Source organism: Chenopodium quinoa, unplaced genomic scaffold (genome assembly GCF_001683475.1).
Source record: "Chenopodium quinoa cultivar QQ74 unplaced genomic scaffold, ASM168347v1, whole genome shotgun sequence".
Lineage (NCBI taxonomy): Eukaryota > Viridiplantae > Streptophyta > Magnoliopsida > Caryophyllales > Amaranthaceae > Chenopodium > Chenopodium quinoa.
The window spans coordinates 6,075,521-6,147,609 of NW_018742329.1; the positions used below are offsets into that span (position 1 = coordinate 6,075,521).

At 34.9% G+C, this 72,089-nt stretch overlaps 2 protein-coding genes and 1 long non-coding RNA gene across 7 annotated transcripts; 2 read left to right on the forward strand and 1 right to left on the reverse strand.

Annotated features, from left to right (window-relative positions):
- The first annotated feature begins 15,656 nt into the window (after positions 1-15,656).
- LOC110690989 lies at positions 15,657-19,774 on the forward strand. Of its 3 annotated transcripts, none has more exons than XR_002505188.1 (3): positions 15,657-17,281; positions 18,372-18,495; positions 19,514-19,774. It is a non-coding gene; the product is annotated as an uncharacterized LOC110690989 (long non-coding RNA). The 3 variants fall into 3 exon arrangements; XR_002505189.1 differs by having other exon boundaries at positions 19,521-19,774; XR_002505186.1 differs by lacking the exon at positions 18,372-18,495 and having other exon boundaries at positions 15,694-17,075; positions 17,174-17,281; positions 19,521-19,774.
- A 6,848-nt stretch (positions 19,775-26,622) lies between these two features.
- LOC110690969 (cysteine-rich receptor-like protein kinase 10) lies at positions 26,623-45,296 on the forward strand. 3 transcript variants are annotated; one of them, XM_021867902.1, is made up of 7 exons: positions 26,623-27,651; positions 36,076-36,210; positions 36,279-36,400; positions 36,942-37,152; positions 42,128-42,365; positions 44,163-44,307; positions 44,410-44,641. In XM_021867902.1, the coding sequence occupies exons 1-7, from the start codon at positions 26,841-26,843 to the stop codon at positions 44,521-44,523; spliced, it is 1,776 nt and encodes a 591-aa protein (XP_021723594.1). In that variant the 5' UTR covers positions 26,623-26,840; the 3' UTR covers positions 44,524-44,641. The 3 variants fall into 3 exon arrangements, with proteins under 3 accessions (XP_021723594.1, XP_021723587.1, XP_021723600.1); XM_021867895.1 differs by having other exon boundaries at positions 26,624-27,651; positions 44,447-45,296; XM_021867908.1 differs by lacking the exon at positions 26,623-27,651 and adding an exon at positions 30,612-30,985 and having other exon boundaries at positions 44,447-45,296.
- A 2,651-nt stretch (positions 45,297-47,947) lies between these two features.
- LOC110691001 lies at positions 47,948-49,450 on the reverse strand. The gene is made up of 5 exons (XM_021867933.1): positions 49,198-49,450; positions 48,856-49,100; positions 48,342-48,739; positions 48,124-48,240; positions 47,948-48,031 (listed from the first exon to the last, which is right to left on the reverse strand). The coding sequence occupies exons 1-3, from the start codon at positions 49,439-49,441 to the stop codon at positions 48,476-48,478; spliced, it is 753 nt and encodes a 250-aa protein (XP_021723625.1). The 5' UTR covers positions 49,442-49,450; the 3' UTR covers positions 47,948-48,031; positions 48,124-48,240; positions 48,342-48,475.
- Positions 49,451-72,089: the final 22,639 nt, after the last annotated feature.

Genomic DNA, 72,089 nt, shown 5'->3' on the forward strand with positions numbered 1-72,089 from the left:
AATCACAAAATTTGAAAAACAGTTAATTCTTTTTTTTGAAGATTTCCATATAGAAGCATAGTAGCCAATTTTATTTTATTTTTTCCTTTTTTTTTTAAGAAATATGATGCGTTTTTTAGGAAAAGATAATTGTTACAATTATGTTAATCTGAAATAATATTCTTATCCTTAAATAATTTTTGATGTGCGGTTTATGTTCCAATAGCTCCACCACAACGCTCTAAGATGGGTACTCAAAGAAAATTGGGGATATATGTTGGGTTTGAATTCCCGTCAATAATTAAATATCATAAGCCTACAATAGGGGATTTATTTACGGCTCGTTTTGCTGATTGTTATTTTAACGAGTCACTTTTCCCAACATTAGGGGGAGAAAAGAGAGAGCTGGAAAAGGAAATTAAATGGAATGAATTATCATTATCCTATATTGATCCTCGAACTAAACAATGTGAACTGGAAGTTCAAAAGATAATTCATTTACAAAGTTTAGCGAATCAATTGCCAAACTCGTTTGTTGATCAAAAAAGAGTGACCAAGTCACATATTCCAGCTGTAAATATTCCATTTAAAATAGATGTCTCGGAAGGAGAAAATAAATTTGCTAATGAGTCTAAACCACGTCAGAAACGTGGAAGACCAATAGGTTCCAAAGAAAAGAATCATCGGAAAAGAAAAGGAGCATTGATTGATGATGGTCAAATTGAAGAAACAATTTCCGAAGGATCTCCAGAAGAGACTTTAGACATGATACAAGAAGAAATTCAGGTATCTGATAATGAAGAAATTTCAACAAATAATATCATGTCTGGAATTACATGGAACCGAAATCAAATCGACGTCGATGATGTTTTTGCTTGTAGTGTAGCATTAGATGTTATGGATAATAATGAGGAACAAAAACCAAATTCCATTGAAGAATGTAGACAAAGAAATGATTGGCCATAATGGAAAGAAGCAATTGAAGCAGAATTAAAATCTCTTGGAAAAAGAGAAGTATTCGGACCTGTAGTCCGTACACCTGAAGGTGTTAAGCCAGTGGAATATAAATGGGTCTTTGTGCGAAAGAGAAATGAAAAGGGTGAAGTTGTAAGATATTAGGCACGCTTAGTTGCACAAGGATTCTCACAAAGACCTGGTATTGATTATGAGGAGACATATTCTCCTGTGGTGGATGCAACTACTTTTAGATTTTTGATTAGTCTGGCAATAAGAAAAGGACTTGACTTACGTTTGATGGATGTCGTCACAAATTATTTATATGGCCCACTGGATAATGACATTTACATGAAGCTCCCAGAAGGATTTAAACTGCCAGAAGCAGCAAAATCTAATTCTCGAGAACATTTCTGTATTAAATTGAACAAATCTCTTTATGGATTGAAACAATCTGAGCATATGTGGTACAACCATCTAAGTGAGTTTTTGTTGAAAGAAGGTTATAAGAATGATCCTATCAGCCAATGTATTTTTATAAAGAAATTTGGATCGAAATTTGTTATAATTGCAGTGTATGTTGATGATTTGAAAATCATTGGAACTCCTGAAGAGATTTTAGTGACTGTCAATTATTTAAAGAAAGAGTTCGAAATGAAAGATCTAGGAAAGACAAAATTCTGCTCGGGGTTACAAATAGAGCACTTAGAGAATGGAATCCTTGTGCATCAATCAACATACATAGAAAAGGTTCTTAAAAGATTTTCTATGGATACATCACATCCATTGAGCAGCCCTATGGTTGTAAGATCACTTGAAATAGAGAATGATCCATTCCGACCTCGGGTAAATGATGAAGAAATTCTTGGTCCTGAAGTACCGTATCTTAGTGCAATTGGAGCACTAATGTACCTTGCAAGTCATACACGACCCGACATATCATATTAAGTTAATTTATTAGCAAGGTTTAGTTCATGTCCAACCCGAAGGCATTGAAATGGGGTTAAGCATTTACTTCGTTACCTTCAAGGTACGAAGGATATGGGTTTATTTTTTCCAAAGTTGTACAAAGAAAATTTAATTGGTTTTGCAGATGCAGGTTATTTATCTGATCCTCATAATGGCCGGTCACAAACTGGATATGTGTTCACATATGGTGGTACTGCCATTTCTTGACGTTCCATGAAACAAACTATTGCAGCTACTTCTTCCAATCATTATGAGATTTTAGCAATTCACAAGGCTAGTCGTGAATGTGTATGGTTAAGGTCGGTAGTTCAACATATAAAAGAAGTTTGTGGTTTATCATCTGGGAAAGAGTCACCAACAACTTTATATGAGGATAACGCAGCTTGTATTGCTCAACTTAAGGAAGGATACATCAAAGGCGACAGAACAAAGCACATCTTACCCAAATTTTTCTTCACTCATGATCTTTAGAAGAATGGAGATATAAATGTATTGCAGATTCGTTCGAGTGAGAATTTAGCAGACTTATTTACTAAGACTCTCCCGACATCAACATTCAAAAAGTTAGCTTACGGCATTGGATTGCGTCTTCTTAAAGATCTCAAGTGATGTAGTCATGAGGGGGAGTTAATGCGCACTGCACTCTTTTTTCCTTAACCATGATTTTTTCCCACTGGGTTTTCCCGGTAAGGTTTTTAACGAGGCAGCATCTTATGCGCATTATAGTGTATTATTTTGTACGGGTTTTATAGTAAATGTTAGTTATTGTTTTATTCAATATATAGTCATCCAAGGGGGAGAGTTATGAAAATATCTAAATATGGATGACTATTATCCCATGTATCTTCTAGAATACTCTTGAGTTGGGTATTTGGTCTTATCCGTTGTTGGAACCCTAGCATGTATATATATCCCGTACTAGATGGCATATGAAATATAACGTAACAATCTTCCCTCATCTCTCTATATTTTCTCTTCCATATTTAACATAGTAATAGTTGATAGGTTTTTTGAAGGAAAAAAGTTATAAGTTGGTAAATCTGCAGAAATATTTAATTGAAAACTAATTCAATTATTGTTGGTTCATAAGATTTCAAATCAACATCATGAATATAATTGTTTTTATTTATTTTTCTTTATTGAACCCCATTAGGCCATAATTGTACAACTACATATATAATGGTAATTTGAATGTTAATATTGTATTTTTGGCTATGTTATTTTATACTCTCCACTATATTTCAACTTTCTAAATTAAAACTTATTCTCCCTTAAGTAAAAGGTCTCAAAATCTTGTAACTATTTTAAGTAAATAGAACACGAAATAATATGAATTCAATCATTATAAAGATAATACTACCTCTGTTAATTATTATGTGTAACTTTGGAATATTTTATATCTCACAAATAATATCCTAATGTTGCACATAATAATCACTACCACAAAAAGTGGAATAAGCAACACACAATACACATCTGTTAAGTTGTATAGGCGATCTATAGAATTATACAGAGCGCCTATGTAAGATAAACGTTTTGTATGTTAAAACCTATAGAGCGCTTGTCTTTGTTAACAGCTCTGTAAGATACATCCAAAATATACAGTATACAATATAGATCGCCTCTTTAAGTTGACCGTTCTATATCTATTTAACATAATTTTTTTTTTTAAAAAAAAAAAAAAAAAACCCAAAACTTCTAATTAACCCTAACTTCTTTTTCATCTCATAAGCCGTCATTCATCAGTAGATCATTTCCCCTCTTCATTCCATCCTCTAAACCCTAACTCCTCTTTTCTCTAACTTCATTTCTCAATCTAGTTCTTCTCCTTCTCTCTTAGCCAATTGCCACAAGCATCTACAAGATTGTTTGAGAGACAAAGTCTAGATATCAAAATGAGGGTGCCCCAGTTTCTCATGGTGAGAAACAAATTTGGTTTCTCACATGGCATTTTCGTAAATAAATCAACAACTTTATTCAACTTTATTCAACTGTGGGGCCCACAATAATGAAAAATTTGTTGATTTATTAACGGAAATGCTCTCATGAGAAACAAATTTCGTTTCTCACCATGAGAAACAGAGATTTTCCCTATCAAAATCGTTGAACCCAAAACGAAGATTGAAATCGAGAGCCCAGATTCAACAATGAAGATCACGAATGAAGGTCGCTTCATGAAATCGATCAGAAATTCGTTTGATCTCCCACAAATCTGAATTTGGAATTTCTCACTCCCTGGTAATTTCGTCTTATTTCTTCAATTTTAAATCTTGCACGCACAAATATGATTTTACAGTTATGTCTTTGGTTTTATGATATTATACATGTGGTTTAATTTTCAATCATGAAATTAAGGAAATTTGAATTTTGGTACCTCGAATATAGGGGTAATTGAATTTTAGTACCCATCTAAAATTTTATTTTAAATTGATACCTCCAAAAGTGTAACTTTATAGGTTTGGGTACCTCCGTCCATCTTCCGTTAAGTTTTCCGTTAGTGGGGTCCATTATCTAATTATTTAATAATTTAAATTATTTAAAAAAAACATTTTTAAAATAAAAAAACAAAAAAAAAACTAATAAAATTAAAAAAAAAACACCAGCCACGCGGCCAACGGCGACCACCAAGCCACGGCAGCTGCCGCCGCGGCCAGGCACGAAGCCCACCCACAGCAGCTGCCGCCGCGGCCAAGCAAGAACCCCACCACCCTACTACTCAGCAACGTTCCCCTGCTCCCACCTCCGCAAACAACCACCAACATCCTGCAGCCGCCACCTGCCAAAACCACCATCACTCACCAATTCGCGCAGCCCTTAATCTCCTCGCCACCACAATCCCACATCAACCACCAATTACCACCTCCGCACCAGCTTCCCCTGTTCCTGCAATTTCCCCCCAGCTGCCAACAGCCACCTCCGCAAACAACCACCCACATTCCACAGCAAACACCAGCCGCAAGACACCCAAAATCAACCACCAATAACCGCAGCCACGTACGCACCTTCCACCTCCAATCACCACCGAAACAACCAGCCCAAACCGCCACCACTTGCTGCCTCCTTCGCCAATCAAATCGAAAAGCCAAGAACCCACCACCCACGAACCCCGAAACCCACCACACCCCACCACCCACGAACCCACGAACCCCCGAAACCCACAACCCGACCACCCACGAACCCCTAAACCCACCACCCACAACCCACGAACCCAGAAACCCACCACCCTACCACCCACGAACCCTGAAACCCACCACCCTACCACCCGAAAATTTAACCCTAAAACCCTAAAAATTAATTTGGGGGAAAGGGGGAAGGTGGCATCGTCGCGGGGAGGCAGGCTGGGTGGGGGGGGGGGGGGTGGCGTCGGCGCAGGGAGGCAGGGATGGGTGGGGGGGTGGCGTCGGCGCGGGGAGGCAGGGATGGGTGGGGGGTGGCGTCGGCGCGGGGAGGCAGGGTGGGTGGCGGGGTATTATTTTTTTAAGTTTTTTTTTTTTAATTTTATTTTGTAAGTTTTTTTTTATTATTTTGTAAGTTTTTTTAATTATTATTTAAGTTTTTTTTTAATTAAATGTTTTTTCTTTTTTTTTTTAATAAATTAAATTATTAAATAATTAGATAACGGGACCCACTAACGGCAAAGTTGACGGAATGCTAACGGAGGTATTGATATCTATAGTTTAGTCATTTTTGAGGTAATAATTTAAAATAAAATTTTAGATGGGTACTAAAATTCAATTACCCCCATTTTCGAGGTACCAAAATCCAAATTTTCCTGAAATTAATTATAATGGTTCAGTTTTTGTAACTTACTTCAACTTTAGTTGTTTATCTTTTCAAGATCCCCTTTCTTGATATTCCTATAGATTTTGATTTTTTTTTCTTTTTTGAATCATATATTTAGATGATATAACTTCCAGTTTATAATGTATATATTACTTCTATGTATTACATCTCGGTAATGCATTTTGAGAAAATTAATTATTTATGTGATTGGCAGTATAATTTGTTCTAAACTATAAATTTTATGGTTAACTAGTTGAGCTGAATTTTTAGTTTATTCTTATGTTAATTGTTTGTTTTTTTTTAAGTTAAATTTTCTGCTCTTGAACTTATATTTTGCAATTTATTTTTTTGTTTTCTCAAGATTGATTAGACGTCAAATTCATGAGGTTTAGCTTGTTGATTATCATTTGCCTACTTGAAGGATGAAGATGAAGGATGAAGGTTGAAGAATTTGACAACGATCTATAAACACAAAGTATTTTTTACAAATTTAACTGTGATGTAATTTTTTTCACAAGTACTTCAGTTATTGTCGTGAAATACTTGTATGTTATTTTTTTTTTATAAATAAATTATTATCATCCATTAATTACGAATTAATATTAATATTATTATTATTATTGTTTTGAATAAAAAATAAGGAAAAGAGAGTGCCTATCTATGATAGGCGTTCTTTTTTTATATAGTTACATAGCGCCTATCGTCCGGGGCAGCCGAGGCGACTGCCCAGGGCCCCAAAAAGTAGCCCAAAATATTGTTATTATTTAATTAAATGCAATTAGAATCAAGTTGTTTACATTTGTCTAGCTGGTCAGCATTAACAAATAGAGCAGGCTTTCTGTGCAGTCAGAGGTTCGAATACCACAACCTTCTGTTTTTGGAAAAAATTTCTTTTTGTCAAATACACTGAATAAGGGTCTGTTCATATTTGCTGAACTGAACTGAACTGAACTGATTGGAGCTGAACTGAACTGAACTGATTGGAACTGAACTGAACTGAACTAAGCTGAAATGAATATTTTATGAGAGAGGGAAATTAAGAGTTGACTGAACTGAACTGAACTGATTGGAACTGAACTGAACTGATTGGAGCTGAATTGAACTGAACTGAACTTAAAATAAGTAAATATGAACATGCCCTAAAACGTTTTTTTTATTATTATTTTTTAAGGAACTGAATAAAACGTTTTCTTTATTCCTTTTTCACTTTCTTCATTATCAATCAAAAATATAATTTTATCTCTACATTATCTTATGAGAAAAAATATATTTTTCTAAAAGACCCATGCTTAATGTTAGTAATAATCAATTTAGTTTTGAAATGCTCACTATATCATAGTGTTGTTTTGACTAATTGGCTTGCTATATGAAATACTTGTATCCGTACAAATTTGCCGTTAATTTAGGTATTTTATGTATTTATTGTTTTTAATTAGTTATGATATATGCAATTGTGCATTATATTTACTTAGTACAAAATATTATTTATACTTAGGGCCTGTTCATATTTACTGAACTGAACTGAACTGATTGCAGCTGAACTGAACTGAACTGAACTGATTGGAACTGAACTGAACTAAGCTGAAATGAATATTTTATGAGAGAGGGAAATTAAGAGCTTAACTGAACTGAACTGATTGGAACTGAACTGAATTGAACTGATTGGAGCTGAACTGAAAATAAGTAAATATGAACAGGCCCTTAATACAGTATATATTAATATATAGTTGGACTATATGATTTTTTTTCTTTCTAAAATAGCGAGCTAGCTAAAAGTAAATTATTTATTCAAAGTAAAAATCCTACAATATCAAAGTAAAAAAACTAGATCGAGAAATGAGAGGAAAAAAAAAGCTACCACGTCAATTGTTCCCAATTCAAAAACCGACTATATTTTTTCGACCATACAACGGCTTATTGTTTACAACCCCGAAAAGACGATCATTGTTTACAACCCCCCAAAAAAGTAGGATTTCCTAGTGACAACTTATAAGTAGTTTTCTCATTTCTAATTCTAATCGTTCCCTACATATTGTAGAAAAAGTTAGTGGGAAACGATAGTTATTAGAGTGGTCACTCAACTTACTTTTTAAAAAATAATACGGAGTACTTCATAGTAATAAAATTTGAGAATTGGATACATATAATTTAAATTGGCCCCAATCTATTAGTTTGCCCTAGGCCTTCAAAATCTCATAAACGGCTGTGGATAGGCGCTCTCTTTTCCTTGTTTTTTATTTACTTTGTACCTAGAATATAAAGCGCCTATCCAAGATAGGCGATTTGTATTGTGTTAGATATAAAATGCCTCTTTGAGGCGTTCTGTAGACTTTATAAAGCACCCCACCAGAAGAACGCCTCTATGGCGTTCTATATTGCTTGTTTTAGGCGTTATGTATTCCTATTTTTGTAGTAGTGAATTAACGGAGGTAGTATATAAGATGAGGAGTAATATTATTATAGTTTTAACATAAAAATATTCCAAAAACAAAATAGTTTTGCTAAAAAGGGATGGGAAGTTTTAGAGGGAAAAAATAGCACCAGGAAGTGATATGTGTCATTCTCGGTGCCTATTTTAGTATTACGTTATTAATTACTCATCATGTACCATGTGGACCGCATATATACACACACGTACACAGGCGGGGCCCATTGCTTGCGCACCAAGGAAGCCGCAAGAGCCTTGTGTAGCAAGCTTGCGTGCTAGCAAGATTGCAGTGCAAGCCTCGCTGTTGGGTCTTGCGCTACAAGCTTGCGTAATAGCAAGCTTGGCAGCAAGCCTCGCTATCGGTCCTTGTGTGCAAGCCTTGCTAGTTTGTTGTACATGTTGCCTAGCCCGAAATCTAACGTATATATCTAAACTATATTTATAGATGTATTTGGGCATTTGGCCTAATTTGTCTTATGGTTTTATTTCGTGCTTAGGGTGTGGCTTAATAAATTTAGTCAAGAACTAGATGTGAAACTAATTATATTATATTCACTATTCGAAAGCAACTTACAACCAAGAGTTTTGATTTTTTTGGCTCCACTGAATAATTAACTTCATAATTAACTAAATTATCTATTGAAATATTACATTTGAACAAAGGACACTACTCCTTTAAATTTTATTTTTTGATCTTTTATTTTTTTTATTGAAATATTACATTTCGGATGTTTCAATTGACTTTTTTTTTCCTTTGATTTGTATGACATGTCAATAAAAACCCTATAAATTGACCTTATATCTCATAGATTCATACCTATCCATGAAAAATTAAAAGGTTAAGACTCTTTAATATCTGGCATGACCCTTATGTCACTGGATAGTCTTATACCATAGTCACCTGTACCCGTTGTAAACTCACTCCAAACTCAACTTAAAAAAAACCCAAAATTAATTTAAGCACAACTCAAATTTGAATTAAATTAAACTCGACTTGCACTCGAAAGGATAAACAACTAACCAACATGATGATCCGAGTCAAACTTGATCTGGCTCGAACTTGAACTCGACCTATAGGCCATTGACCAGCGTGACCCAATCTAAACATGACCCAAGACCTGAATGACTCAAATCGAACTAAACTTGAATAACCGTATAGATATCTCGAGTCGTTTTACTACCTTGATAGTCTCTTTAATTTGTAGTGTTAAATCAACCTATACTAAAATTTTTGCATATTTTTAAGGAAATTTTAGAAAATAACACCACAAAAAAAACACAAATTTTGATTATAACACCAAAAAAAAAAAAAAAAAAAAAAAAAAAACTTATTATAACACCACAAAAAAAAAACAAACTCACAAATTTGATTTCACCACCATTTACTGGATTCTTGGATGGAATCCGTTAGTGGGACCCATAATTTGACACGTGTCAGTAGCATATAGGTTTAAAAAATTGAATTAATAAAATGAAAAAAAATTAAAAAAAAAAAAAGAAAATCCCTAACACAGTTAGCCCCACCACAGCGCCACCTTGCCCCAGCCGCCGACACCCATCTCCCCCACCAAAACCGGCAAAACCACCCCACGCTGCCAAATGTTGCCTTTCCCCTCCCCAAAAACCACCCACGTCATCGAAATCCTCTCCCACACCAACCCAAAAACCACCCACATCGCCGCCGAATCTTCTCCTACAAAACCCAAAAACCACCCACGTCGCCGATATCCTCTCCCACACCATCATCGTCACCAAAATTCTATCCCCTGTCCAGAACCGTTGTCGAAACCCCAACCCACACCATCCCAGAAACCGCCCTCACCTGAACCCTAACCCATTTCAGAAAATCGATTTCAATCGGGGCAGAGGCTTAGCTGGGTATGGCGTTTAAGGATTAGGGTGGTGCGTCGTTGGTAGTGAAGTGTCGTTCATGTGGTTGGTCGTGGGTGGTCGGCTAGGGGAATCAGCAGCGGTGGTGGGCAGGAGGAACTGACGCCGGTGGTGAGTACGATGGTTGCGTTAGGATTTTAGGTTTTTCGTTTTTCGTTTTTTTTTTTGTTTTTTATCTTTGTTTTTTTTAATCCAATATGTAACTGACACGTATACTATGTGGGGTCCACTAACGATTTTTTGGATGGCGTTAGTATGTGTTGGTGAAATCAATTTTTTTGGTTTTTTTTGTGGTGTTACAATAAAAGTTTTAAATTTTGTGGTGTTAAAATCAAAATTTGTGTGTTTTTTCTGGTGTTATTTTCTAAAATTTCCTGTTTTTAATTTGATAAAAAAAAATTAAGGGTGGAGTTATACAAAATCAGTAATAGTCAAGTTAGTATATTATTTTTTGAGGGGAATAATTGACAAGTTTTTTTTTTTTGACAAGGACAAGTTAATAGTGTAATAAGACATTATTAATAAAAGGTCCAATAAATAAATGAGCAAAATATTAAAATTTTTTGCAAACGATTTAAGCCATTTAACGATCCCATGCTTTGATTTGATATCATAAGTACATACATATAACTCTTCTTTCTTTTTAAAATTAAAATCAAAAGGCCTACTGGCCTCCTATTATTGCTGAATGTAAGGCTGTTGCTATGGCTCTTGTTATACTAATAAGCAATAAAACAGAATTAACTTATCTCTTGATGCGTGAACCAAACTAACAATAGCCGCGTCGTGGAGAACCACTGACCTAAAAGACGATTATGCGCTGCCTCCCGGTGCAGTAGACAGATGCGGTCGCCCTCCAGGATAAGCACGGCGCCGGAGTTTATCTGCACTCACAAACCCGACTGGAACTCAGAATACTTGCCCAGAAAACAGAACAGAAGAAACTCGTGTTTAGATAATTTTAGAGAAGAGAGAAGACTGATTGTGTTGTGTGTTTACTAAATTAATTCCGTAATCCCAACAGTTAGAAAAGAATAATCCCAACAGACAAAAAGGAATATTCTGTTTAACAACGAAAGGGAAATAAAATTTCTCCAAAAAAATAACAAGGACCCACGCCCGCACATTGCATTCCCCGAGGCCCGAGGCCCGACCCGGCTCGGCACGCGCGCGCATGTGTGTGGAGTAACGCACACCTCCAACTCACTCAACTAAGTAGTGATAAAGCACTACAATATAAAAACAAGGAAACACCTCACTCCCTAATCAATGTGGGACTTTTTCTCTCTCACTTTGTTTTTCTATCAAGAACTTCCAACAATTCTAAGGTTGGCTAAGCGCTACAACATCTCTCGCATTATTCTGGAATCAGATTGCCAAGTGCTAGTTGACAGACTCTGCAAGGGAACCATCTACTTCTCTGACTTAGATTTCTTGTTGGAGGATCTTTTTTTCTTTAGCTCTAATTTCGATTCTATCTCTTGGTGTCATGTAAAGCGGGAGGGTAACACTGTTGCTCATAACTTAGCCTGCATTGTGCCTTTTGGTGTAGAACAGATTTGGGACCATAGTCCTTGTGAGGTTGCTCCATAAATTTTGATAGACAAATTAATAATATAAGGCACCATCCGATTTTCCTCAAAAAATAAAATTAAAATCAAAGCATTCATTTAATTCTAAAGCATTCGATAATACACACGTATAACTGAAATTAACAAAAGTACATAGTGTACACAAGTACACAACATAGAATTTACCAGTACTCGTACTAAATTTATTAAACAACAGACCTATATAAGATCAAGATAATACTTCTGAATAGGAAAAAGGGCAACATATTTACTGTATAGGAAAAATTAAATTTAAGGTTAAGAAACTTACATGTCTTTCGAGTTGATATCGGGTTGGATCAGTGGCGGATCCAGGAATTTGAAGTAGGGGTAGCACTAGAAATTACCAAATAAAAAAATTCCTAAAAACTTGAGCCTCAAACTATTTTTAAGCTAATTATAACACGTGTAGTTAGCTAGCATAAATCAAATTAATTTTTTTAACGCAATGTATTGTGTTATCATTCAAAAGTAACTACAAAATCTAAACAAGGATTAATTTCCCAGGCCCATGAGGTTTTTACGAATAAATTATATACTCCATACTAGTTACAAAGTATCGAATACTCAATATGACAATCAAATCAATAAATAAATAAATAAATAATAGTCAAAGTAATATAGAGTAAATAGTAATATTTATCAAAATACTCATGTTAATTATGAAATATTGGAAGTCATTTTAATATATATACGTAAATGTCAAGAATGGAAGGGAAAAAAAGCACCGATAATTTAAAAAATAAAACAAAGATATGTACGTAAATGTCAAGAAGCTAAGGCAGGAAAGGGAAAAAATCATAGATAATTTTAAAAAGAAAACAAATACTAGAGGCACAAAAGGGAAAAATAATGTCAAAAAGGGAAGACAAAAAAAAAAGCATGGATAGTTTTTAAAAAATCCAAAGACTAAAAAAAACATTGGTAAAAAAGAAAAATAAATACTAAAGTCACAAAAGGGGAAAATGAATGTAAAACATTGATAAATTATTATTTACAAAAACAAACTTAAGGCAAAATGAATGTAAAACATTGATAAATTATTTTTTACAAAAACAAAGACTTAAGGCAAAAAAGGGTAAATGAATGGAGAGAGATTCGAACCCTTAACCAAATTATTTTTTACAAAAACAAAGACTTAAGGCAAAATGAATGTAAAACATTGATAAATTATTTTTTACAAAAACAAAGACTTAAGGCAAAAAAGGGTAAATGAATGGAGAGAGATTCGAACCCTTAACCAAATTATTTTTTTACAAAAACAAAGACTTAAGGCAAAATGAATGTAAAACATTGATAAAATATTTTTTACAAAAACAAAGACTTAAGGCAAAAAAGGGTAAATGAATCGAGAGAGATTCAAACCCTTAACCAACCAACATATAGCAAATCAATTGCACTCCTTTATTACCATTGCAGCAACTTACCTATTCATGAAATAAAATGCAGTGTAAAATATATATACCTTAACTTAAAACAGGCTATTTTATAGAATTTTTTTTCTTTTCTTTCTTTTTTTAATTTAGGGGGAGGCACGTGCCCCCAAGGTCCCAACGTGGGTCCGCCAGTGGGTTGGATAACTCACGAGCTAAGACCTTAGAGGAAACGAGAAAAATGACTGCAAAGAGAATGCTAAAAAGCATTTTTTTAGAAGAGACCATTTTTTAAATTACAGTAAGAGATTATAGATTTTGGGTTGGGTGAGAAGAAGAAGAGTCGAGCTATAATGCTTTTATAGGCAGTTTCTTCTTAGATGTGCTAGAGTTTTGGATATATATAGTGCTGTCAAATTTCAAACCGAAACCGTTTAACTGTCCGAAACCGACCGATCCAAATGAGAACCGAACCGATTAAAACCTGATTTTTTTGAAACCGAAAACCGACCCGAACCGTATTTTAGTAAACCCGAAACCAAATCAACCCGAATAATGTTAAACCGTATAAGAACCGAACCCGTTAACAAACCGAACCGAATATAAACCGAACTGAAAGAAAACCGAACCGAAAAAGAACCAAACCGTATCTAACCCAAAATCGGTTCCAACCCGAAACTGTTTAAACTGGCAAAAAAAACCGCTTACACCGAACCGTTAGCAAACTGCTACCCGTTTGCACCGAACCATTTAAAAACCGAACTGATTGTAAATTGAACTGGTTATAAACCGAACCGTTTATGAACCAAACTGCTTCTAAATCGAACCGTTTACAAACTTTTTTATATAATTAAATGGATTTTTTTTTTTTGACGGGGATATAATAAAATGGATTAAATATTAGAAATGTTAGAATATTTTTTTTAAAATAGAAATGCAAATCATTCATTAAGGTCTTAAGGATAATCAGTGTTCACAAACAAGAGCAAAACAAGCAGGCTCAGGCCCTGCCTCAAACTATTAGCAACACTACTGCCTCTAGTCATGTACACATTTGAGGTGATGAAACCAAATGAACAAAAAGCTTGTAATATTAAGTACCAAGGCTTGGCTGAAGGCGTAATAAATAAAATTAATTCACAGAGACTATTAAACATATGATTACATTGATTCTGTGAGTAATAATGAAATAAAGATGGGAGTGTGCTAGTGACATGAATATACTATTAGGCTATGTTTTAATTCCGATTCAACTATAATTTAGTAAACTTGAAATGGAACCGATATGAATAACGTTAAAGTGGTTAAACAATCGAAGAACCGAACCAGTTATAAATTGAACCGAAAAAGAACCGAACTAGTTAAAAACTGAACCGAAAAAGAATCGAACCAGTTATAAATTGAACCAAAAAAGAACCGAACTATTTCTAACCCGAAACTATTTCCAACCCGAAACTGTTTAAACCGGGATAAAAACTGTTTACACCGTACCGTTAACAAACCGCAACCCGTCTGCACCGAACCGTTTACTACCCGGACTATTTACAACCCGAACCGAATTAAAACCGCTTAAGAATAAACCAAAACCGAATCGAACCGATAACTATTTAAACCGAACCAAAACCGACCCGTGAGACAATTAAACCGATTCCTAACCTACCCGATTAAATACCGAACCAATTTCAAACCGAACCGAAACCGAACTATCAAACCGTTTTGACAGTGCTAGATATATGGATTCAACATTTTACCTACCATTGTGGCTGCGTAATAACGTTATTTAGATGAGAAAATATCTCACAAAATTTAAAATAGTGGAAGTATATTAGCTCAAGTTGTTTAAAACGTACACAATCTGTATTTGAACATTTTTATCTTACTCTGTATAATTTGTGTTACATAATAATACAAATTTACAAAAATTTAAAAAGGTAGCTTATTCGTCTACATACTTAAATTAGAATGTTTTTTTTTGCAACAAAAAAGAACACATTAATAGGAAGAATAATAAGAATTAAAAGTATCATCCAAAATTTATTTTTAGGTAATTTTGCATTAAACCACCTTTTATAACCATTTTTTTTTGGCAAGAAACCACCTTATAAATTTTTATTTTTTTTTGCAAAATCACCTTAATCTTTTTTTTTTTTCGCAAAAACACCTTATTCTTAAATTTTTTTGCAACCCCACATCTTTTGCCAGAAAATACACTTTAACCTTTGTTTTTAGGGGTTGACCCGACCACATGCGGAGCACGTGTATCTCTAAAACCACTAATCCTCCCTTTCTCTTTCTCTCTCTTCTAATTCTACCCAATTTTTCCCTCCAATAGCAATTACCCTCTCTTTCTCTCTCCTTCTTCACTGTTCTTTTCCCCTTCCCATTAAAAGCGATATCATCCTCTCGTCATTAACTCTCTGCTGCTCTGCCATGGCTTCAACGAATTGAATGCTTCAATTCGAATCTAATTGATGGCCCTAGGTGAAAGTAAGCTCTCTATTTCTCTCTTCTTTTTTATTGCATTCAGCTGTTTGTACTCTGTTAATCGCTGGTCCTTACTTTTTTCCATGGGTAAAAAAATGAGATCTGCTGCATCATCATCATCAAGAAAGCGTGATGGGGGACCAAATACTACATCATTCAAAAACCAAGGTACAATTTTCAATTTTTTCAATTTTTATAATGATAGGGTTTAAAAAAGTTTAATTTGAAAATTTTTATGGTAAAGTGGGATTGAATGTTGGGAATTGGCATGACATGCATGTACTTGAATATTGTAGTACATGTGATTAGTGTTTGGTGTGGGTTGGATAATTTCTTTATTAGTTTAATTTTCTGAAGTGCATTGATTATTATGTGTTTTATGTGATGCTTTTGAAATGTTTGTTTTGTTTTTTTTTTTTGTTTGCTTAACATTGAATTTGTTATTTGTGTCTGTTTTATTTTTATCAGGTTTAATGATAGGATAAATATTTTTGAGCCTTGGTATAAATTTATAGATCCAATTAATATTAGGCTTATGTATGGTGGTGAATTTGTAACTAAAAGGGGGAAAACAACATATGAGAAGGGGAACAACAGTTACGATATATAGACTGAGCTTATATCCCAGTGTGCCTGAAGTTTGCTATTTTGAATTTGTGCATTGGATAAAAAGTGAGTTAGGTTATGATGAGGTTGGGGAGATTTGGTATAGGAGGAAAGGGTGTACTACTTTGTACTATGGCAGAAAACAAATCTTAAGTGAAAATGATATACCAGATTTTTTAGAAGTAAAAGAACCAGATGGTTTGTACATATTGTACTTGTATCATCCTCCCAAAGACTTAGCTGTTGAAAAAGCAAGACTTAGGTATAGACCAACGGTGGGTTTTTACACATATTTAGATGTTTCAAGTGATGGAACCTTTACCAAACATGAGTCTCACATTGAAAAAAAGAGAAAATTGTGACTTTATAAGGGTAAGGCCAGGGTTACTCACCTCATGGAATCTTCTTGCTCGTATAAAGTGGACAATCGTGACGGGTGTGGCCTAGGCCTGTTTATCAAAAATAATGATTGTGATTAATCAACACTAGTAGAAAAATAGAAATTGGCACCGAGCAATGGCCACCGGTTTTTGAGAACCGGTGGCAAAAAAAATGGGGAAAAATCGGCGAGATCATGAGGAAAGGGTATTGCCACCGGTTCAAACCGAATCGGTGGGGAAATTATTAATGCCACCGGTTTAAAATCGGTGGCTCTGTCTTTACAAAAAAAACCGCCCCTTCATAAACCCTAACCCTATCACTCTCCTCTCTACAACCTCCCCTCCTATCCCTTCTCTCTGCTGCTCTCCCCCTCTCTTCTCTCTCGTGCGATCTCCCCTCACTTCTCTCCTGCGATCTCCCCTCACCACTTCTCTCTCATTCTCAACAACCATCATCGCCGCCGCCATCTATCTCTCATCTTCTTCTCTCTCGTTATCTCTCTTGCCGTAGTTAGGGCTCAGTTGCAAAATCGAAAATCTCCCCTAAAACCATAAAACACAGGCGAAAGCTCAACAATGGCGGACGGGTCGAAGAATCTGGCGCCGAACGCTTTTCCCCGTAGTTTCTCTCTCCTCCATTTATGTAATAGCTTAATCTGACCTAATTTTTTGTGCAATTTTTGGTGATTTTGATTTGAATTTGTGAAATTTTCTCAGCGAAATTGAATACGAAGAGAAAACGGTGAATTTGATTCAGCGAATCGACTTCGCGTGGGCGTTGGAGAGAGATGCGAAGAAGCAGAAGATGAAGGAATCATCTGCACTGTAAGATCCTTTTACTACGAATTACACTGATTTTATTCTGAGCTGAAATTAACACTATTACAAGCTATTTTTGGTTGTTTTTCTGATTTTTTTTTTTGCCATTTAGCTGATAGATTTGTTAGTTGTTTGATAAAATGTATTGATTATTGAGCTTGAATCAATTTTAACCCAGAATTGTGGGAAATTTTGCTTGGTTTTTGCTGGATTTTGGTGGGTACTTAGACCTATGGATTAATTTTTGTTTGATTGAATTTTGGTCTAATTGTGTATAAAACATGATTACAGTTGCCTTAAATTGTGATGTTATGTGAATTTTGGTTTGATAGTATTTCCATAGTTGTTATGTGATAGACAAGAAAGAGTACTTAATGTGAGATTCCCATGTCCAGGAGAAATGATAGTTCCAATTGCTGAACTACAGAACAAATAGGTAGCAGATAGATAATATCACTTACAAGATGAATTACCTTGCTAATTTTGTTATTTGAAAGCTATGGTTTTATATTACTCTTATTAATCTATATGCTTACTTGGTGTTGGATTGAAGTTGCATTTGTGGTTTTGTATATGCAAGACTTACAAAGTTACACTAAATAGGACCTGCTCAAAGTAACAAGGAAAAAGCAAAGGGAGGTTGGACCTTGAAAAACTTGGTAGTTTTAGGTGTAACCATGTATATTCCTAATAACTTTAAGATTATTATCCTGCCCATAGATTATGACATTTGCAGCTTAGATTGAAAACTTTTAACCAATTTATTTTCAAGATCGTGCATTTTCTTTGTGAGCTACTATGTCTACAATGTTTCCTCATTTTTTAGTAATAAAGTAATAAAGCTACTATGTTTACAAATTGTGATCACATGCTTGAATATATAGCTCTTATAAAAGAGATAAACAATAGAATAGTATGCTCTTGTTATTTTACAATTAGATCAAGGCATCTTTAGCACAATTTTTTGGTGATTTTGATTTTTTTTTTTTAATTTTTCTGCGATTTTTGTTTGGTTTTGTTGATGAAATGGTTCTAAGATTTGCTAGTAAAAGGTTCTAAGATGATGCTAATTAATGAAATTGAAATTACTTGGCAGAACTTAAAGTTTGAATAGCTGCAAAAACGACTAGACAACCCTTTGCAACCCCCACTACCTTGATGGCATTACACAGTCATTGTATTTTGATTTTGCTGTTGAGTCTATGAAGATCGTTGAATTGGTATGTGCTTCAATTAGTAGAACTGTTCTAATTCTCTTTGATTTATTGGTATTAAATACGGGCAAATTTATTAGTATATGTTCTAATCATTAGAGTATAATAAGCTGATGAAACCGAACAAGTAGGATCTATCTTGAGTGTGCTCTTATATATTAAACCGAGCAAGTAGGATCTATCATGTTTATTTTGCCTTACTTCGAGTATTTGATTGGTTATATATGGTTGAATTTTCTTTTTGTTGGAAATATTCTGTGGTGCTTATTGTAAGGGGTCAAAATCAAATTAGTTTTCTGATAATTTTGACATTTGATGATGATATTTTTGTATTCTGCTGTTGTGATTGATTCTTTGTTATTATGCATTATTATTGATGCTGCTGCAATATGCCTATGTGGTATGATTGTGAGATTTGATTATTTCTAAATACAATGTTGATATGATGTGCCTATGTGGTGCCGATGTGTCTTAGGTTTCTTAATTTTGAGTTTTGGTGAAATAAGGGATCCTTAAGTATGATATGCATTTCTCTTGGTGCACTTGTGTTAATTGCTAATTTAAGCTACTCGCTTTTACTGCCCTTGCTGCCTGGTTTTGATATTATGATATATATATATGTGTGTGTGTGTGTGTGTGTGTGTGTGTGTGTGTGTGTGTGTGTGTGTGTTTATGTGCTACAAATACTTGGCACTTTAAAAGAGATAGATCACTCCCTCATGAGCATGTTTGAATTTGAGGTGCCAGCTTTTTATTCCCTTTCCTTTTTTTTTTTTTGGTTTTTGTGTTGACTAGACAGTCATGTAAATTCATAATAATGGAGTTTCCCAATCTAGGACAAGAAAAGGAGGGTGGGGTGAACCATATGAATGTAGAGAGTGAAATTTCAGTTTGTGTGTGTAAATTCTGCTTAGCTGTGTTTATTGCAATATGCATGCATTCTGTATCATGCTACCTTTATTGTGAGTGTGGTGTAGTAAGGACTGTATACGAAGTATATATTAAGATCTGTTGCTTGAACAAGCTTGCAGGTCCACAAAGAGGGACAATTGCATTTATCGCTTGATTGGAGTGGTGGAGCATTCTAGATCAATGTCAGAGGAGGTGACAAAAGAGAAAATATACGAGGACTATTGGAAGATTTTATCTATACGCAAGGTTGCTGTTGCCTCGCCAAGGCTATTACATTGGTGTGACTTAGCTTGTATTTAACAGTGACTAGTATTTTTTTTTAAGTTTTTTGGACCAAAATTGTAATATTACAGCCTTTTTTTTAATGAAAATATGTAAGTATATATATATGTTAGTGTTTATATATCAATTTATGTGGAAAAAATGCAAAAGAATTTTTATTTTTTTATTTTTTTGGGCCATTTTTGCCACCGGTTTTGAACAGAACCGGTGCCAAAAACCCCTTTAAAAAAAGCGGGAATGGGTTTTTGCCACCGGATAACCGGTGGCCATAATAAATATTACCACCGGTTAATCGGTGGAAATAATCATTTCTGCCACCGGTTTTGAACCGGTTGCCTTTCTTGGGGTTATTGCCACCCCCCAAATGACCACCGGTTCAAAACCGGTGGCTTAGGGGGGTTTTGAACCGGTGGCTAAGTGGTTTTTTCGCCTAGTGCAAACAAACCAACTTATCTCAAATTAAAACATTTTTTGGGTCAAAATGTTGTAGTACTTGTATATATTGTTTAAGAAAATCCAAATCATGTCTTCTTTGGATTAAAATAGGTAAAATTTGTGTTTGGTTGAAATCTGAAAGATGAAATTAACTATGTTGGTTGATTTTGACTAGCTTATTGTATTAACTGATTTGACTAACTTTTATATTAGTTGATTGTATAAAAGTGTCTAATAAATAGCTTGTTTCTTAAAGCTGATTGAGTATGCAAAATAACAAATAAGGACATTATATTATTGAAATCTTTGATTTGAATTGAAAGGATTAATTATTGCACAAAAGATAGATATACTGTTAGATAAATTTACATGCTACGTATATATAATTGAGCATATTATTTATTTGATAAAAAAAATGATAATTTTTTTCTTAAAAAAAGCATGAAAAATAATGAAAGAAAACCTAAAAAAACATAAAATCAAAACAAAGAAAATTAAGGCAAAAATAATTGAGAAAACTAACCTTGGGAGTTGCAGTGGCTTGGGAGTGAGTGTGCTAGTTAGTTGTAAATTTGTTATAGTGTTTAGTAATAAATAAGGGCGAATTTGTAATTTAGGTAATTCTACCAAATTATCTTTTGCAAAACACTACTAATATCAACTTTTTTTTCCAATTCAAGCTTACCACTAAACACTAGCATCAGAGTTACCCTTGTACTAAAACTCGGTGACAAATCTTCAAGATGTCAAAGTTGCATGCACCCTTAAAGGTATTGTTCAAATTAGGCCTGTGCACAATCCCAAAAGCTTTGAGCGGAACATATACATCTCCCCAAAAGAAATGGGATTGAAAAAATTAAGTCATGTATGTATGCAAGCAAGAGCAAGCTAGAAAGAGCGTAAAACGTCGTAGGGTTGATTTTTGGTTTTACAACTAGCTAGCTTAGGGGTGTCAATTCGGATAACCAGATTGAATTTTAATTGACCTATGACGGATCAAGTATGTTTGGTTAGGTCAAGGTTACCCTTTTGACTCATCTCGATTTGAGTCGGGTTACTTTCGGGTTCAGATCTGTCAAGTTAGGGCTGAGTAGAGTTAACTTCAAATTGATTTGTATTTGGCCCAGAGAAATTTGTATCGATATGAATCGGTTGGATGATATGACTTAAGGTTGGGTTGAATCATGTATATTTTATTTTGGTTCAATTTAAAAATCTTTGATTTAGTTTGACTAGGAAAAGGTTAACTCAATATTTAGTCAATTTCAAACCCTTATGGGTTTAGATGAATTTGGGTCAAGTTAACTAAATTCAATATTCAAATAAGGTCTTTTTATACTAGAGTAATTATTGAGTTGGGTCACTATTAGGTCATTCCTTTTTCATTTTCCACGTCATTAACACCTATGGATTATAAGATTTCTCATTAAATTAGATCAAGTCTTGTGTCATTTTTATTATTAACCCAAATTAAAATCGAATTATCGATGACTTGTCATACCTCATAAGTGAGATGATAAGTAACCTAATGATAGATCAATAGATGATTGCCACGAAATGATTTTAATTAAACTTGAGTATAGTAAAAACATCAAAATAATTAAATTGAAGAAATATACATAGTACAATGTATATTTTAATTTATTACATTACAAATTAAAATTTTTTATGGTCATGACTCACCCTTCCAAAAGATGTTAGGTTTTACGGTATCCCGAACACCGTGCGGAACCAAACCCCACCCCGAACCACATGCATTAATTAATACAACTAGTAAGCATATAACTAACAAAACAATAAACACATCAATAAAAGAGAGAGAGATATATATATAAGGGAAAAGACCATCTTAATCTTGAAGCATGCTTCTCCTGAAAACGAGCATCACCCTTGAAACCTTTATATCCGCACATGCGAAATCCTCCCGCTTTGAACACCCACGCGCCCGAACAATATTCCTATCTTGTAGCTTAGACGAGACCGACCAAAAAGGAAGTTTTATGAACTCTAAGGTTTTTTCGACTCCCAAATTTGGTATTTATAGGAAAAGAATCCTCATTTCCCACAATAGTTTTTCCATGTGGGAGAAGTGGTAAAGTGAGAAAATAAGCATCTAATTTAATTCTAAACTAAATTATATACTTAAAGAAATATGCAAATAACAAGTGTCAATACAAGAGAAGGGGTAGTTGAGGACCACAAGGGGAGGACCACTTGCTTTCCTTGTTCCCCAAGCAAGCTGCCAACTTATCCAATAGCAAGCCTAGTAGGCCAGCTAAGCCTTGGAGCCAGCTAGCACCTTTTCCATTGGTTGGGCCTGCCAGCTCATCGCAAGCCAACGAGAGCTTGCTAGTCAACCTACTCGCGTGCTTGCGGGCTTATGATATGATAGCACTGCTAGCAATGTCCTACTCGCATGCTTGCAGGCCGATGCTAGTGGGTTGCTAGCTTTGTCTTGATCGTATGCTTGCGAGCTAGCGCTACTAGCTTTGCGGGCTCGGCCAGCTCGCCCAACCAGCACACATGTGTGGTTATTGGGCTTGTGGCCAAGGTCACACATAAGGCTAGAAGCCTTGCTAGCTTAGCCAACCTAGCCCTCGTATGGTTAGGTCTATGTGAGGCTTGGACTTTGTGTGTAGTGTTGACCTATGTTAACTACAAGAAAATTACCTTTTTGTAGCGATTATTCTAACATTTTTATTGATTGTAATTGCTACAAAAAGTTTTCCCAATGAATGGTCATATGATACCATATCCTCCGTTACCATATCCGTTACCATACCCTTGAAACCTTTATATTCACACATGTGAAATCCTCCCACTTTGACCAGCCACGTGCCCAAACAAGGTTCCTATCTTGTAGCTTAGACGAGACCGATTTATGAACTCTAAGGTTTTTCTAACTCCCAAGGTTGGTATTTATAGGAAAAGAATCCCCATTTCCCACAATAATTTTTCAATGTGGGAGAAGTGGTAAATTGAGAAATTAAATTAGCATCTAATTTAATTCAAGACTAAATTATATACTTAAAGAAATAAGCAAATAACAAGTGTCAATACAAGAAAAGGGATAGTTGAGGACCACAAGGGGAGGACCACTTGCTTTCCTTGTTCCTTAAGAAAGCTACTAACTCATCCAATAGCAAGCCTAGTAGGCCAGCCTAGCCTTGGAGCCTTTCCAATGGATTGGCCTTCCAACTCACCGCAAGCCCACGCGAGCTTGCTGGTCGACCTACTTGCGTGCTTGCGGGCTTATGATAGCACTGCTAGCATTGTCATACTCGCAAGCTTGCGGGCTAATGCTAGCGTTGCTAGCTTTGGCTTGTTCGCAAGCTTGCGGGCTAGTGCTGCTAACTTTGTGGGCTCGACAAGCTCGCCTAGCTAGCATACATGCGTGGCTGCTGGGCTTGTGGCCAAGGTCACGCATATGGCTAGCAGCCTTGATAGCTTAGCCAATCTAGCCCTCGCATAGTTAGGTCTATGTGAGGCTTGGACTTTGTGTGTTGACTTATGTTAACTACAAGAAAATTACCTTTTTGTAGCGATTATTCTAACATTTAGTATCGATTGTAATTGCTACAAAAAGTTTTCCCAGCAAATGGTCATTCGATACAATATCCTTAGTTACCATATCCTTTAGTAGTGGTTTTAATATCACTGGGGTTTCCCCTAATAATCGATACGAAAAACTACATCCAACCATGGTGATTATTGTAACTATTATAAGCGCTATAATTGTTGATCTCATTTTGATAAAAAAAAAACAAAAAAAAAAAATCATACATATGATCTTTACAAGATTTGAACTTACATTTTTCAAACTCTAATATGAAATATTTAACGAATAAGTTATGACCTATATTATGTATTCCTTGTCAAACAATATTTGTATATATATCTAGCGTAGATAAGGTTTTTCGTATCGATTTTTGGTTTTAGTGGCGATTGTAAATGATACGAATTCTCATAGATTTATAATAGTTCAAAAAAAGGGTGGATATGTTTTATTAAATTTTTGTATCGGTTTTATAAGGGATTACCATGGCAATTGTAAAATGATACGATTTCCTCTACTATTTCACAAATATATAATGCGTGCATATTGTAACGAATGTATAATCAATACAAAAAATTCGCTATGAAAAGACAATTTTCTTGTAATAATTTTTTGACTCATTTCTTGTCTCGTCGATTCCTAGAATCGACTCGACGTTCGATGCTCAAGTTTGACGTTCCATGCTTAGAATCTAACATTTGCATTCGTAAAATCCTTATCTATGTATATAATCCTTCGGATTTATCTATCGCCTTAATTTTGTTAGACGATTAGGTGGTGTGACCAGGGTTTAGTCAAGAGCAAGCTGTAAGATTATTTAATCTTACTGATTGAAAGTGGTCTCCATTTAGGCATTCCGATCATTTGACTTCACTGAATAATTAGCTTTCCATATTAATTTTGAACCTCTATCGGAGTAATACACTTGTTCGAATGACACCATTCTTTTGATCAACCTCCCATTTGTCCCTCGGGCTAGTGGGTTATATGTGTTTTGCCCTTTTCCTATGTTACTTAATGCCTCTTCATAAAATCATAAGGTAAGATTTATCGTCATCCTTATTACATCCAAAAGTGTATCTCGAAATTTCAAGTTCGACCGTCAAGCAAAGATGATTTTTAAAATCCAGCTGAGGATGACCATGCATTTTCACAGCTTTGCTCTTCGAGAGGCCTTGTTAACAACAAAAACATATTTCCTATTGCTAATAGGAGGACATTCCCAGTCTTGTATTGTCAAGATATTCTAAGAGGACTAGTTGTTTGAGTGTTGTCTTTATAATCCCCTATTTACGGTTTTCGTTTGACAACAACAAAACAGACTAGTACTCAAAGAAGCGAACTCATTATACACATGGTTGAGGAAAAAGGTACTGATAACCATAATGACAAAATTTATTATAACAATTATTAAATCTCTTAATGTATTCTCGTAGGTTAATCTAGTACATCTTTAAACTTGTACCTGTGCAAACAATTTATGACATTGTCTTTATTGATACCCTATTTTGAATATTGTCAAATCAAATGGACTCAATATTTAATTCTAAACCACAATTACATAGACATGGAATAATAATTTTGCAAATATAAAATTACTCCATATATGAATGGTTTACTTAGTGTTTTACATCAAAATCTCAAATAATTAATTAAAACACATAAATAAGGAAATTAGAGCCACCTTTTACGTGCCTAATTCCCATTGCCTCAATGTGCTTGTTGTGTTTCAATTGAATAAAAGTTTTAATAAGTGAAATGGCTACATTATCATCTGTTCAAACTTTGCAAATCTTTATTTCACTTCTAGTAGTCCACTACCTTATCATGTGAAATCGCCTCATGACATGTTTGACCTTATGATGTTCCTTAGGTTCCCTGACCTGAGAAATAGCCCCATTATGTCACAAAACAAGTCTATTGGTCCCTTTATTATATTGAGAGCACAATGCCAAGTTCATCAACAAACTTACGAATCCAAACTGCCTCCTTAGCTGCTTCCAAAGCTGCTAAGTATTTGGCTTTAGTGGTAGAATTTGCAATTGTGCTTTGCTTAGCACTCTTCCAACTGAACGCTCCTCCATTTACATAAAATATGTATCCAGATTGCGACTTGAAATCGTCTCTGTCTGAAACTTGCTTCGATTTAACCTTCAAGAACCAAGTCCTTATTTCCACCATAGACCAGAAATTTACCATTGTTTCTTTTCAAGTACTTTAGGATATATTTGGCCGCAGTCCAATGCGCCTCTCTTGGGTCTAATTGGTATCGGCTCGTAGCACTCACGGCGTACAATACATCTGACCTTGTTCATTTATAGCGTGCATGATTGATCCAATTAGCAAAGCATATGTAATCTGATTCATTCTCTCAACTAAAAGTTTTAAATTGATAGATGAAGTTCAAAAACATGTAATTTTATTAGTAAGATAGATAGAATTGACCTATAATTTTGTATAGTAAAAAAAAGAAATACATTAAAGTCAGTTGTGAGTCATTTTCCTAAAAAGACGATAAAAACCAAATTTTTTTAGGAAATTTTGTCAAAAACTACCAATTAAAGTGCGTGTTTTGAAAACAACTACCTATTAAAAATTTTTTAAAAGAATTACCACAAAATTGTAAAAAGTTTAAGTAGCACTACCACTTTAATAATTCCAACTAGAATATTCGGCATGTAGGTTCTACTTTTTACCTTTACCTTATAAAATCATCATCTAAATTAACTAAATTACCCTTCATAAAGGTAAAAAGTGATAAAAAGTGAGACTCAAATACCGGAGATTTTAGCCAAAATTGTTAAAGTGGTAGTGCTAGTTAAACTTTTTATATCTTTGTGGTATTTCTTTTAAAAAGAAAATTTAATAGGTAGTTGTTTTCAAAAACACGTGTTTTAATTGGTAGTTATTGACAAAATTTCCTTTTTTTTACTGTGAAAGTGAGGGAGTAGATAAGTAGATTGGAATCATGTGGTGGAAAATATCATATTTATGGTGGAGACTATTTGTTTTTTGTAATGTAAGGAAGTAACTTCTTTTTCAGTAGGGTACTAGTGACTTTAAAAAGTAGCCACATTTTTAAGTAGGGTAGTGACTTTAAAAAGTAACCGAAAACTAAAAGCACAAAATGGGTAATCACTAATCAGTGTGTTTATCAAAAATCATTATGGTGCCCATTATCATAATACTAGTATTTTTACAATTTAATGTCTCCAATTCGCGTTTTCTAGACTACTCAAAATTGAATTGCTCTGACGACTCGTCACGATCTTACACTCTTCAAGGGTTGTTTGACACCAATCGCAACCAGCTACTTTCTAAGTTGGCCTCCGAAATATCTACCGTTAATGATGGTTTTGTTACAAAAAAGCAAGGCTTAGAAAATGAAGAACCTGCTTATGGCCTTGCCTTGTGCCGAGGTGACCTTGATCGCGATGATTGTAAAGAATGTGTCAACAAGGCAGGCGAAGTGTTAAAAAGGGTGTGTCAAACTTGGGAAGGAATAATTTGGATGGAAAATTGCACGCTTCGTTTTTCAAACTATTCTTTTTTCAATCTCCTACAACTACAACCCAACTCAGTGCTAGAAAACACCAATTTTATCACGAATCATGTCAAAGATTGGACTAAGTTGCTCAACGATTCGTTGAGAAATGTAACGTCCAAGGCAGCTTCGGTCAAGTCCGGTAACAAGTTTGCCACTACTAAGGCATGGTTTTCACCGTTGAAACAGAACTTGTACGCTTTGGCTCAATGTACTCCAAACTTGACAAGGGAAGATTGTACCAAGTGCTTTGGTGTAGCTAAAACCCTTTTTAATAGCCTTTTGCGTCGAGGGGGGATTGTGCTAACGCCTAGTTGTAATCTAAGGTATGAATTATATGAGTTTTTTAACTTAACAAAATTGAAGCCATCATCAAGCTCACCAATATCAAGCATAGCACCTTCTACTACAGAAATTGCAAGAATTATTCCAGGTATGTAAATTAAGTTTTGTTTTAGAGAATTTATATTAGCTATATGTACAATCCATTTCAAAATAATTGACATGATTAATTTAATCACACTATTTAATGTAATATTTTGAATTTATATTCAAGGTAAAAAATTAAATATTAGTAGTAAAAAAATAATTATATAAAAAATTATTGTTTTAACTATGCTATATTATATTAATACCTATTTTTATAACTATTTCTATTTATTTTATAACCTTTTTATGTGATAACATTTGTTTTTAATTTATGAGTAAAAAAATGTAAAAAATCAATGCCTTTTCTGCTACATATTATTAGTGAAATATTTCATTCAGATACGTTTGCCAATTTATGTTTTTTTTTTGTTTTTTGTTTCTCTTTAAAACCACCTAAAGGGAAAAATTAATTAATCAAATCAGCCAAAGCAACTCCATAATATGAGCCGGAATCACATCGGTCATCGGACCACATTCGTTGGCCAACTTCCTAAGGTTGAAGATGAGTCAATTCATATGCTAATTTGTTCCCACCCCTCTTTACAAAAGACCAGTGAATACCAACGAAACTACTACTAAATAAAGAAAATATCATCAAGCAGCAAGTGAAAATAACTAGACACCGTTGCCTTATTTTGCAAAGCTTGGACCACGAACATAAAATCACTCTCCACCACGTACAATCCCATCTCCTGAGCTAGTTATACCCCCTCAACACCGCTTGTGCCTCTTGTTGGAGATAGAAGACTAAATTTGCAAAAGGTAAAGTAGAAGAAAGCAAATTATGAAAATTGCATCAAACAAAAGCAACATACAAAGCCTTAAATGGTACTCCCAAAATAACAATCCACTTCCTATAAAATAGGAACGCGAGTTAGATTAGTGTGAGTAGTGAACTCACCAACTCCTAATACTTCTCAAATCTCAACTAAATGAAACATGTTATTCACTAACAAAACAAACTGACCAACTAACTAACACCATGCATATACTAGAAATTAGGAAGCAAATAACAATTGAATGTTTGCAGCACTATTATCAAACCAACGCGTAGGGGCGGAGCCACGGGTGGGCTGGTGGAGGCCCGGCCCCCATGGCCCAAACGCCAACTCTTGTATCTCTTTAACTATTGGCCCCCTTTAAAATTAGGTTAAATATTGAATGGTTCTTAAAATAATATATAGAAGAGTATAGTCAGTAGTAATTTCGGGTATTTACAATCCCAGGAGACCCGAGGGTCAAACCTTGTTACATACTTTCTCAATTATTTATTTTTTTGTTAGTTTTGCGATTACTACTTGTATTTTAGTAATCCATACTAATCTTTCTTTGATTAGTTCTCACATATTTTCTTTCGTACATCTTTCCTTTAATTAATTTTGTCCATTTACTATTTTATTCCCATCTTTTATTAATTTATCATCATATTATACAAATTTAACCATTGATAACTTTAATATTACCTCTGATTCTTATTATTTGCGACAAGAGAGAGTATTATTGTGAGATATAAAAAATTTCTTTGGTGCAATTAACAAGAAACGGGTGTAGTAATTAATAGTAATTAAAGGTTAATATAAATGGTTTTAAAAATATATATGATCAAATAAAGGTAATTGTACTAGCGCATAAACAATAATTTAACAATGAAAAAAACGTACAAAATATAATATGAAGTACTATTTTATTCGTATAAGTTTCGGCCCCCTTGGATTTCAATTTCTGGCTTCGCCACTGCCAACGTGTGGTGGGTGCAGGCGGATGCACCATTTTCATGGCCTCATGGTGCTACGATCCAAAATGACGCTTTAAAAAAAAGGCAGAATGTACATCATGTTGTATCTTAGTGCACATAGCTATAGAAAAGAACATAGTGTTCACTCTAATGTACATCAGTTTTGTAAAAAAAAGAATAGATAAGTAGTAATTTTTCTTTTACCATACATTAAGTACAACACATTTCAATATATTTTCTTACCAAAAGTTCACTTTCTCTTTCCAAAAAGTATTTTTTTTTAAAAAAAAAAATACACTTCAAACCCTTTTGATTCCTTATATCCTAGAATAACTTCAACAAAATCAAAATATTGAGGCCAAATTTGTTCAAGATTACTGAAAAACCGAAAGGTAAGATCAAATTCGACATTATACTTGTTTATTTTGAGTTCAAGTGTTTGTTTTTTATAAATTTGATTGAAAATTGTAATTTTTTGCTCTATTTATTTTGTTTTTTGGGAATTAATTTGTGATTTATATGGTTTTGGTATTGCAATAAGAAACAATATAAAGTTCTTGAAGAAGACCGACAAATTATTACATTTTGAAAAAAGAAAGCAAGCAAATAAACAAATTTAGAAAAATTTGTAGATCTAAATAATAAAATGTACATTAAAATACAGTAAAATGTTCTTTTCTATTTCATATTCTATAAAGCGAAATGATTATATTATAGAAATGTAAGGAACACACACACACACACACACATACACACTATCTATTAAAAGGTAATATTAAAAGGTAATGAACATATACCTAGAGTAAAAAGAACACATTATTAAAATGTAATTAACATATACCTATAGTGAAAATAACATGCTGTTAGATAATGTTCTTTATCTTCTTCGTGTTATTTGATTGTCAAAATGTAACTTTATGTGTGACATAATATTAGTTGTTTATTTTGAAATGTTCTTTGCATTTTGTATTTAGATTATGGTAGCTGAATATAAAAAAAAATGTTCATTACATTATATTATCATGTTCTTTCCCTCTAAAAAAAAAAGTTTATATATATAGAGCAAAAGATGGATGGTTTTTTTTTTATTATTATTTTTTTTTTAATAAAATAGCTATATGTTCTTTACAAAATAACTATGTGCTCATTACAAAACAACTATTTCCTTCGTTCTTTTATTATTGCACCGAAATTTCACAAATATTGCACCATTTCTATTTATAGAAACAAAATATGTGTGTTCACAGCGTAAATTTTGTAAAGTACACTTTTAACACTTGATTCGTTACTTTATATTTACATCACATGGATAATTTTGTACTTTTACCCTTCTCTTTCTTCATTTTTCCAACTATCAAAACATGTGTGTCCAACATGTATGGTGCAATAATAAAAAAAAAGTGGAGGAAGTATATGTGATATTCTTTACATAATAGTTATATGTTCTTTACAAAACGACTATATATTCATTACAGTATAAGTATTTTATGTTCATTTTGCCTTAAATACCGCACCAAGACTCGAACCCAACTCCCCAACCACATCAGCATCTACACTGATCAGGAGGTGACCATGAATCAAGAAGGCTCACCGGCCAAGACAAGTAGGCAACCCTACCTTTCCTTTTCTCTTCGTCCTTAAATTCCACCTTTGTCAATTCATGGTCAGTTGGTTGAATAATAAAGAAAGAGTAAACATGAAAAAAAGTTAGGACAAATTAGCCAAAGATAGTGCCTCATTTTATGGGTTTCAATCCTCTCTCTCCCACTATTGTTTCTTATTTCATTTCCTATTCAATCTCATTGGTGCACATAATTTTAAATATAAATAATTTTTACAAACTGAATGAGACATGAAATATGATACAATAGTGGGATAGAGGATTTGGACACTATTTTACAAGTTAATCATAATAACCGATAATAATAATAATAATAAGGAAACTTTGTGAAAAACTACTTATTATAGTCCAGAATTTGCGAGAAACTACCTATTTAAAAAAATGTTGTAATTGACTACCTAATTTTCGAAAAATGTTGTGATTTACTACCTTACGCGGGATTATGAAGGAGTTTGACCAAAGTTATCCGGTGTTGACTTGGTCACGTGACCATCACGTGACACTTAATGACCTTTTTCTTTTACCAAGTGTCACGTTACCAAGTCAACACCGGAGAATTTTGGTCAAACTCCTTCATAATCCGGCGTAAAGGTAGTAAATTACAACATTTTAAAAAAAATAGGTAGTCAATTACAACATTTTTCTTAATAGGTAGTTTCTCGCAAATTCTGGATTATAATATGTAGTTTTTCACAAAATTTCCTAATAATAATAATAATAATAATAATAATAATAATAATAATATGTTTATTAGCATAATATTAATGTATTTATAGGCTTGCAAAATTTAACCACAAATTAATATAGACTTAGAAAATAAATCCTAAGATATAGTTACAAGTGAAAATAGCTTTTTATTTAAAAAAAATTAACAATAATATAGCTTTTTATTAATCTACTTTTCTTAAATAAATAAAAGGAAAATTCGTGAAGAAGGTCTTTTTAAGTATACTTTTTTGTAACAAAGGCTCTTTTATAAAAAAAAAAAAAAAGGTTGCACAAAAGGTCCTTATATCATGTTTGGGTTGTGAGGAGGGTCCTTTGACCATTTTTCGGCGTTGACTTTATTTATTTTCCAGGCAAAAAAAGCCACGTGTAAAACACGTGACTTATTAAGTTCTCTTTTTTTTTTTCCTGTTTTCTCTCGTTGTGGGGAGGATTAGTCTTGAATTACTTTGAATAGCCTTCAATTTAAATTTATGGGATTACAATTGAAGTTTTAGTGTAAATTGTTTTCATAAATTAGGGTTTAATAGGGGAAAAAAAAAGGAAAAACGAGGGGAAAGCAGAGGGAAAAAAAGGGAACTTATGTGTGACTTTTTTTTTGCCGGAAAATAAAAAAAATCAACGCCGAAAAATGGTCAAAGAATCCTTCCCTCACAACCTAAAAATGATATAAGGACCTTGTATGCCACTTTTTTATAAAATAGCCTTTGTCACAAAAAGATATACTTAAGAGTACCTTCCTCACAAATTTTCCAAAAATGCAACCCATTATTGTTTTTCTATTTCCACGCAAATTTGAGAAGGGACAAAAGTTAAAATTTTGTGAAGTGGGTTTCTCATCAGTCATCACTACTTTACTTTTCCATCAAATCACATTTTAATTTTGAGAAAAATAATGGATAAAGATTACTGTCTTTTCCTTTTCATTCCTTTCTTTCCTTTTCTTTTCGTCCATATTCCCCATCATAAGTTACAATTTCCACGTTAATTCACATAAACTAGATATTTCTATCTTTCCTTTCCTATTCGTCCATATATTCCACCTTTGTCAATTATATATGAACAAAAGAATAGTGCCTCATTTTACAAGTTAATCACAATTACCGATAAAAAAAAAGTTATAATTTTGTACCTCAAATTATTGCTCATTTAGCTAATAAACGTCACAATATATATGGATAATTATTATGATGAAAATCCAAATTATAAGAAAAAGAAGTGCATTCCTATATAAATTAAATCATATATAAATGAAATGTTCTCATCATGTCAAAAAAAGGTGAATAAATTAAAGTTTGAAAGTGAAAAGAGAGAGAGATAATGAGTTTTACGTATTTAGAGAATAAAAAAGAGGCTATATAAATTTAGAGAGATATTATGAATGTTTTGTATTTAGCAAGAGAAAACAAGTATATAAACAATTGTTTAACATATATGTATATATATATGTGTGTGATCAATTGCATCCAATGACTATAATTTATCACAATAAAGCATAATTTCAAAAACTATTTTCCAGCGTTTTCTCTCTCCTTTTTCATTCGACGCGCCATTTTCTCTCTCCTCTTTCAATTTCTCTACTCCCTTTCGTATTGCTATTCGCTTTGATTATTAACCAATTCTTCTACAAACTTCTTTGATTCTTTGTCAAGGTGATTTTAGTTTCATTTTCGTTGATTTTAGTTTGATTTTCATTGATTAAAGTTTGATTTTTGTTTTATTAATTAAGGTTTTCGTCAATTGAATTCTTCATTAATTAAGGTTTTCGTCAACATTTATGCAAATAAGTAGACAAGAAATTGCTTATTTAATTCCAAGAAGTTGTATGAAAAAGTTGTTTATTTGATTATCAAATATAATTTGCTCATCTTGAAAAAATGGCAAATGAAATACCCTTATATGATAGTCAATTGTACCATATAACAGGTTTTATGACAATAATTGCCTTAATTTACATGCTTGCATTTTATATATAGCTAATGAAACCGAGACTAAACGTATAATTATTTACCATCTCAAATGAATCTAAAGGCCACACCCACTAAAACTTAACAAGATGATTGTCAAAAAAAATAAAATAAATAAATAAATAAAATAAATAAAAACTTAACACGATGCATACAACTAATTTATCGTGTTTCTCATATATATAACGATCACTACATACGTCACTAGTTTTGTCCATTAGATCATTACTTTCAACAACACTGTACTAGAATGCTTTTGGCATATTTACTTAAATCATTAACTTGATTCACATTTCTTGTAAATTTTAAAGGGACTTGAACATTTTATAGTGATCATTAAAAAAAATAATTATTGTTATATTTTAATGATTATATAAATTATAATTGACATTTTTTTTCTAAGTATTAAATTTTATTAGTATTTTTTTTTTTCTCGGAAATACTTAATAATACCTAGATTTTGCGAAAAACTACCTAATTAAAAAAATGTTATAAGAAACTAGCCGATAAAAGATTAAAATTTGTAAGAAACTACTTCCTCTGTTTCTTTTTAGTTGACACGTTTCTTTAGTCTCGTTTTCCAATACACTTATTCAATCATAAATATCTTTAATTATCGATAAGCAAAAATTATGAAAAGTTGATATTTTTGAAAGTATATAACGTGACAAATCTAACAAAATCCCACATGACTATATTTTTTCATTACGTGTAAAGCACAAAACACGGTCAAAGGGAGCTGTGTGAATAGTGCTAAAATCAAAACGTGTCAGCTACATAAAAACGGAGGTAGTACCTAATAATGAGTAAAAAGTATAAAATGTTACTTTGGCTGGATTTTCAATGTTGATCTGACCCACCTCAGAACACCACCGAAATCATTGCTTTCTTCCCCAAATCCAACTCTACTTGCTTTAAATTGCCTCCACCACGTCGAAACCACACTCCAACCCCAAACCACCACCTCTAACCCCAAAAAACCAACATCTCGAAGCACGAAATTACCTTCACCAACATAGAATATCCTCCAACTATCCCAAAAATAACCTTATTCCATTGAAAACCAACCCCCGCGCAAAGGTGATATCGGGTATTTATGCCGTGAAATTAGGTCAACAACAAAAATTTGGCCAAAAAAAATCGTATCTTACAACATTTTTTAACATTTTTATTAGGTAGTGGCAAAAAATTCATTAGATTACTTTATTTTTCGTAAAGTAGAATTATTAACATTTTTTTATTTATCAAATTTAAAGTGTCATTTATGTAGCTCATTATTATAATTATTATTTTTTATTTTCTCAAAAAATATTAATTTATGATGGATTAAAATTTTCAAAAATTATACTTTTTTCGTTTTCACTTAATTGACACATTGAATTTAGGCACACATATTAAGTAGAGGAGAGAAAATAAGAAAAAAATGTTAAAACAAGTAGGGTATCCTAATAAACGCAAGGTATAAAACATACCTAAAAAGTAAACGTGTCAATTACTCCGTAAAAAGGATTACGTGTCATCTAAAAAAATGGAGGTAAGTATATATACTGTTCTAGTAATATTACAACAATTGCACTTTTACACGATTCAACACGCTTGTGTTGACCACATATTATAATTTATACATAAAGTAAAATATTGTCATGTGTGGGCTATATAGTTAGATTCATCTCGTAAAGTACTTTCACAATATCAGCTTTTTAAACATTTTACTCTTATATAATTATAATTATTTAGCATATAAAATGTGTTATGGAATGCGTAATTTCATCATCATTGTTGCAATATTTGTGGGAATAAATTAAGTATTATTTACATTGTAGATATTAGAAGACTAATTGTGTCGATATTATAATATGAATAATGAATCTGTTATTATGGATAAGTGTAATGGAAAGGTTTAGGAATTCAACGAACCTGAAACAATATTTATGTGAGAATTTAGATTTCCTCGCCTCAAACAAAAATATTGTTTTAATTATGTTTTTATAAAATAAAACAATAACCCTATTGATATTTTTCCTCTTCAAATAACTATCATTATTTTTACGCTCCTAATGATTTTCCTCCTCAATAAAACCATAATTTAACTTTCTAGTAAGCCTAAATCCTCTGATATAGGCTAACCTAACTAGAAACTCAACTCCCTAATCCTAAATAATCATAGATTGATTATACAAACCTAAAATATATCTAGTTTAGTAATTACAAACCTCATCTAATTAGGAAATTTACTTAAAATATTACAATCCTAAAATATTCAAAAAAATTTACTTAATTATCGATTGCCTCACAATTTTCGAAAATGTTATGGTAAAGGATAGGATACCTACAATTTCTATGACATTTACATATTTAAACCACTATATTATTCTCCAGGAAATAAGAAGGCAACTGCAAAGAAAGTAGCTGTTGCGACCATTGTGTCGTTAGTGGTTATGGGATTATTAATAACAGGCATTTGTGTCTTTCGAAAGAAAGCAAAGAAGTACCCTTCTCCGGACGCTAAAAATGGTACTAATCCAATTAATTCATACTTTGATTCTATTTAACTTTGAATAATACTTTGTTGCTATATATAGTGCTTGATGATTTGATAACTGCGGAGTCTTTGATGTTCGATTTGAGAACACTCGAAGCTGCCACGAACAACTTTTCTAATGACAACAAGCTTGGTCAAGGCGGGTTTGGCACTGTTTATAAGGTAACCAATGGGTCACGACCTTCCTATGAAATCGAGTATGGAATTAGCTATCTCATATTCACAATATATAGTAGCTTTAACTAAGATACTCCGTCTGTTTCTTTTAAAATGGTTCACTTTCAAATATAGGGAGTTTGTAGTATTGTTAATGTACAAGCAAAAATGGGCGATAAATATACAACAATATACAAAGTAAAAAGCATCACTACTATTAAAAATAGCATAAAGTGGAGTGCATTTTTTGTGCGGCTAACTACGTGGCCGATGTAAAAGAACTAAGTAACCCTTAAACGTTGATCAAGTAGCTCCTATTATGTTGATCGGGTAATCCTTATAGCATTGATCGAATAACCCTTTTAATGCTGACAAAGTAAAACCTGTAACATTGATCAAGTAACCCCTATAACACTCTAACGAAAGAATCTCATATATGGCGTGGCCAGCTACATATAAGAATTTGTGCAGAATAATAATATTTGTGGTATTTACTTAATTTAATTTATTTTTCGTGACCTCGTAATAGAATTCCTTCGTATCATAGGGAACTTTGGCAAATGGACAAGAGATAGCAGTTAAAAGACTATCAAAGGTATCTAGCCAAGGAGCAGAAGAATTCAAGAATGAGGTTGTACTAATAGCCAATCTTCAACATAGAAATTTGGTTAAGTTATTGGGATTTTGCTTAGCAGGAGAAGAGAAGTCACTCGTGTTTGAATTTGTTCCCAACAAAAGCCTCGACTACTTTCTATTTGGTATGTTCCGTAACAAACTCTAATCTTATAATAGTCCATCGGTCCCCAAATAATTGATACAACGGACTTTTTTCACCATCAGAATATAAAGAATATAAACTTTGATTTTAGTTTTATTTAACACAATAAATTCACCATATTTTTATTATGAAATAGGTTGTTAGATAAGTATTAATATAAAATTTCATAATATACTTTTTTTTACTTGTGAAAATATTTAATATTCATTATAGAAAAATAAGGTTAAACTAGTATATCGGCATGTTTGTAAAATTTGACTGTGTCAATTATTGTGTAACAAAAGGAGTTCAAACTTAATATGCTTTATGTAGTTTGTATCTATGTTCATTACTCCCGTTGTTCCTGGAGATCTAACATGTGTTGACTTTTTTCATAATGTTATATACTAATATGATTATTTATGTATTCGTAAGAATAATAGGAGCTTGAAATTCCAATAACATACCAACAACAACTTAATTATTAATATTTTATTTTGCAAAAATTATACTTCGTAATATATAGCCATTTAATGTATGTAAAAATATGAAATGTAGTAAGTTTATAAAAAGGTACATTTATTTTCACTTTCCGAAATTTGAGTTTTATTCATTTATTTTGGGGTAATTTTAGTTTACTTAGAGCAACTTTACAATGGATGCAATTATAGACCTAACTTTGTCAAAACCTTGTTTTACATAACGTTCCAGCAAGCAAAAAAAAAAAAAAAAAAAAAAAAAGTCAAAGTTTCCATTCGGTAGAAACTCTTATTGGTTAATTAGCATTAACGTGGGCCCAATAGGTCACGGATAACAACCCCAAACTGCACCCCATAAACATCAGAAATGTGGGCATCGACGTTAACTTTGACCTTGTTTATGGAAGGAGGAACCCAGGAAGACGGTGAGTGCAGACCCTGAGCAGAAATACCACCCCTGACCTTCTGGTTGTAGCACAAGTAGTCTGCACTTAATCTAACAAACCCAGCTGCCACAGCAATCGCAGCAAGACCATCAGGCCCCTCAAAGATGTGAGTATTTCGGCAGTACCACGCAGCCCAAGCCAAAGAAGTAAAAACTCTTAATTGCTCACTGTCAACTTGTTTGCTAACCCAAAGCATGTCAGCCAAGGAGGTAAAAGGAGCAGCAGTCAGCAAGTCCCCAAAGTCACTAGTTCCCCAAATCTCAACTGCATATTTACACTCAAAAATTGAGTGTAAGATTGATTCCTCACCATAACCACAAATGGCACAAGGGCTTGTGTTTGTTATATGGAGATTATGCAAAACACCCCTCACACCTAGCTGACCCTTGCACGCCCTCCACAGAAAGTGATTAAGTTTTGGAGGACCTCGCAGGCCCCACACAACTCTCCATATATCCTTGTCACACTCCCATGAACCAATTCCCATGTTCTCACCCTTCCTAATCTCCCCAGCTAATAACCACTTTTCACAGTGTACACCCCACAAGGGATCGGCCACCAATATCTTTCATCTCTAGGCCCAAACATAGATAGAGGAATGTTAATGATTGCATTTCTATCTTCTTCTATGAACGTGGAACTAAGCATTTCCAAATTCCATGTGCCACTGTTAATATCCAGCAAGTCAGCAACTCTCAAATTCGAGTCATAATTTGGCAAGGGGGTGGGCACAAAGTGAGCACTTTGGCCAGGTAACCACGGATCCTCCCAGACTTTGATCTCAGTACCATTCCCAACACGCCATTTTAATCCTTCTAACAGCAAAGACTTGGCTCCCCAAATTGACCTCCAACTATAACTCGGGTCGTAACCCCTAGCAGCCTCAAGGAAGCCCGAATGTTTGTAATATCGAGCCTTTAGGATCCCTTCCAGTAAATAGCTACACCCCATACTTAGCCTCCAAGCTTGCTTGGCCAACATAGCTTGGTTGAAAACTCGTAAATCACGAAATCCCATTCCTCCCATAGACTTAGGAAGACAAAGACCCTCCCAACATTGCCAATGCATTTTGCGCTCCGTTCCTCTCGATCCCCACCAAAACTTAGCTAAGATTGAGTGTATTTCATTAATCCATCAGGGATTCTAAAAATGCCCATCATATAAGTAGGAATAGCTTGAGCAACCGCCTTGATTAGAACTTCTTTCCCCGGTCAAGATAACAACTTCTCCTTCCATCCTTGCAATTTCTTCCATATACGCTCCTTTATGCCTGAAAAAATAGCTTTCTTCAACCTCCCAATAATAGTAGGCAAACCCAAGTACTTCTCATGTCTATCCACCTCTCGCACACCCAAAACCCCAACAATCTCCACCCTTCGATTTGCAGCAACACATTTGCTAAAATCTACCTCTGTCTTGCTTAGATTAACACTTTGACCGGAAGCCCTTTCGTAAATACTGATAATATTAGCAATTTTAGAGCATTCTTGCAATGTAGCTCGAGCAAATAATATACTGTCATCTGCAAAGAAAAGATGAGAGATCCATTTGCAATGAATGTCATAAGAGGTTAATTTATATTTTTTAATGAAATTTTTAATATACTAAGCTAGTCAATGTGGGTATTTAAGGTCAATATATTAAAATGGAAAAATTGGCTGCAACAAAACCAATTATATTGACAAAACAACATAAATGACATTAATAAAATTTAAATTTCTTTCGAGGGTGCACTCAACATCACAAGCTATGCACTTGGGTGCACATAACAACATAAATGACATTAATAAAATTTAAATTTCTTATGAAAGTGAATTCTTAAATAATTTTAATGCTTTTTTGTTTAAATATATTTTTGTTTAATTTCATTTTACTTAACTTTCCATCTCATGTAATTAAGTAACCATTAAATTGAATTATTTCAAAAAGTTTTTGCCATTATTTTCTATCTTTTGTTTCTTCAATAACTCTTTTTTACATCTCATGTGATGATTGACTTTGTTTCTCTTCCATTATAATTAATTTTTTCCCTTTAAATAATTATTCTCTCTCAACCTCCACAATTTAAGTGTTGTACATCAAAAACAAGAAAATCAATTTGGCATATCCTAAAATCAAATTCTAAATTATTTTCTGAATTAAGTATTTAAAATTATTTTGTTGGGTTTGATATTAGAAAGTTACCTATGTATCCTGAAATCTTATAGAATAAAGTCATTCAAATGATTTTTTTTTAATTTATCAATTTAGTATTTAACTAAGTGGAAAGGGAAAGGAAACTAAGTCAACCATGTGAGATCGATATTAGAAAAAGTAATTGGAGAAGCGAGTAATGGAAAATAATAGCAAAATTTTATTTATTTATTTATTTTGAAAGAATCTGCTTTATAAATTGGTGGAGGTTACGAAATGTTTAAATGAAAAAAATAAATAGAAGGTAAGGCTAATTTAGTAACACATGATGGAAAATTATACGAAGTATAAGTTTAAATATTGTTTAAAAAAGATTTTCTTGTGAAAAACTACCTTTTAAACTACAAATTTTGCGAAAAACTACCCTAAATGTTGTAATTAACTACCTTATAAAATATAAATTAATGTAATTGACTACCTTCTACCGGAATGACACATTTGACTTTTATTTCTTGACGTTGACCATGTCACGCGAGGGTCACGTGACCTTTTAATGACTTAATTCCCCTCTTTTCCCCAAAATTTCCCGCTTTACACCAATTCAGCCAATATAATTATCAAAGGGGTTGCAAATAAACAATATAAAATATGAATAATCATATTGTTATGGAAAATAGTTGGTATAAAGCGGAAAATATTGGGAGAAAGGGGGGAATTAAGTCATTAAAGGGTCATGTGACCCTCACATGACATGGTCAACACCGAAAAATAAAAATCAAATGTGTTATTCCGGTGGGAGGTAGTCAATTAAAACATTTTATACTTTATAAGGTAGTTAATTACAACATTTATACTTTATAAGGTAGTTAATTACAACATTTTGTTTTTAGGGTAGTTTCTCGCAAAAGTCAAAGTTTAAAAGGTAGTTTTTCACAAAATATCCTTTAAAAAATTATTATAAAATAAAAAGATTCCACTTTTTCCATGGAACCTTAGTTCATTAATTAGTGTCATTTATGCTAATGTGTGCACCCAATTACATAGTTTGTGTTGTAGACCGCCCCTTAAAAGATTGTGCTGCTACACGCACCTTCATCATAATTGATGTTGTTGCGGCTAATTTTTCTCATTAAATTTAGGGTCACTATGTTCAAAATAACGATGTACTTCAGATTCACAATAAATATTAAAGTTCACACGAGTATTAGATTATCTGAATGAGGTTCATGATCAGGTGTGTACTCTACTAATATCTGATTACTACAGGTGTATGTACCATGTACGTTTGAATTTACAAAAAAATTGAAATAACATATCATAGAAATAATTTAATAATGAACATATAGCTACAATTAAAAGAAATACATATTATTTTCTCTTCAAATGTAATGAACATATACATAGAGTGAAATGAATATACTGTTAAATAATGTTCTTTATCAGAAAACATGGTGTACTTTATATTTGTTTATATTGTACATCTAATTATTAAAACTATGTTCTTTTCATATATTCATATTATATTAGATAATAATCTTTATTAAATATATTAATAAACTATTGTAAATGTCCATGTTCAGTACTTTATTTGTGATATAATGTTCATTGATTATTGTAAAATTTGTCTTAAAATTAAAGTGGGTAAATATAAATAAGGAATGTTCATTACTAATATTATCATATTCTTTATTATTATTATATATGTTCTATAATTTACTAAAAGAACATAAAGGTAGATGTTCTTCTCGAAATAGGTATATACCACTTAGCTTTTTTCAAAAAAAATAAATAAATAAAGCGTTGATGGTACATAAGCCTCTACCGTAAATATTTCAATACTCTGTGGCAAATTGGCAATATTGAAATTGATCGACCTTGCTGATTTTAATTACTCCGTATGTAACATGAAACCTCGTAGATGCACGGAAGCAAGGAGAGTTGAAATGGAGTGCGCGTTACGAAATTATTAAAGGCATTGCTAGGGGATTACTTTACCTTCATCAAGACTCTCAACTAAGGATCATCCATCGCGATCTTAAATCTGGAAATATTTTACTTGATGCAAACATGAACCCAAAGATTGCTGATTTTGGTTTGGCAAGAATCTCCGAGGTTGAACAAAGTGTGAATGCCACTACAAGAATTGTTGGAACATAGTAAGATTTTTATTTTATTTTTATTTTTGTTGAGATAAACTTTTGTTTTTTCATTTACAAAACACTTTTTTCACATATTTTTTGTCAAATTATTAGTTTTCAAATTTGAGTTATTTCATATCGTATCGTATAAGATAAAAAATGGTTAGGAAAAACTATCACAAGAATAAAACGACATTTAATCAATCTTCTAAATTAATAACGATTTTTGGATTATTCTAAAGTAATGAAATGATCTATATGGTAATTTGCTCAAAATAGAATGTGATACGTTAAATAGACACTTGTCATATTGTGATTAATTAGATATAAAAAACATGAATAAATAAAATTATTTAAAGCTATCTCTTTAGTTAAAATACCCACTTCCCCCATTGTACAAACCCCTTCCCCTCCTCTGCTAGTAGATCACCTCTCTCCCTTGTCGGTCATACAGAATCACCCCCTTCCCCACCAGCAATCACCAAACACCCCTTTTCCTTTCCCCCTTACACCATCATTGGCAAGCACCCTCTTTAAAACCCCAAGCACCCTAGCCATCACACCTTCTTAGAAATCATCACACCCATGCCGAAACCTACCCCTAGCCATCAGAGTCCCATGCCCACATCCACCCTGGCCTTAAACTACCCTGAATGTGCAAGAGTGTGGCAGTATAAGGGAAAAGAGAGACTAGGTAGTGGTGGGCAGATAAGAGGGTCGAGAGGGTCGGAGTGGGTTGGAGAAGATGGTCGGGGTTGAGGTCAAGGTAATAGAGTATAAAACATAGTCCTTGGCGTCAATGCATCTACTTTAGCTATTTGAATTGATGAATGGTAGGAAGGGGATATTTTTTGAATAAAGTAAATAAATTCTATTATTAAATTATATATGAAAAAAAATCTAATTGATGTGACATGTGTTCACTTTAAATTGTTAAACAGGTTAACAATTTTTTTATTCTATATTAAGCTAATGTCCCTCAAAGATCATTTTATTTGGTAATAATTGAAAGGTCGTTTTATTTTTAAAGACCGGCTGCCATATGTCGTATTATTCCTAAATTTTTTTCCAAATGGTTACTATTTTCTCCATCCCAAAATAAGTGAACTGTAAAATCTGACACACATGCCAATACTATAATCTCACCATATTAACAACATGTTTCATGATATAATTATTTTTAATATGATATAGAAAATATGATCAAAATTAGTATATGATTTGAAAAGAGTCTATTATTACAAATTTTGTTTGGATTTTTTTGGATCAACTTAAATGACATTAGAATTGATTGGTCTCTACATCTTTGTCAATGGTAGTGTCATGTTTCACAGTATTTCAACCAAATTTAATTAATTAGTCATTGAGATCTTTTTTTTTTTTTTTTTAATTATTATAGAATACCTAGAAATTAAAGTTTCAATTCAACAAAAGAAAATAAAAAATAGTGACCAAAAAAATAACTTTCTATCTCCAAGCAGCCAACTAGCACACTGTTCTATTAAGGACACTTTGAGGGTGGAAATTTGGTTAACCTTCACCTATGCTTAAAGTATCTAGCTCATTAACGTGAGCCGAGTTCACCCATAGAAGAGTCTAAGATGGTAGGGTAGTTCGTCAAACCAAAATCCATGTATGGGTTTGTTTTCGTATTTTGGTTGGTAAAATTTATTATATTAAATATAAGAAAACAATCCTTTTAGAGTTGCAATCTAAGGAAGCAAACCTTTATATACAAGACATAAAATTTACAGTTTTGTGTTGTTTTTGTTCTAATAAACTTTGAGTGAAGTATTTGTTTATAATGCCTTGTAGCGGTTACATGGCTCCAGAATATGCAATGCATGGACAATTTTCTGTAAAATCAGATGTTTATAGTTTTGGCGTGTTGGTTTTGGAGATTGTTTGCGGAAAGAAGATTAGCGCTGGATTCCTGCCGCATAGAGACCTCTTAACTTATGTGAGTATAAGTTTTTGATCTATCATATATATGGTATTTGATTCAGTTTGAAGCTAACTAGGAGATCAAAAATCTAATTTATTCTCTTTTGGCCCGAGGTAGAGCACTCAATGGGCTAGGGTGACAACAATTTTCTCAGGCTTGGAGATGTTTAACCGAGGAAAAACCCTTGGAATTCATGGACCCAACTTTGAAAGATTCGTACTCGAGCGCTGAAGTAATGAAATCCATTCATTTAGGCTTGTGGTGTGCGCAAGAGAACATAGAAGCGAGGCCAACCATGTGCAAAGTTGTCGTCATGCTCAATACTGATTCTGCCATCGACACAATGCCTACACCTCAATGCCCTCGATCATTTTATCAAAGTAGTAATGAATCATCTCTTGTGTCGAGGTTAAGTCAGCCTTCAACGACGACATCAAGCAGCGCTAATGAGCCAACGTCATTTTCTGAAAATCAAGTCACAATTAGTGAGTTACATCCAAGGTAATTGCGTAACTCTATTGTTGAAGTAAATTATTCAAAAAGTTCATTTCCAAGCTAGTTACACTTTTAACTTTTTAGAATCCTAGATGCATAAATAATTTCCTTGTAAATGTATTTTATGTATCGGCCATCCGCATTTAGCAAATATATTCTGGCATGTATTGTGTATTGTCTAATGTTCGTACATTTTAGTTGTAGATGATAGAGTATAAAACACATTCCTGGGCCTCAACCATCAGCTTAATCTTTTGGTTGAGATGGTCCTCTAACATGGTATCAGAGCCAGCGTGACACAAAGGTCACAGGTTCGAATCTCATCCACCCCTCCTTTAAAGTGGAATTAATTCGCACCAGGTATGGGTGGACCTGTGTTGCATCCACATTTGGACCTCAACCATCAGCTTAAGCTTTTGGTTGAGATGGTCCTCTAACAATAGACAATATTTGCTTGTATCTTGTAAGCTTTGTTTTGTAATGAACAAACATTGTGTGTTCTCTGTTAATGGTATAGTATTGATGCCTTTTAGTACAAACATTTAACTTGAAGGCCTGGACTACATGTGCTATAAGCCTATAATACTATAACTTCAGAAAACCGTTAAGTTTAATAACAATCTCTTTAGTGAGTGATAATAAAAGAATGAGAATCAAGTTTACACAACCGGTTTGTCCTTACTTCAATATTCCCTCGGTCGATACTCCCTCCGTGTTTCAATAAGTGTTACAGTTTGACCAAACACGCATGCCGAGATATAATTTTGATCCTTAATATATCTAATCTAAGGGTCTGTTCTCATTAACTGAACTCAGCTAAACTAAACTAAACTGAACTGAAATGAATATTTTATAAGAGAAGAAAATTAGGAACTGAATTGAAATGAACTAAACTGAATTTCAACGTATGAGAACAAGCCTTATTTATATCTTAGTAAAATCATAGGAAAATTTATAATATGAAAGTATATATTATAACGATTCCAACAATGTATTATGCAATAAATTTGTTTTTTATGTGTTAGTAAATTAAGCAAGTCAAAACAATTATGTGAATAGTGAAAAAAGTCAAAATATAACACTTATTAAAACACGGATGGAGTATTGAAATGTATTTAGCTATTTAACCAATAATATGTTGGACATTTGATTCAAAGTAGTGTCAAGTTTAAAGGGTTTTGTTTGGTACTTTATTAAAGTCAAAGGTCAAAAGGGATTAATCAAAATTTGACAAAATTTAATCTTTTTTTTTTTTTTTTTTTTTTTTTTTTTTTTTTTTGTCAACACGCGAACAAGCAATATCTTAAAACAACACTAAGGTCCTCTTTGTTTCCTTGCCTCCTGGGCTAATCCGTGGGCCTTTGAGACAACGGTACAAGGAACCTTACACTAGTACATAATTAACCTAGTGTTACACAAACTGGTAAAAGTGTTATTATAGACAATAGGTAACACTTTATTGGATGATACATCCGCCCATGTTACCAAATGTCTTATGTAACACTTTGGGTAACATTAGGTAACACTTTTAAAAGTGTTATTATAAACCCTTTTATGTATCACTTTTAAAATTATTAGTATCATTTCTAAAGTGTTACTATTTATTTTTTATGTAACACTTACTTATCTTTAGTAACATTTTTCAATCATATAGTATCACTTTATCCGACATTATGTATCACTTTTTCGAACTAATGTAACACTTTGTTGATTATTAGGTAACATTTTTCAATCATGTTTTGACATATAGTAGCACTTTATTTGACATTATGTATCACTTTTTACAAAGTATTGTAACATTTTATAAATTAATAGGTAACATTTATTATTATTATTATTATTATTATTATTATTTATTATTATTATTATTATTATTATTATTAATATTTACTATATTTTTTTAAAAAAAATATAAGAAAACATAAATTATATGTACAACAACTATATGAATAAGTAATCAACACATAATAGAAAACTATTTGAATTGAAATAACTTCATATTTCTCACAAAAAAAAAATCCATAAACACCAATTTAAATGTTTGGCCAAACAATATAATACTCCAAACACAAAGAATATTAAGTTCGATCTCTAGCTTGGAAAAAGTAAGGAAAAAAAAAAACTTCCAAATTTCAAAAAAGACAACGATAACAATAAAAAAACATTAATAATAACAACGTATAGCAGTAGCTACACAGCTAGCTAGCAGAACGACAAATGTCATCAGCAGTCTTCAGCAGCAACTAGCAGTAGACTGTAGTGGAAGCTTCCAGCAATAGCAGACATGAATTGGCAGCAACCAGCAGTAGTAGACATGAGTTGGCAACCGAATGAGCAAGATTCAGCAGCAAAACAACAGCAAAACAGCTGAAAACAGCAGCAAAAAAGAAATAGAGACAGCAGTAGCAGCAAAATAGCTCAAAGCAGCAGTAAAACAGCTCGAAACAGCAGCAAAACAGCGCGAAACAGCAGCCAAACAGCTCAAAACAGCAGCAAAACAGCTGAAAACAGCAGCAGAGACAGCAATAGCAGCAAAAGAGCAACAAAATAGCCCGAAACAGCAGCAAAACAGCTCGAAACAGCAGCGAAACAGCTCAAAACAGCTGCAAAACAGCTAAAAACAGCAGCAAAACAGCAACAGAGACAACAGTAGCAGCAAAATAGCTCGAAACAGCAGCAAAACAGATCAAAACAGCAGCAAAACAGATCAAAACAGCAGCAAAATAGCGGTCGCAGTAGCAAAAAAGCAGTATAAGAAAGTTCTTGTTGATCATCAATTGCTATCCCAATTCTTCATCTTCATCCGTTTGATCCTATGTGTGAAAGCATCATGTATCAAAAAACTGGAACAAAAATTAAATAATTCAATAATAAGACTTTGTGCTATTTAAAAGATTATACATTAACTTACCTCATTTCGTTGTTGCTCATTAGAGTGTACAATGGGAATATGATATGTAAGTTTTGGATTGGATGACACATTTTCAAGTGATCGAGTCAAAGTATCCAACACTTCAGGATCAATTTGCTTGAGCGTCTTCATTAATTATGCTACAGTTTCTTTCACAATTTGGTCTTTATAGGGCTTTAAGAACTCATCGGGAATTATTGGATTGTTGCTCTTTCCCCTTAGTGAACATATCCCTGGTTGCTTTTTTCTATGGCCAAAGTTATTTGGTTTATTCATTACTTCATAGTATGCAACATCTCCATCAATTTCACTTTGAATTTGTACCTCCTCCATCTCGTCCTATAATGGGAATATAAAAATCAAACAACTAACTAATTTGAGACAAATAATCATATTCAAAAAAATATGCAGACAACATGACTTACAATGTTACTTTGGGTGGGCTCATAAGATGTTTTGTATTTCTTGTCTGCTTTCCTTTTACGATTTTCTTTGTACATGAGTGCCAAGGATGGTGGCTTTTTTTCAACATCTAGTTGTTGCTAGAATAAAAAAAAAACACATCCAAATAAGAATTGAATGAATATTGTTTACATGATCCTAGTGAGTAAGATATAGAAGGAAAAATGGTATAAAAATATACCAATTTATGTTGTTTCCTCGCTAAAGTCATAGGACCCATGGTGTGCCTATCTTTTTGATCTATACTTATTTCCCTTTTCTTTTGGCTGTCTTCTTGCATGCATGCATAACACACGGTTCATAGTTTAACATATTTCAATTTGAGAAAGAAATAAACAATTGTAATATAAATGGAAACAAACAACATAACTCTACCTGAACTGGTTCCAAATTCCAAAATTTTAGCAACTCTTTGAAATGTGCTTCTGGAATTGTATTAGGTGGATTTGCCAGCCTATCACCATCATTGTCGTACGGAGTAAAGTGTGTTGCCTTTACACTACATTTATATCTACGCCACAGCCTTCCCACGGATGTCAAAACACAATCTTTACCTTTTTCCGAGATTATGTATTTCTTCTGTATTAAGTAAAATATTAAACAACAAATTAGGAAGCAATAAATTACGTCAGCCACTTGACATATAATAGCACATAAACTAATCAAATCACACCATTTAAAAAAAAGGTGCATATCTTCACGTAACTCCAAATTTGTTCCTTGTCTGGAACATAATGCCAACTAATCTTGTTCAACGATGCTAGAGAAGAATTACGAGCTAAAGTCCCTAAGAATCTTGTAAATGTATTCACAGTCTTATCATCGGGACCAATAGGCTTTCCCATTTCATTAAGAACAATAGGCTTACGCTCCTCTAATGTCCATTCATGGACATCTTTACACATAGTTGGTCCTCTAGTTCGCTTACTTTTTGGAGGTGCTACATGAATATTAACTCGACAAAGTCATTAAAATCATATATTGCTCTTAACATATCTATCTTAAAATATTTAGAATGGAATGATAGTGATCATTACCTATTTGTTCACTTTCTTGCTCTTGATTCATTAGTGGTACATCTTGCATTATTCCTAGCTCCTCAGGGGTAAGAGTACTCAAATCCTCACTAAAAGCATCTTCTTCATCGTCATATTGTTCCAAAATGCGTTCATTTGAACCCATATGATTCTCATAATCTTCCTGTAAGTCATGTCCAAATCTTTGTGGTTGTGAAAAACTTTGTGCTTGTGAACTCCCTGAATGCCAATCTGAACTAGCCATGTTAACAGGCTTTGAAATAGTCATTTTAACAGGTCGTAGTTGTCGTGGTAGTAATAAATCACTTTGTTTTGCTCTCCTCTCTTTTTCACGTAACTGTGTTTGCATTTGCCTATAAGCACTGAGTGAACCAGGGGCAACCACTGTCTTACTCTGCCCTGTCTTAGTTTGGATACCATTCCCAATCCCAACCTCTTTCTCTTGCTGATTATGGATTCCTGATTTTTTATGTGCAGTAGACTTGCCCAATTGGATTTTTCTTTGTGTTGAATCTCTCCCTTGTAATCCTTGATCTGGGTGTTGTCTCTCGGTGTCTTGAAGATGTATCTTAATTTGATTAGCCATTGGTACTGAAGAGACACATGACGTGTCCTTAGTGTTTGTGGTTATCTTCCCTCTCAATGCCACAACCTGAAATTAAGTATTCACGAGAATCATTAAACAAGTATTACATGATTTTTGAACAGTTATGATTCACAAAATTAAGTTTTCAAAAAAAAATTTACCACCTTCTTTGAACGAGATCTCAAGTTTAAAGCATTTTTCCTTATCTCATTTTCATCCTCTTCACTTGAGTGGTTCAGTTCACCCTCTTCATCAGTTGTATACTCGTCAGTATCTTGTGTCACCTTCTTCCTTTTTTTCGTTTGATTCGATCCCTTCATCGACTGTTTCATTTCATAAGCCATGGATGTAATCCCTAAATCCTTCACCCTGATTCTATTTTATTCTATAGTTTTTTGTCTAAGTTTCTCATATTCTTCCATCTAAATATTTCTTCCTACAAAGAACACACAAGGCAGTCAGTTTAGAAGTGTGTACAATGTCTACAACAGATATCTATCCACACAGTAGTTTAGAACAATTTTTTTACTTCATAATTCATCTTAGTTTGAAACTCCACCAGAAAAATACAACAGTCAGCACAAGTGACACAAACTTTAGAAATCCGCTGCTAGTCAATTATAAGTTTATAATGAAAACTTTAAAGCTGATGAAAGAGGCTTACATATTTGCATTTGGTCACTAAAACTCAGTTTTATTTACATACTAACCTGATAGTCTGATAAGTAATCCAAAAACTAACTAAAGAATGTAAACTGCCTTTCTTGATGCAGGTCAGATTAAATGGTTAATATTCACATGTATTTCCTAAGCTTAACTCTATAAGTAATGTAGTAGATTTATTAGTAAGTATCCAGAAAATTGAGTGACTTTTATGGAGAGTAGTAGCTTCAAGCTGCTTGGAGAGATTAATAGCCTAAATCTATTGTTATCGTTATCATCTTAATCAATCAATCGATCATTCAAGCTTTCCCCCAATTAAACATCAAGATGACAGTTAGAATTTATACATAGATTGTTAAACTAGGCTTTCGACACACCATAAATCACCAACTTTGAGCATGTGTTTTATACTTAAATTGCTAAGTAAGAATTTATATGACCTGTCTAGTGTCCACTAATGTTAATAAGCATTACCTTGGTCTCTGAAATAATTTTGATTCTCTCACCAGAAATTGTGAGGAGATTTGCTAAGTTAAAAGAATATAAGGAGGGAAACATTGAAGCAGAAAATGTAGCTTTTGATAGATACATGCAGAATATCAGTTTACTAAAAGAGGTGTTCAATGTTAATTCCGAGAGGCCTGTTAGAATTGAGGCGTTCAGGGAGAGGATCACAAAAGTAGCTAAAAATTCAACCGAAACTGCACACGTACACCACACCCAAAAAAAGGCAACACAGCAGCCAGATCACAATTCCTCTACAATAAATTGTTGCACCAAGATATAAGCATATACAACACTATTTCAACACAAGTCAGATCACAATTTCATAAAAACACTCTCATTTATAATGACAGATTAAATATACAGCACAAGTCAAGAGATCAAAATTACTCCCCACGCAAGACTCATACAACAAGCAGTTGCATCAGGTTCATTAAAATGTAAGGGACTAATCACAACTCTAATCATCAATTCTCATGCTCATAATCAATTCATATATTTAAAATTAGCTCTGAATTTCAGTTCTGAAATTCAACACTGAACTCAGTTCTGAATTTCAGTTCTGAATTCAGTTCTGGATTTCAATTCTGAATTCAGTTCTGGATTTCAGTTCTGAATTCAGCTCTGAATTTCAGTTATGAAATTCAGCACTGAATTCAGTTCTGAATTTCAGTTCTGAATTCAGCTCTGGATTTCAATTCTGAAATTATGCACTGAATTCAGTTCTGAATTTCAGTTCTGAATTCAGTTATGGATTCAGCTCTGGATTTTAGTTCTGAAATTCAACACTGAATTCAGTTCTGAATTTCAGCACTGAATTCAGTTCTGAATTCTGTTCTGGATTTCAGCACTGAATTCAGTTCTGAATTTCAGCACTGAATTCAGTTCTGAATTCTGTTCTGGATTTCAGCACTGAATTCAGTTTTGGATTTCAGTTCTGAATTCAGCTCTGGATTTCAGTTCTGAATTCAGCTCTGGATTTAAGTTCTGAATTCAGCGCTGGATTTCAGTATACTCAAAGGTACCAAAATTCCCACGTATGATGGTGCAAGTTGGCTGCAGCAAAGTTTAATTAAGACACTAAGGTCCGTCATTGCAAAATTAAGAATCATAATCAGAGCATACATACAATTCATGAAGCTCTTTGCTCAAAATGAATACATAATAGCACATAAACATAACCTGAAAAAAACAGTTGAGCACAGAAAAAGCACAGAAAGAGCATGCATATCATCTGAGCAGAGGAAAAGCACTTAAGCACAGAAAAAGCACCTAAAAGCACCTGAGCACCAGATTGCAGTAAAACTCTGATTAGCTAATAGTCTAAGTTATATATTGATCTTGTTAATACTCAGACTCAGATTGTTAGCAAGATTAATTTACCTCACACGCTAGCTTTATAAATCTTGCAAAAAGTGTGACGCAAAATAATCTTCCTAGAACTAAAGTCTGATCATTTATAATCATGCAGTGCAAAGATTAAAGTTCTTTGAAATTATGTAAATAATAGAAAGTACCTTAGTGAAGCCCACACGACTAACCTGCTGCCCGAGCACCAAATGTAAATACTGTCACTATAGTATTAAACTGCCAAATGTAAATACTGTCACTATAAACTGCCAAATGTAAATACTGTCACTATAGTATCAAACCTAAAATAAATTTAATAATTTATATAAAGGTTAGAGTAAATTCTATAGCACAACACTAAATTTAACAACTTATAAATTTCATAAGAAAACAAGTTCAAACAGAAAAATAGAACACTTCAATAATAGTTTGTCAAATCTAAATAATAAGTTCAAACGAAGGATAATTATTATAAAAAAATTAATCTAAACATGTCACTTTGATCGTTCCATCCATGAAAGGAATGGTCTCCTTCGAACACGTGTACTATTTCGTTAGTGGGTTCAGAATTATTAGATAGCTAATATATTCAGTGAGGTCAAGTGATCGGAATGCCTGGGTGGAGGCCGCTTTCGATCAGTAATATTAATGAATAATTAATATTACAACTTAATCTTGACTGAACCCTTCGGGTCACACCCAAGCATTCAACAAACCGAACCGACGAATTAATTCGGAAGGAATTAATGAGTCGACCGAGTAATATTTATTTAGACGTCGGAAATTCGAGCTTAGAGCGTCGAAACCGAGCGTCGGAAGTCGAGTCGAAAAATAGTGAAAGACGAGACGAGAAATAGTAATAAATTAACAAAAGACCAAAATACCCCTAGCATCGGAATGCCCAAGCAAACCGAGTGCTAAGGGCATATGGCCTAGCATGCGCATCAAGCCGAGCCTAGGCTGGCTGGTGCGTGCTAGCGCACCCATGCTAGCATCAAAAGGCTAGGCGCTGCCTAGTGTGTGCTAGCATGCTAGGCGCAGCCTTGTGCGCGCAATGGCTAGCAAGCCATGCCGCAACAAGCTGCAGCAGCTAGCACGCTAGGCGCGCTAGCTCGCCACAGCTAGCAGCAGCATGGCTAGGCCATTGCTTGCTGCCTAGCAGCGCTGGCCAAGGCACAAGGCCAGCAGCAGCCCGCACAAGCATGCTGGGCTTGCTGGCCAGCAGCGCCTGGCAGCCCGCATGCGAGTGCTGGGCCTGCTGGGCTTGCTGGGCGTGGCTGCCACGGACAGCAGCACATGGCAGCCCACCTTGGCTGCCTTGGTGCCCAAGGGTGGGTGCCATGTGGCTAGTGGTCCTTGAGTGTGTGTGGAGTGAGGTGGCCGGTTATGGGAGAGGGAGTGGGGAGCAAGTTTGGTCCCCCCCTTCTCTAAGTGGTCCTCACCTAACCACTCACATGAGCTTGCCACTTGTTGATTTATTACTAGCTTGATTATTAATTTTATTTTAGCTTTAAAATAAAATGGAAAAATCATACTATCCCACATTGATGGGAGAGTAAATGATACTCCCATCATTTCCTATAAATACCCAAGTATGGGCATTGGGAATGTTGCTTGAGTAAGAGTTGAAAAAGGCATCACAATTAGTGAAAACCTTTGAACTCAATATAATTACTCGGGTTTTATTGTTCGGGTCTTGCTAACCCCAAGACATTGGACCTAGTCGGTTTTGTTGGTGCGGGTGGACTTCGTTGGAGGTCTCTGTGTGAGCAGGACTTGAAGCTTTCAAGTAAGAGCTCATTTTGGAGCGAAGCACACATCAAAGGTAATTAGCTTATCTTAATCTTGTGATTAATTTAAATATGTTTATGGTTTTATTTATTGTGAGTGCGGTCTTGTTTTTGGGTTTGTTTCCGCGTTGAGTCGGACTCATCAAACCCCAACAGCGGTATCGGAGCCTCGCTCGTTTATTTTTAAAATCATAATATTTTCAAGGTGTTTTTATGGCTTAATTTTTCTGGTTTTAAGTTGCTAATTAGATTAGTAACTCGTTTTTCCAATTTTTACCTCGTATTAGAGCTGTCTTCAACTCCCGAACCCAGATTTCGACCCAAAATTTTGGGTGGAAAAGGCGTTCTTGAAATTGTTTTACCCTTTTGGGACTCGGCTTTTAGCCAAAAAACGACCAGAAATGCATTTTTCGAGGGATTTTTCGTTTTGACGAAAAATTTTAAGTCTTTCTAACCTTGAAAATTGATTGCATATTTATGGTGGTTATGTATTTGGTTCTTTCCTTTATTTATATGCAATTTTAGACCACTTTAAGCATGATTACTTGGTAGTAATTGGTGCTTGAAAGTTTGGTTTTTTTTTTTCACATAATTGCAAATTAATTGCATTAAGTGTGAAATTGTTGTTCTTTGATTCCAAGTACTAAAGATTCAATCTTTATTTATGATAAGTGATTGAAACTTTGAGTTACTAAATTCCATGAATTTTGGTTAAACTTTGTTGATTTAATCATTTTTTAGTTGATTGGAATCATAAAGTTTAAAACTTGTGATTGAAATTGGTTTATCTTCATATTGGAAGATATAATTTTTCATGAAGTCACAAGTATTAAAGTTGGAGTCTTTATTGAACTTATGTTCATTTTTCCAACTCCCTTTTATTTTGTCAAAATCTCAAGATTAATTTAAAGTGATTAAATTAATAGTGAGAATTGCCCTAGTTTATTTTATTACACCAAGTTAAACCAATTTTATTAAAGAATGGTTCCTGGAAATAAATTTGGTTAATTGCATTTGGATGAATTATTTAAGTTGGACTTGTTATTTTTCATTTTTCCCCAAAATTGATTCTAAAATTAATTTAGAATTGATTTATAATGTCACACACAAAAATCGATAATTTTCGAAGCATTAGCACGCAACACGAGGCCTAAGAGCCCCGAGCTAGCTCTCGGCCAGCTGGGCTGCTCACGCAACCCATATGTGGCTGCCGAGGCTGCTGGGCACTTCGTTCTTAGGTGCTTGGTGCTGTGCGTGTGTGTGTGCGAGGAAGGGCGTGGGCTGCTGCTCGCTGCCAGCAGCATAGCCGCCAGCCAGCAGCAAGCAGCAGCATAATGTTGTGCGCGCTGTGCGTGCTGCTACGCTTGGCTGGGCTGGGCGTAGCGCATGCGAGCACAAGCAGCCCACATGCATGCTTGGTGTTGCGGGGGTGCGCATGGGCATACTACGTGCTTGTTGTACGGTACGTACAATCCCATAATTGGCACAATAACCCCGGGTTATTAAGGCGATGCTATTTTAAAGTTAATTTTAGCGTTGCTTAATATGTAAATAAGGGTATTTTTTTGGACTCCAAGTCTTAGTGCTAGGCACTTAGACATTTTGGAATTCGTAATTTTGCTTAAATTGTCGTTTTAATTATTTTAATAATTTTGTTTATTTAATTAAAATTTTTGAAGGATAGGCCTCGGGTTTTGAGCGACATTTGCAAAATTAATTTTGGCAAATATTTGGGTTCACCGACTTAATTAATTGGATTAGTTAAGTTGGATGCGAAATTTAGTGGGAGCGTCTCTGAGTTATTACCATAACCGGTTAAAACAACTTTGACTAGTTTAATTAGGCGTGTTAATTGGATTAACCACCTAGATTAGTTACTAGTTCTCGCGCGTTTTATGCATTGTTACTTGTTTATTGTTGTAAAATGCATGGGTCATTCACAGATAGTGAATGGATGAATGGAATGTAAATTCTCTCAGTGGTTTTATGAAATGGAAACTAGTGGGGCCCGATTAGGATAGAAAATACGGACTGTGATCCATGATGTATTTTTGTAAATCTAAATACGGTATGCGAACCGTTGAGTATTTTTGTACCTTAATATTTAGATTAGTCCTAATCGTAGATACTAGAAATTGTAATATTTTGGTCAAGTCTTGAAGACTAGGTTCTTAGAAGACAAAGCCATGAAGTTGCAAATGAAGACCTTTTGAAGACTTGAAGATCTCAAGGGGTCATGCTAGTTGCCAAATGCATCTCTATTTATGTTTTCGATATATATTTATGTCTATATATATATGAATTATATGTTAGATGCATGTTTAGGATTTCGAATGTTGAGATGATTAATTAAGTTCACTTAAATCAACTAACATAGAAACCCTAGGTCCCTAAAATATTGAGTAAAACTTGCCATTCCAAAACACACTTACCAACCGAACGAGGGTAGTGGTGGGCTACGCCAAAGCGAGGCATCACTACTTCTCCAAGGAACGTAAGGCATACCGGTTATGCAAGGTGGTTTTGGTTATACTCAACGATATGAGTGATGGAGTCCTAACATGTCGTGGCAAAGTGAATAAATTGTTTAGAGAGCATTGGATACGACGATTTATTCAACCAAGAGTGGCTTGGAGCCATTAGCAAAGCGTTGCTTAGCTTAGGAGATTGAGTGTTAAGACAAGCCATAGAATGCTTAACCACTCTTTGTTTCTTTGGATCTTGGAATCGACTTATTCTCACCTAAAATGGGGACAATCTTTAATGTGTGAATAAGACGTTTTAAATAAGTTTGATTAAAATGCATGAATTCAATCTTATTTAAGTATAATGAATGGTTTTTTATTTCAAATTCTTTCAATTATAGAATCATGTCTTCAACTAATGTCAATGACCTTATGCTCCCAGAATTGCCCGAAAAGTTGCCAATTTCTCTGAACTTGGTAAACTTTAAGGAATGTGAAGAGGAACTCCGAAAGACCCTCCGAAATTGCTACCTAGAGCACATTCTGGACACTCAAATCCCGAGTTTCTACTCAAAGGGGATTATGAGTGATGAGGCACATGAGGTATGGAGTGTGGATTGTAAAAGAGTTTCCAGACTCATGGCAAACTCCATCCCGGTACAATGGAAGGGGAAGTTCTCCAACTATTTTCCGGACATGATGCTCAAAGCTCTAGAAGATGTAGTCAATTTGAGAGTCACCAAAAGTACCAGAGGCAACTATGATGGACTTGTGGAAGATGTGACTAGGTCACTCTCGAACATGAGGATCAAGCCACCGCAAGATGGGTGTCTCACGAAAGAGAGACAAGAAGTATGGGCTAAGGTCTATAATGCATGACTTAGACCCGGGATGCCACTTCAAGCTCATGTGCTCAACATGACAAGGCTATTCACCCATCTGGAGCTAATTGGCAAACCAGTGGATGATGAGCAAGCGGCTCTCATGCTACTAAGCTCACTCCATTCGGGGTATGTTGCATTAAAGATGCGACTTACGGCCAAGCGGAACAAACTGTCCTTGTGGAAGTTGTTCAAGAGCTCCAGAAAACCTATTCTTGCAAGAAGGCTAAGGTGAAAGGAATAGTGTCCTTCGAACAAGTGTATTATTCTGATAGCGGGTTCAGAATTATTAGAAAGCTAATATATTCAGTAAGGTCAAGTGATCGAAATGCCTAGGTGGAGGCCGCTTCCGATTAATAATATTAATATAATAAATACTACAGCTTAATCTTGACTGAACCCTTCGGGTCACACCCAAGCAAATATATGTGAACCAACTCGACGAATTAATTCGGAAGAAATTAATTCGTCGCCCGAGTGTTAAATAATTAGACGTCGGTAATTCAAGCTTAGAGCGTCGAAACCGATCGTCGGAAGTCGAGTATAAATAATAAAAGATGAGACACGCAAAATAATAATAAATCAACAATATTCCCGAAAATACCCTAGCATCGGAGTGCCCCGAGCATCCGAATGCTAGGGGCAAGACGAGCCAGCGCACCGTGCTGCAGCCACGGCCAGCCGCGGCTAGGCACAGCAGCAGCCGCGCCGCACCACGGTAGCAGCCGCAGCCGCACCATGCCACAACAGCAGCTGGTGCGGGCTGGGTGCGGGCCAGATGCGGGATGGGTGCGGGTCGGGCTCGGTCCTGGCTCGTGGCTTGGCTCGGGCCATAAGGCCGTGTATAAGGGGAAGGTTGGGAGCAAGTGGGTTTCCATGTGGCACAAGGTGAGGGAGAGAGTGGGGAGCAAGTTTGGTCCCCATCTCCAAGTGGTCCTCACCTACTCTCTCATGTATGCTTGACACTTGTTGATTTATTACTAGTTTGCTTAATAATTTTATTTTAGCTTTAAAATAAAATGAGAAAATCTCATTGTCCCACATTGATGGGAGAGATTTTCATACTCCATCATTCCCTATAAATACCCAACTTTGGGCATAGGAAATGATGCTTGAGTGGGAGTTAAAAAGAGCATTCCATAATATTGGAAAAACTCTTAAACTCATATAACACTCGGGTTTTGGTCGGATCTCGCTAACCCCCAGGTAGTAGACCTTAAAGTTGTGTTCGCCCTTTTGCGGGTGGATACCGTTGGAGGCGCGGCGCTTGACGTGCTCGTAGCTTTCAAGTAAGAGCCCCGGATTTTGGGCGAAGCTCGCTTCGAGGGTAAGATTCGTTATCTCTTCTTAGTAATTATTTATTTATGCTTTATGATTTTAATTATTGCGAGTGGTTCCTTGGGTCGGGGTTTGTTTCCGCGGTGAGTCGGACTCACCAAACCCCAATAGCGGTATCGGAGCCCCGCTCGTTTATTTTTATAATCATGTTTTTCAAGGTTTATTTTGGCTTAATTTTTTGGTTTAATTTGCTAATTAGATTAGTAGCTCGGTTTTATTTATTTTAATCCCGTTTTTAATGTCGATTTTGGCCCAGAACCCAGATTTTCGCCCAAGACTAGTGAATTTTGGGTGGAAAACGTGTTCTGGAAAGGTTTTTATCCCTAAGGGAACTGTGATTTTAGCCAAATTCTGACCAGAAATGCCTTTTTCGAGGGGTTTTTCTTTTTTGACGAAAAATTTTAAGTCTTTTCTAACCTTGAAATTAATGGCATAAATTGTTGATTATATGGTTGATTATTTGCATTATTTTCTGCAATTTTATGTCCCCTTAAAGCACACTTACTTGGTAGTATTTGATGCTTAAAGGTTGATTTATTTTCACATAATTGCAAACTAATTGCTTTTTAGTGTGAAAGTTTTAATTTTGAGGCTTCCATAAGTGTTAAAGATTCAATCTTTATTTGTGATAAGTGATTGAAACTTTAAAAACCACTAAATTCCATGTTATTTTGTGTTAAACTTTGATGTTTTAATCATTTTGAGTTGATTAGAAACATACAGTTTCGATTTTGTGATAGAAATTTGGTTATCATGTTGGAAGATATAATTTTCAAGGATTCACAAAATTTAGATGTTGGAATTTTCATTTGAACATTAAAGTTCATATTTTTCCAACTTCCCTTTACTTTGTCAAATTCTCAAGTTTAATTTAAATTGATTAAATTGAATGTGAGAAATTGCCTCAATTTTATGTTGCACCAAGCTAAACCAATTTAATTAAGAATGGTTCTTGGAATTATTGTGGTTATTTGCACTTTGAAATTTTTATTAAGTTAGACTTGTTTAAAATTTTATTTTGCTCTCTAAATTAGTTCTAAAATTAATTTAGAATTAATTATTGTTGTCTCGCGAAAAGGGATCAAATCCCGAGGTCGTGGCACGCAAAACGAGGCAATGCATCACCTTGGCGAGCCGGGCTGCATAGCAGCCCATATGTGGCTGCCAAGGTGGCAGCACCACCTTACTTGCGGCCACACGCGCGGCAGCAGCCACGCAAGGCAGCAGCACACGCGCGGCATCAGGTGCGGGCTGCAGCAGCCACGCGCGGCTGTGCCGTGGCAGCAGCTCGAGGTCGTGTGCCGTGGGCCGTGTGTTCGTGGTCTTGGCGTGTGTGTATGCTTGGTGCGGTGAGGTGGCTAGCCATAGTAGGCTTGATGTTGCTTATTTTGCCGTTTTACTTTTTTTAATTAACTTTGTTTATTTTAATTAAAATTTTGGGAGGCTAGGCCTCGGTTTTGAGCGGCATTGGCAAAATTTCATTTTGACAAGTTTGGGTGCTACTGAATTAATTAATTGGATTAATTAAGGAAATGCGGAATTTAGTGGGAGCTTCAATTATTAATGACGTAATTTATATAATCGGTTAAACAACTTTGACTAGTTTTAATTAGGCGTGTTAATCGGATTAACCACCTAGATTAGTTACTAGTGCGCGCGTTGTTTAAATGCATTTTACTTTGTTTTAATTTGTAAATTGCATGGGCCATTCACAAATAGTGAATGGATGAATGGAATATATATATTCTCTCTCACAGGTTTTATGAAATGGCAACTAGTGGGACCCGACTAGGATAGAAAATACGGACTACGTGCCGTTATGTATTTTTGTAAATCTAAATATGGTCTACGCACCGTTAAGTATTTTTGTACTTTAATATTTAGATTATTCCTAGTTGTAGACACTAGTTTTTGCATAGTTTGGTTAAGTCTTGAAGACGGCGTATCTTGGAAGACAAAGCCTCGAATTGCAAATGAAGACCTTTTGAAGATATGAAGATCTCAAGGGGTCATGCTAGTTGCCAATATGCATCTATAATTTCGCTTTATATTTTATGCTTATATATATGTGTGTGAATTTTCCGTTAGATGCATGTTTAGGTTTTCTTGATGTTGCGATGATTAGTTAAGTTCACTTAAATCAACCAACATAGAAATCCTAGGTCCCTAATAATATTGAGTCAAACTTGCCTTTCCAAACAACACTTACTAACCGAACGAGAGTGATGGTAGGCTACGCCAAAGCAAGGTGTCATCACTTCTCCAAGGGGCATAAGGCACACTGGGTGTGCACGTTGGTTTTGGTTTAACTCATCGGTATGAGTGAGGAGTCCTCACATACCGTGGCAAAAGAGATAAATCGTCAAAGATGCATTAGATGCGACGATTATCTAACCAAGAGTGGCTTAGAGCCATTAGCAAGGCAATGCTTACCCAAGAAGATTGAGTGCTTAAGACAAGCCAAAGCATGCTTAACCAGTCTTTGTTTCTTCGGATCTTGGAATCGCCTTATTTTCGCCAAATAGGGACAATTATTATGCGTAAATAAGACGTTTAATAAGATTGAAGTTTGCATGAATGCTATTAAATTTCAAACTTATTATGTTCTTGATAAATGGTTATACTTAGCACTTATATTTATAGTATTCTAAATCAAATAATATTGTTTCCATGATTGGTAAAGGAAATCCTTGAGAATAGTTCTCAAAGAAAGGAAAAGCATTTCTAAAATACAATTCTCATGAATGACTTTTATAATTAAGTCCGAAAGGGCGGTTGGACATCATGTATTCAAAATACTAGGTAATTTTGATAAAACATGAGGTATTGAGTTGCAAACTCAAGATTGTCAATGTTTGACAACCAACGTATCTTTTCGCATCACAATTGAGTAGGACTCATTGATGTAGTAATTCGAGTAAGAATTAATGGAAAAGATGAAACTTTGTTTAACGGCGCACTAGGTGCTTGGTTATGCCTAACAAAGTATAAGATTCAAGGTACTTACAGAAATGATTCTTAAAGTAAGATTATGAGATATTGTATGATAAGAAATATAGGAAAGAAGGAACGAAGAAAAGGAATTAGATTTCATTTCAACTCATGAGTTCATGTTATTTACTTAGCAATTCGTTATCTTCACAAGTATCGGATACTGCTTGAGCGTTCCACTATGATAGTGACCTCAAACTATTGAAGTTAAGCTAAGTTATCGACTTACAAGCTTAGAATGAAGCAAAAAGAGCTACATCAGTTGTAAGGTCGTATGTTTTGTTTAAAGACCTTTTAAGCCAAAGGCTGGAACAAGTAATGGTTATTATGTTCCATAATCAGCAACTGATCCGTTTACACGGAAAGACTCACATTCAAAGTAATGAGCAATAGTTGCGAGATTTATTTGAATGGGATGGTTATCCAAGCGTTGAGTTAAGAATGCTTGATTATAAACAAACATTTCTCTAACATGATAAACTCACTAAGTTCAAGTCATGGGCTTGATTTGCGTTCCAAACATCTTTAGCAATGTCACATCAACAAGAACGTACTCAAGGCTCTATTAAATAGGCTCTTGATAGTTGCTTGAATTGGAATCGTTCTAAGACAAGAAAGTCTTACTTGTTGAAACCGACAAAGCAGAGAGCTATTGTTCTTGGTATAGATAATTGACTCCGAAGGCTAAAGAGGATTCAATTACTTCAACGTTTCACAAAGAATTTGAAAGGATATGGCTATATTCATCAAATGTGAACAAACTTGACTTGAGTAGCTCAAGAGTTCGGTGAAATACAGAATCGACTTGGCAAGATATTAAAATGTCTAGATTAGATCGAGCGATGTTTGCTTGAGCCAAGCGTGACTATCTCAAAGTTATGAATGGAAATTTTCATAAATAACTCCACAAAGAACATAGTGTGTCTTCACGGAGACCTCGGTGTCATTTGGAAATGACTCGAACGATGATGGTTCACAACCCTTCATATAAAGTTCTTAAAGATTTGCACAAATGACTAATGTTACACTAAACAATGTGTCGAAGCTAAGAAAGGACGCCATATTTAGTTATGGATAGAAATAACTTCTAAAAGTCTTTTCAAGTATATGTCTAAGGCTCTTAGTCTCAGTAGGAGTTCACTAGCTCAGTGGGAGCAAAGTGGCTCAATGGGAGCTAGGTGACTCAGTGGGAGCTGAATGGCTCAATAAAGACTAAGATAGCTCAAGTAGGAGCTAACTGTTTGTTTCACAACGAACTTTTACCCAAAGACAATATACATGTCTCTTTGTAAGCATTCAAGTGAGACTACGGGTATTACCTCCACATCCTAATAGAGAACAAAAAAATTGTTTGTTACTCTAAGTAGTGTCTTTCTGGAAAGTAACACGTTTCCAAAACGACAAGTGGGAGGAAAATGAACTCGATGACCATCGATCTAAGCAACAAACTAGAACTGCGAATCTCGGAAGACCTTAAAGGACTTCGTGATAATGCTTGGTCAAGAATACTCAAAAGGACTTTACAAGTGCCTTAAAAGAGAATTCATTACTCACAAAACATTAAAGATGTTGGAGTAAGATCAACATAATAAAAGGGCTTTGAAAGCGCCTTAAAACTCAGTGTTTAATGCAATTGCCCCGTATAGGTATAGAATTCACCAAAGGTTTGGATTGAATCCTATAAATTTTCTATTAAGTTAGAAACAAACCTAAGACTTACAAGCATACTATTTACTATTAGATAGTAAAGGAATAATGTCTTGTAAGATAGCTACGACAAATCCAAATTCCGAATAATGGTTAAAATCCATGAAAATCCGAAATAGACTCCATGCTTGAAAATCATGTTTGAAACTTGATTAATTTGCATGAAAGGTGAAAGACCCATCGATTGCAAATAAGTTTTCAAGGAGAAAACTAACAAATGTGGAAATGTATATGCATACATAGCTAGATTGGTTGTAAAAGATATAATTAATTTCAAGGAGTTGATTTTAATAAAATCCCATTCACCAATCGGAATGCTCAAGTCTTTTCGTGATTGATCTAGCAAAATTGCGCATATGAAATATGGCAAAATAGATACCAAAACCGCCTTCCCAAAATGGTATTTTGGAAGTGACTATGGAATAGTCTAAGGGTTTTGAAAATCTAAATAATGCTAGATTTGAAAGCAAGCACATGGAATCTGTCATGGGATTAAAGGAAGAATTGCATGAAGGAATTGGAACGTGTTTTCTCATAAAGTTAATAAGAGGATTGACTTATGGAGAAACATAGAAATTCTGATGAATAAGAAGTTTAGTGGGAGCAAAAGTAATGGTCCAACAAGAAGTTTACGAACTCTATTTTGAAACAACCCTCAAATGCTAAATGTTTAGATTTGAAAGTATTTTCGACAATGGACTGAGCTAAAGACGATACTTAGTACATGTTGGGAATTAAGTTCTATGGTATATACTTAATTAAATGTTTAAATGAGTAAAAGAAATTACCATGTTAAACATTAAGGACTTTGAAAGGCTTTCGACCCATATGTATGAAGCTAAGTAAATGTTTGACGTATAAGCTAGGCTAAGTACTAAGTCAAACGAGAAAGACTCTAGTAGGAGACTTTCAACCACATCATATAGCGAACAATTTGGCAAGACTCAGTGTAACTGTATGAGCTAAATGTTACATGGATGGAATAAAATTGAGAATAATTCTAGAATTAAATCCATCATGTAAAGCTATGATATGGAATCGTCAGATGACTTAAATGCTTAGAGCATGTGAAGTACGTATATAATACCAATCGACATTAATCTAAGTATTAGATCATTAGATTATAGTCAAGAACATCCAAAGAACTTAGATAAGTAGTTGGATGAGTTCTTGACGCATGGAAACAAATATAATTTGAGTTTTGATGTTGCAAGCACAAACCTTAACAAGGATTAGATCCTTAGCAAGGAAGCCATTTATAAGCATGAGGCAAGAAGTGTCATGGCTTGAGAATGGTAACATGGATGTGCATCCATGTATAATGTGCGGGAATTTAAGGAAAATTTCCATGATCACAAGTGATTAGGGTATCCCAAATCGTTGTGAGTCGCTTGGAGTAAAACCCAAGCAAGGCATCATCGGGGAGTCTACTAAAATATATGTTGAGAATATTGTTGCCAAAGGCAATAATAAGATAGATGTTAAATGGAAAGGTTCGTTGTTGAACATTAATGATTGTAGGTTGTCAAGTAGAAGGTCTCAAATCATGAAAATGAGTGGGAGCCATTGCTTGGACAATAAATCCTGAATCACATGTAATCCATTAACACTCTCAAAATTTTATCATCTTATTATGGAAATGGTGGATAATGAAGATGCTAAGGTTTGCAAAGTAATTATAACTAAACCTATGCAATAAGTGAACGACAACATTCATAATTGCATGAAAGAAATCAAGCATATCAAATATGGGTGTGAATGTTTTATGAAGAGTATTACTCTTTAAACATTTGGGAAAAACCATTTATCATAAGATGAAACATTGTGAAGTTTCATAGTGGAATAAAATATTTCTAAATATTCCACAAAACTATTTAATTGTGGTTTAGAGTTAAATAATGAGTCCATTCGATTTTAATAAATATTCAAAATAGGGTATCAAGTCAATGGCTTGGATAAAGAAACACCTATTAAGTGAACATTAAATATTTTAATCGAAAATTATCCCTAATCAAGGTCATATTTTGTGGACGATTGATGACCATCAGAGATTAGTGTGTAGTATGATTTATAGCACCGTTTCTTGTGCTATGAGGATATAAATCATTTGCACAGGTATTGGCTTAGAACCATACTGGATCGACCTATGAGGATACTTTAAGAGATTTAAAATCGTCATAAGTATTTTCTCATTATTACTATCGGAACTCTTTTCCTTTGACCATGAGTAGTGGGAGATCTCTTGTTTGAGTACTGATCCGCTTTGGTATCCGCCAAACGTTCGCCGTAACTGGGGATTATAAAGAGAGATATTGGGCGGGTGAGTCCTCTTAGTAAGAGAAGCTACATTACAAGACTGGAAATGTCCCCCTACTAACAATAGGGAACATGTCTTGTTGTTTACAAGGCCTCTCGAAGAGCGAGACTGTGAAAAATGCATGGCCGTGCTCAGATGGATTTTAGAAATCATCTGCTTGTTGATAGTCAAACTCGGATTTCGAGAAACACTTCTGGACGTAACAGAGATGACTAGTAATCTTACTCTGTAGTTCATGAAGAGACATGAAGAGACATAGGATAAGGGCTATACACTAAATGCACACTTGTCCGGAAGGATAAGTGGGAGATTGAAAGGAATAGTGTCCTTCGAACAAGTGTATTATTCTGATAGAAGGTTCAGAATTATTAGAAAAGCTAATATATTCAGTAAGGTCAAGTGATCGGAATGCCTGGGTGGAGGCCGCTTCTGATCAGTGATATTAATATAATTAATATTACAGCTTAATCTTGATTGAACCCTTCGGGTCACACCCAAGCAAATATATGCGAACCAACTCGACGAATTAATTCGGAAGAAATTAATTCGTCGCCCGAGTGTTAAATAATTAGACGTCGGTAATTCGAGCTTAGAGCGTCGAAACCGATCGTCGGAAGTCGAGTCTAAATAATAAATGACGACACGCAAAAAAATAATAAATCAACAATATTCCCGAAAATACCCTAGCATCGGAGTGCCTCGAACATCCGAATGCTAGGGGCAAGATGAGCCGGCGCACCGTGCTGCAGCCACGGCCAGCCGCGGCTAGGCAGAGCAGCAGCTGCGCCGCACCACGGCAGCAGCCGCAGCCGCACCATGCCACAGCAGCAGCCGCACCATGCCAGGTGCGGGCTGGGTGCGGGCTCGGGCCGGGCTCGGGCTTGGCTCGTGGCTTGGCTCGGGCCATAGGGCCGTGTATAAGGGGAACGTTGGGAGCAAGTGGGTTGCCATGTGGCACAAGGTGAGGGAGAGAGTGGGGAGCAAGTTTGGTCCCCATCTCCAAGTGGTCCTCACCTACTCTCTCATGTATGCTTGACAATTGTTGATTTATTACTAGTTTGCTTAATAATTTTATTTTAGCTTTAAAATAAAATGAGAAAATCTCATTGTCCCACATTGATGGGAGAAATTTTCATTCTCCATCATTCCCTATAAATACCCAACTTTGGGCATAGGAAATGATGCTCGAGTGGGAGTTAAAAAGAGCATTCCATAATATTGGAAAAACTCTTAAACTCATTTAACACTCGGGTTTTGGTCGGACCTCGCTAACCCCAGGTAGTAGACCTTAAAGTTGTGTTCGCCCTTTTGCGGGTGGATACCGTTGGAGGCGCGGCGCTTGACGTGCTCGTAGCTTCCACGTAAGAGCCCCGGTTTTTGGGCGAAGCTCGCTTCGAGGGTAAGATTCGTTATCTCTTCTTAGTAATTATTTATTTATGCTTTATGATTTTAATTATTGTGAGTGGTTCCTTGGGTCAGGGTTTGTTTCCGCGGTGAGTCGGACTCACTAAACCCCAACATAAGGTTGCTCTAAGACCAAAGAAGGAGTTCAAGAACAAAGCTAAGATGTGCTGCTTCTATTGTAGTAGACCCGAATACTACAAAAGAGAATGTAGCATGTATCTAGAAGATGAGGCGAAAAGAAAAGTAACCTCAATCTCAGGTATCATCTTTACACTTGAACATAAGCCATTTATAAGGTATTAGATACCGGAAAATTGGCTCACTATATGCTCCTGTTTCAGGAACAAAGTGAGCGGTGCTTTTCAAGTAGATATGAGTACACAAGTGGAAGAAGAAGATAATCTTTTAAAGAAAGCTTGTAATCTCATATTTTGTCTAGATTTAAAACTTGTTTAGTTTTATCTACCATATTTTGATCTTGTGGCGTTGGACGTCATTTTGAACTTGATCACAAGACATATCATCTGGTTTATATTTATGGAATGACACGTTTGTGTCTTTAGACAAATTGTTTATAATGATACCAAAAGAGCTAAGACCATAGAGTCAAATCAGACTTACTTGTGGCATTGTTGTCTTGGCCACATCAACATCAAACGCATCAAGAAACTTCTACAAGAAGGTGTTCTTGACTCTTTCAATTTAGAATCGTTTGAGAATTGCGAGGGATGTCTATTAGGCAAGATGATTAAACAACCATTCTCCAAGTTGGGAGAAAGGGCAAGTGACTTATTGGGTCTTATACATACCGATGTATGTGGACCAATGAGCTCAACCACAAGAAATGGACATCGATATTTCATCACTTTCACAGACGACTATAGTAGATATGGCTATGTCTACCTCATGTCGCATAAATATGAATCATTTGAAAAGTTCAAAGAATTTCAGAGTAAAGTTGAAAATCAGCTTGGCAAGAAAATCAAAGCCCTTCGATCGGATCGAGGTGGTGAATACTTGAGCCAAGAATTCGACGACCATCTGAAAGAAAAGGGTATACTTTCAGAATCGACACCTCTAGGAACTCCACTATGGAACGGAGTATCCGAAAGGAGAAATCGGATCTTGTTAGACATGGTACGATCAACAATGGGTCTTAGTGATCTTCCTATCTCTTTCTGGGGACACGCACTTCTAACTGCGGCACTAACACTGAACCGTGCTCCATCAAAAGCTGTAGAAAAGACTCCATATGAATTATGAACGAAGAAACCTCCCAGGTTATCTTTTCTAAAGATATGGGGATGTGAAGCATATGCCAAGAAATTGATTTCTGACAAACTTCATCCCAAATCTGACAAGGTTTACTTTGTGGGCTACCCAAAAGAATCCAAAGGGTATTACTTCTACAAAAAATCGGAGAACAAAGTGTTTGTTGCTCGCGATGGTGTCTTTTTGGAGAAGGAGCACCTTTCCAAAATGATAAGTGGGAGGAAAATCGAACTCGACGAAGTTCGTGAGGATGAGCAACAAAATCATAATGACAGTCAAAGTGCTCAAACAGCATCTGTTGACGCAGGTCAAAATGATCAAAATGTGCAAAGTCGAACCGACAATGCAAATGCTCAATCCATTACCCTACGTAGGTCTCAGAGGCCGATATCTCAACTTGATAGATATCTTGGTTTAGTATTAACCGAGAATCAGGACATCCTGATTATGGATGGAGATGAACCGGAAACCTACAAGCAAGCGATGGCAAGCACCGACTCTGCTAAATGTCAAGAGGCCATGAGATCTGAAATGGATTCCACGTTTGAAAATCAAGTCTGGGACTTGGTTGACTTACCCGAAGGTTATACACCTATCGGATGTAAGTGGATTTTCAAGTTGAAAACCGAGAAAGATGGAAATGTATTCATTTACAAAGCTAGATTGGTGGCAAAAGGTTACAGACAAGTTCATGGTATTCATTACTATGAAACCTTTTCACCAGTCGCAATGCTTAAATCCGTTCGGATCCTCCTAGCGATTGTTGCATATTACAATTATGAAATATGGCAGATGGACGTCAAAACCGCCTTCCTTAATGGTTATTTGTAAGAAACTGTGTATATGACATAGCCTGAAGGTTTTGTCGACCAAAACAATGCTAGGAAAGTTTGTAAGCTTAAGAAGTCCATTTATGTACTAAAGCAAGCAAGCAGAAGTTGGAATCTGCGATTCGATGAAGCCATCATTAAGTTTGGTTTTATCAAGAATCCAAATGAATCTTGTGTTTACAAGAAGGTTAGTGGGAGTGACATCGCCTCCTTATTCTTATATGTTGATGACATATTGCTCATTGGTAACAGCATTCCGTTGTTAGAGTCTGTAAAGGCCTGGCTTGGAAAGTGCTTCTCAATGAAAGACTTGGGAGAGGCTCAGTACATACTAGGCATCAAGATCTATAGGGATAGATCGAAAAGGATGATTGGATTGAGTTAGAGTACATATATTGATAAGGTACTTGCTCGATTTCGCATGGAGGAGGCCAAGAGAGGTCACCTGCCAATGTCACATGGCATAACCCTAAGCAAGAAGCAGTGTCCATAGACACTTGATGAGCGGGTAAGAATGAATCAGATTCCATATGCTTCGCTTATTGGATCGATCATGTATGCCATGATATGTACTAGGCCAGATGTATCCTATGCCTTGAGTGCTACGAGCCGTTACCAATTAGACCCAGGAGAGCCGCATTGGACTACGACCAAAAATATCCTAAAGTACATGAAAAGGAACAAGGATAAATTCCTGGTGTATGGTGGTGTAGAGGATTTAGTTGTGGAAGGTTATACCGACGCAAGCTTCCAGACAGACAGAGACGATTACAAATCACAATCTGGATATGTGTTCTGTCTAAATGGAGGGGTGTTTAGTTAGAAGAGCGCAAAGTAGAGTACAACTGCAGATTCTACAACTGAAGCCGAATACTTAGCAGCTGCTGAAGCAGCTAAGGAGGTTGTTTGGATTCGTAAGTTCGTTGGTGAACTTGATTTTGTACCCTCTATAAAGGGTCCAATATCCCTCTATTGTGACAAAAATGGAGCTATTTCTCAGGCCATAGAGCCTAGGGAACATCAGAAGGTCAAACATGTCAAGCGGCGATTTCACATGATTCGAGAATGGAAATCAGAGGGTGAAATCAGAATTTGCAAAGTTGGAATGGATGACAATGTAGCCGATCCACTTACTAAACCTTTGCCTCAAGTGAAGCACAACAAGCACGTTGAGGCAATGGGAATCAAGCATGTAGGAGACCATTTAAGTTTTGGAGTAATATAAAATTTCATGCAATATTTTATTACTCCGTTATGCTATTTTATTGTGGTTTAGGATTAAATAATGAGTCCATTCAATTCTGAGAATATTCAAAATAGGGTATCAAGACCAGTCTTGGTAAGGAAACACCTATTAAGTGAACATTTAATATTATAATCGAAAATTATCCCTAATCAAGGTCATTTAAACGATGGACGATTAATGACCAATTGAGATTAGTGTGTAGTCTGATTTATTTCACCGTTTCATGTGCTACAAGGACATGATTGTCGTAAATCATTTGCACAGGTATTGGTTTAGAACCATACTGAATTGACCTATGAGAATACTTTAAGAAATTAAAAATTTGTCATAAGTATACTTCTCATTATGGCTATCGGAACCTATTTCCTCGACCATGAGTATTGTGAGTTCTCTTGTTTGAGTACTAGTTCGCTTTGATGTTGTCAAACGTCTGCCGTAATAGGGGATTATAACAGCAACACTCGGGCGACTAGGTCCTCTCAGTAAGAGGAGCTACATTACAAGATTGGGAATGTCCCCCTACTAAAATAGGGAAGATGTCTTTGTTGTATACAAGGCCTCTCGTAGAGCGAAACTGTAAAATGCATGGCCGTGCTTGGAATCGGGAAACACTTCTTGACGTAATAAGGATGACAAAATAAATCTTACCTTATAGTTCATGAAGAGACATTAAGCGACAGAGGAAAAAGGCTGTACACAAAATGAGCACTTGTCCGGAAGGACAAGTGGGAGATTGAAAAGAATGGAGTCCTTCGAACAAGTGTACTATTCCGTTAGTGGGTTCAGAATTATTAGAAAGCTAATATATTCAGTGAGGTCAAGTGATCGGAATGCCTGGGTGGAGGCCGCTTCCGATCAGTAATATTAATGAATAATTAATATTACAGCTTAATCTTGACTGAACCCTTCGGGTCACACCCAAGCATTCAACAAACCGAACCGACGAATTAATTCGGAAGGAATTAATGAGTCGACCGAGTAATATTTATTTAGACGTCGGAAATTCGAGCTTAGAGCGTCGAAACCGAGCGTCGAAAGTCGAGTCGAAAAATAGTGAAAGACGAGATGAGAAATAGTAATAAATCAACAAAAGACCAAAATACCCCTAGCATTGGAATGCCCAAGCAAACCGAGTGCTAAGGGCATATGGCCTAGCATGGTGGCTAGCATGCGCACCAAGCCGAGCCTAGGCTGGCTGGTGCGTGCTAGAGCACCCATGCTAGCATCGTAAGGCTAGGCGCTGCCTAGTGCGTGCTAGCATGCTTGGCGCAGCCTTGTGCGCGCAATGGCTAGCAAGCTATGCCGCAACAAGCTGTTGCAGCTAGCACGCTAGGCGCGCCAGCTCGCCACAGCTAGCAGCAGCAGGCTAGGCCATTGCTTGTTGCCTAGCAGCGCTGGCCAAGGCACAAGGCCAGCAGCAGCCCGCACAAGCATGCTAGGCTTGCTGGCCAGCAGCGCCTGGCAGCCCGCATGCGAGTGCTGGGCCTGCTGGGCTTGCTGGGCGTGGCTGCCACGGACAGCAGCACATGGCAGCCCACCTTGGCTGCC

Bases quoted from the DNA above. Each gene is read 5' to 3' on its own strand.
- LOC110691001 (XM_021867933.1), bottom strand. From the start codon at position 49,441: ATGGCTAGTTCAGATTGGCATTCAGGGAGTTCACAAGCACAAAGTTTT. The intron at 49,101-49,197 runs GTAATGATCACT...ATATTCATGTAG, and splicing joins GCAAGAAAGTGAACAAATAG to CACCTCCAAAAAGTAAGCGA. The intron at 48,740-48,855 runs ATATGCACCTTT...TACTTAATACAG, and splicing joins AAATTTGGAGTTACGTGAAG to AAGAAATACATAATCTCGGA.
- LOC110690969 (XM_021867895.1), top strand. From the start codon at position 26,841: ATGGTGCCCATTATCATAATACTAGTATTTTTACAATTTAATGTCTCC. The intron at 27,652-36,075 runs GTATGTAAATTA...ATTATTCTCCAG, and splicing joins AATTGCAAGAATTATTCCAG to GAAATAAGAAGGCAACTGCA. The intron at 36,211-36,278 runs GTACTAATCCAA...TGCTATATATAG, and splicing joins TTCTCCGGACGCTAAAAATG to TGCTTGATGATTTGATAACT.